The sequence below is a fragment of the Apodemus sylvaticus genome, chromosome 17 (genome assembly GCF_947179515.1).
Source record: "Apodemus sylvaticus chromosome 17, mApoSyl1.1, whole genome shotgun sequence".
Taxonomy (NCBI): Eukaryota; Metazoa; Chordata; class Mammalia; order Rodentia; family Muridae; genus Apodemus; species Apodemus sylvaticus.
The window spans coordinates 25894107-25966195 of record NC_067488.1 but is presented as its reverse complement, the minus strand read 5'-3'; the positions used below and the strand labels follow the sequence as shown (position 1 = coordinate 25966195).

General features: G+C 38.7%; 2 pseudogenes; both read right to left on the bottom strand.

Annotated features, from left to right (window-relative positions):
* Nucleotides 1–2097: 2097 nt before the first annotated feature.
* LOC127668122 (WD repeat-containing protein 20-like) lies at nt 2098–13533 on the bottom strand (annotated as a pseudogene).
* A 33175-nt stretch (nt 13534–46708) lies between these two features.
* On the bottom strand, nt 46709–47104 carry LOC127668121 (60S ribosomal protein L32-like; annotated as a pseudogene).
* Between the last annotated feature and the right edge of the window lie 24985 nt (nt 47105–72089).

Below are 72089 nucleotides of genomic sequence, written 5' to 3'. Positions count from 1 at the left end.
ATTTAAAACACCTGTTTTCTTGTTCCAAATTATTTAAAAAGTGGTGCTTTATTATGTACATATCAATGGGATATCATTCAATGGATGAATACATTAAATAATGTACGGACTAAGCTAAATATATGTAACTTCAGAAACCTATTTCTTTGTGGTAAAAAAATTCAAAATCTTTTCTTCTAACTGTATGACACATAGAGGTCATTACTTTCTTTGTGGTAAAAAAATTCAAAATATTTTCTGTATGACACATAGAGGTCATTACTTTCATCTGTAGTCCTCACTGGCACAAACAGCTTCTTGCACCTATATATCATTCAGACTTTTTCACTGATCTCGTCCAGGTCTGCTTACTACTTCCACCAGGTCTGTAAGTACCAGTCTACTCTCTAGTCTTATGTGTTCAAGTATTTTAGATTCCACAAATGAATGGGATCATGTGATACCCTTCTCTCTCTCTCTCTTTCTCTCTCTGTCTCTGTCTCTGTGTGCTTTTCTTATTTCACATTACAGAGGGTATCCTTTACCATATATTTTCATGGCTTTTACTTTAAAATAAACATCATTGATGTGTTATGCAAAAGGCAGACAAGGGTCTGTAAGACAAGGGTCTGTAAGAGATGGCTCAGTAGGTAAAGGGACTTACTGCATATCTTGGTGACCTGAGTTCAATCTAGGAATCTATGTAAAGGTGGAAGGATAGAGTCTACTTCACAAAGTTGTGCTGTCACCTGCACATACTTATGGTGACACTTGTGCTACCATATACCATGTGCTCACATATACAACACTAACAATCAATAAAAATCGATACCAACCAACCAAAGACAGACACGTTGGATGCCTTCCTTGAAAATATTTGAGAACATTTTACAGGGTGCTAGGGTGCCCTCTTTCACTTTATCCCATTACCACAATGATAATTTGATTTGATGGTTACAGGTGATTTATCACTGTTACATTTGACTCAAGAAGTAGTAAAATCTCCCAGCTCCCATCTTCATCTGGGAATATCATCCCAGGATAGCTGAATTTAAACCTATATGCTTCTTGATGAAGAGTAACCTAATTAAAAGCTTATTATAAGAAGCGTATGGGGAGGGACAGGAGAGATGGCCAGGTGGCCATGAGAATGAATAAAAGAAAATCTGCCACTGACTGGGGTGGGATGCATCTCCAGGACATGACAGAGACCTGGCAGAAGGGAGGCGCCCAAGAATCTATTTAAGTCACAGCACGGGGATATAGAACCTAAAGAGGTTACCTCTTATAACCAGGCAGGAACCCCAATATAGCAATAGGGGCACCAACCCACCCACAAAACTTTTGACCCCAAATTTACTCTGTCTACAAGAAATGCAGGGATGGGGAATATAAGAGTCTGAGAGCATGGCCAACTAATAACTGGCCCAATTTGAGATCCGTCCCATGGGTAAGCACCAATTCATAATACTATTCTTTTTTTCTTTTTTTGAAAAATGTTTATTAAACAATTTTTATTGTCATAAAATGATTAAAATGGGTTTTAAAAATTAAGGGTCTTCTCTTTCTGTGGGTTGCCAGACAATGTAAAAATAATATCAATCAACCCTGATGAATGCTTTGTTCCAAGGTTAAATTTCATAAATTTCTAAGTATTTTATAATTTAAGATAAAAAGTCATGCTATAAATTTATAATTAATACCCATCTGTACTGACATACACTGTCCAGGTATACAGCAATCTAGTTGAGTGGTTACACAAAAAATATCCCAGTTAAAGCATACATTTTGACTTTAGCATTTTAATGTCATTATTTCTCCACACTGTCATGATTTCCCTAAAACTGAAATAGCCTGATACAGGAACGCTAACTTTGGGAATCTATATACCCAGAGGGATAACTGACTTGGCTGGCAATTAGTCTGATTATATATTTGTAAATGCTCTAAGGTGAATTATCAAATGATTCAGAATTACATGGCATGCAGTATCCAAAATTATGGCTCAGATGCGTTCAGATTTACATTAAGAAGCACCGTTCATATTCATTATACATCCTGCCCCTCCCACAAGAAATAAAAATCACCACCTAGTCCAGTTCTCGATCTGGTGCAGCATTAAGGGTTAAAACTTACCACTTTACCAGGACTTGCCCATGTGCAAATAAATCCTGACAAGCAGTGACTATACAGTCTTCAAGAAAACCCAATACCGTCAGTCTTCCATGAGCTATCTTTTTATAGATCAGTGGCTCTAACGAGGGGACATCTTCCATCGGACACAGGGATGTCCCCAGAGCTTTAGCTGGGTCCATTTTGGCTTCAGTAACTAGGTTCAGTTTATCACTGCTCTTGCTGGAAATGTGTCCCACACTATGATTTCATTTATGGTCTTTCTTGTGGTGTCTCTGCTTCCGGTCATGTACCGACTGAGTTGCAAACTTGCTGACCCCAGAGGCGATGGCCCCGTCCATGATGCTACCTTTGCTACCAGCATTAGAGACTGCTGAATGTGGACTGTGGCAATGGAGGGGGCACAGAGTTCCCAGGTGAAGTGACACTGTTCTCATTGCTTCTGGCAGGTGGACTTGTGGCATTCAGGGTTAGGGTTAGGGTTAGGGTTATGTTTTCATTCATTCATTCATTCATTCATTCATTCATTCGTTTTTTTAATATAACCCTTCTCAACTCCTCTATTAATACACATGTACATATCTCAAGTTATCATTCCTTCTAGGTGGTCTTGCTGTTCTCTGTTGCACAAAGCCTTCTTGTGACAACAGGAAGGAAGGAAGACATCCACGACGGAAAGAAGACAGGATAATGGAAAGCAAAGCAAGAAGAAAAGGAGAGAAGGAAAACACAAACAGGAGGCTGAGAAGGGGAAGAAAATATCTAAATTCCATACTGCATCAACATAGCCTCAAGTCTTCCCAGGATAGTGCCCTCTCCTGCCTCAAGTCTTCCCTTACTCCCTCCTCCCTCCATCCCAGCACAGACAGCCTTGCCTCTCCTCCATCAAGCATGCTTCCTCCTAGTGCTTTTGTACTCTCTAGATTCCTTCCTGGAATGACCTTCTCTAATCAACAGAATCACGTGTCTCATTTTATGGTCAAGATCATCTCAGAGTGGCTTCCCTGACTGCTTCTGTTAAAGGAATGTGTCTTTGCTCTTGAGAGGGGCTGGTGAGGGAAAAGGATGTCTTCTATAAGGTCCCATAAACATAGCTGTGTATCCTGGCCCACTGAACCAAACCACTACGTAAAACTTACAGGACAGCTGTCTGTAGAGTTCTGTTTGGATAGCCTAGACTGTGTACTGTTCGCTCCATGCCTCCTTTCGTCTGAGGAAGGGCAAGTGAACCCACAAAAATTGATCTCTTCTCACCCCCCATCCCATGATTCTTGTAGAGACGGTGACACTTCTTTTATCCTTTAGCTGTTTAGGAATTTTGGTTGCCCACATTTATCACAAGGTGGGAAAGGGTTGGAGGCTCACAGCAGCTATGGGTATGTGCATGAGATTAGCCTGAAACAATCCCATTGGCAGGTGATTTTACCTGTTTTCCAAAGAAAACATGGCTTAGTTTAAACTTACGATATTTTGGAAATGTTGCTCAGCCCCTCAGAGATCAGTTGTTCTTTCTGAAATAATATTAGTTCCCTCAGATATTCTGTGAAGTGAGGGACTCCATGTGCTCAAAGCATTTTGTTCTACCAAGATTCTGCTGGGAAAAAAGTTGCATTTGGAGTTGCCTGTTAAACAGAGTAATGCTTTGCACACCTATGAAATTTAGTCCTTTGAATGGAATACTCACCTTGATATTTCCTTTTCGTGTTTGTTGAATTACTTATATGAGTGACTATTTCCTATGGTACCTACAATGCAGTAAGATATACTAAAATGAACTCACCAAAGAAATAGATGCTCTCCTTATACATTTGGGATCATTCAGGGATCTTTCAAAATGATGCTCATTGCATATGGGCAATTATGCCAGATCGTCTAGAGATGGGTTCTCAGTATTGCTTCAGTAACGCTCAGATGATTGATTGTGTGGCTGCTGTGAACTATCACCTTAGTCTAAATGGTTAGAATGGATGACATCATGCAGGCTTTATCTATTGATGATAACTTGGATTCTATTTTAGTACTCCACAAGCTAAATCAAGCTTGAAGATCTGTTCTGATAACATAGCACAATGTTAAATATTCTTACACTAGAATCCTTCTAGACAAGGTCTTCATTTCTCCATGAATCTGCTCCCAGCAACCCATGTCATCATACATGTCACTTCTTACACTTAGCACACCCAACTGAGAGCTGCAGGCACTGGGATTTAGTTTTAAACTTTAGTATAAAGAAAAACAAGTGAAAATGAAAATCACCATGCTCTAAAAATAACTGACACATAGATTCTACAGCTCAACAAACTTTTATATAGTTAGAGTAGTCACATGGAACAGAAGCTCTGGAGCGTCTCACTGGATGTGGAGCTTTTGCTGTTCAACACATGCACACATGCACACATGCACACACAAACAGAAGATAGAAGGAAGAATTTGAGCTGATTTCGGCTAAAAGTTCCAGAGGGATAACAGCCTATGATGTCAGGAGAGCATGGCAACAGACAGCCTGCGTAGCAACAGGCAGGAAGCTGACAGATCAACAGCAAGCACAAAGCAAAAAAGGAAACTGCTGCTGGAGAAAGGTTATTATCAAAGACCATCCCCATTATGATATTTAGTCCACTGAAGCTGCACCACCTCCCCAAAAAGCATGACCATCAGAGGAACAAGTGTACACATACTCGAGTTTATGGGAAATATTTCTCATTCAAACCATCACAATATACACATACTTAAACTTAGGGATATTCAACCTTACTTCCTAGATAATGCATGCTCCTTGACTTAACAATAGCATTATTTATAAAATGCCACATTTATATTAAAATAGGCACTATGGTATTGTATTTCATATTCTATATGCCATAGGATTACATAAATTTATATGTTTAAAATATTTCATATGCTGCCAAAAATGACTAAAATAACTTAACTCTGTCATGGGTTCTTTATTTCTTATTTATTTAATCTTTTGCTTTTGGTGGTAGGTGAGTGCACATACATATATGTCCAGTAGAATTTTTCTTTACAGTTTACTTTTATTAGTTTTAAGTATGTGTAGATGTGTGTGCATGTGCGAATATGTGTGCACACATGTGTGCATGTGAATGCAGGTGACATCAGTGCTAGAGGAGTTGAACACCCTGTCTGATGAAGTACCATGGTGCTATTTTTAACTCAAAACTATCAAAAGAATAGAAGGATGGACCAGGAAAGAATAAAGATATTTATTGTTTTCAGAAGCAAAGATTCTCACTTGTCTTTGTGTATGAAAGTAGCTTGTATTCTTTGAGTATTTGCCAAACTAACTCCCTAGATAGTTCCTACCAGGTATGGTCAGATGTAGCAGGACCACAGTGATGCTTAGACCTTCTTTGGGAAAGCAAGGTCTGACATTATCTCTTAAGAAAGGACACAGAGGACAGTGAGAAGACAAGACCAACACTTGAGAGTCAGAGAGCAATACTGCTACGGTAGAGGAAGGGTCAAGGAACAGGGGTAGATATGGGGCAGTCTAGGGACTTGTACAGCTTTCTCTCCCAGAAGAGTCCCACATGTGTAACAAGGTGTCAAAATAAAACCTGGTTTGTAGCTGGGTCTGCCACCTTTTGTCTTTCTGGAATTGTATGAGAATACATACTATACCACTGCCAGCACTTATGTGTCATTACAAGATTTAAGTATGGACAAAACCCTAGATGCCCTTGGATACAGGTGTCAAGTTGAGGGATTTTTAGTGTTATGTCTGTGATGAGAAAGAAATATTTGTTGATGCATGCAAGACAGGAACTTTCTGGTGGGGTTTTGAGTAAATCTGCATAGATTTATATCTAGTGACCAGTCTCCCTGCAGAGATGCATGGAAGGGGCCAGTAAGTCTACTTGCATGAGATTTATGAGACATTGCATGCCATGGGTAGAGAAAAAGAAACTAGAGACCTTTCATCCTATTAATTCAATGCACATCAGTACACAACTATAACAATATGCAGGCATTGTGATTCCTCAGGAAAGACACTACAAGCACACAAGTAAATAGACACTGAATCGGGGGGGGGGGGGGGTGAGAATGGGATTGGTATGGGAGGGGTGTCCTTTAACAGAAGCAGTCAGGGAAGCCACTCTGAGATGATCTTGACCATAAAATGAGACACGTGATTCTGTTGATTAGAGAAGGTCATTCCAGGAAGGAATCTAGAGAGTACAAAAGCACTAGGAAGAAGCATGCTTGATGGAGGAGAGGCAAGGCTGTCTGTGCTGGGATGGAGGGAGGAGGGAGTAAGGGAAGACTTGAGGCAGCAGAGGGCACTATCCTGGGAAGACTTGAGGCTACAATGATGCAGTATGGAATTTAGATATTTTCTTCCCCTTCTCAGCCTCCTGTTTGTGTTTTCCTTCCCTCCTTTTCTTCTTGCTTTGCTTTCCATTGTCCTGTCTTCTTTCCTTCGTGGATGTCTTCCTTCCTTTCTTTTGTCACAAGAAGGCTTTGTGCAACAGAGAACAGCAAGACCACCTAGAAGGAATGATAACTTGAGATATGTACATGTGTATTAATAGAGGAGTTGAGAAGGGTTATATTTAAAAAAATGAATGAATGAATGAATGAATGAATGAAAACATAACTACTAAGGAAAAGGTTAAAATTGAAATGCCATTTATGCCTGCTGGGAGAGGAGAAAATCAGTTTTTATTTCCAACAGTGTGAGACTGTTTAAACATTTCAGGACAGGCCTCATGTTCAGGAGTACTTTGTGATTTTTAATAGAGTAAAGAGAAAGCAAAGAACGTTTAAATTTGGCACAATCTCATTTGCCAATTTTTGCCTTTTTATGTGCATTTAAGTTGCTACAAAATGCCTTGATAAAGATGTACACAGTAAAATCATTACTACAGTTACACAAAGCTATATCTCTACCACTTTCCATTTCTCTTAGCAAATTTTAAATGATTTTAAATGTAGACTTCAGCACCATAGAATAAGACACTTATTTTCTCTTTTTCTTGATTGAGAATTTCATATATATACATATATGTATATATATATATAATATGTTTGATCAAATCCACCCCACTATAGTGTCTCCCATATTTCCCCATCCTCATATCACTAGATTCCATGTGCTCTCCTTTCATTAGTTTATTTCTTTATTCACTTTATATCCCATTTGCAGCTCCTCATTAATGTATTTATTTACTAAAACTTCCTGAATGCACTTAATGTGCCTGTATATGGGTGGGCATAGGCCCACCAACTGCAGCATAGGTAATTTTGGGGGCCACACACCCAAACATTGGACTATCCCTCCCTTACCAGTCGTGAGTTGTCAATAGCTTCCTATATTCAAGAAATAAAATGAAGTTTCCTTTTTTTCTATGAGAACTCCAGCTCAAGAATGTTCTCCACTCTGTATAACAAGTTCCAAGGCACTAACGTTCACATTTGATTGAAAAGACAAAGGCACAGACTTAGGGGGTTATTTTCTTAATGTTCAGCATGATGGAATGAAGGAGCGGGGTGGCTTTGGGGCAGGCTTAAGGTCTTAATATCCGCTATGGAAAGAAAACAGGACAATCACTCAGGTGTGTCCCTGAACAGTCCTTTCGCAGGTGTGGAAAACAATGGTTATTCATAGTCTAGAAATTTCTAATATTAATTTTCTATTTGCTCATTTGATCCTTATTCTTTTAATAATATACCATCTATGTAATTTCCTAAATAAAATCCTTAGTATTCAGGTTTGGTCTATTTGATGAAGTTGGTAAGAACCCCAGTAAATCCCACAGCGGGATTTATTCCTCTCCGTGTCCTTTTCCTCCTTTTTAAATATTGAAAACGTATAGTATATTTGTAGCTTTGATCAAGGTACAGAATATGATGTAAATAATACCTAAAGAAGTGATACAGTTTCAGCCAAATACATATCAGGAAGAACAACTGTGATAAACCTAATAGGCAAAAGATTTTCTTTTGTGTACTACTGCGCATAGTCTTCAATTCATAGGAACTTTTACTGTGGTGAATAATTCTAGTTAAACTTTCTAAGACCTTCACAGTTAGTCACTTAAGAGAAAAGAGAAGGTTTTCTTTGGTGATTAGATAAGAAAACTGTATTTTACTGAAACAAAAATATTTTCTTTCAAGTAGGAGATGGTGCAAATAGTTTTATATAAAGCAGCTCAGCATACAAGGATTTTATTTTATATTAGGAGTTAAGAACACTCTCAAGTGATCAATGACTTAGGATTCTTTATGAAATGAAAACATACTTTATAGTTCCTGGATACTGTAACTTATTTCTGAAATTTCTTTTTTTTTCTCTTACTTCAGAAAGTCATGAAAAGATTGACTCATTTCCCAAAGGAGCATTGATCAGCTTTACCCACAGCTGAGAAGTTTCTTGGCTTTAAGTGGAGGAACCCTCAGCAGTAACAATGTCTTCTGGCCCTTTAGCTACTTACTTATATCCCTAAGGCTCAAGTTTATCAAAGGTTTCCCATAAAATTTAAATGCAGTACAAATATTTATGCCTTACATCATTTTGCTTTAGGCTTCCCAAAGGACCCTTTCCAACAACTACATATCACACACACACACACACACACACACAGACACACACACACACAGACACACACACACACCATAAATAAAAGGCATCTCTAGGGATTTCTAATCTTGATTTTGAATCTATTAAAGGGCTTACATTATGAGAGCATATTATTATTTTAAGAACAAGGCAAATCCTGAGAACAGGAACAGCGCAGAACCTCCTACTTCTTCCTCTCTGTCCTTAGATATTTGATAACTATTTAGAGAGGGAAAATTTTAGTAGTAGAACTGTGTGTTAACTTTTTCTTTAAAAAGGAATTGTATTTTATTTATGTGTGAGTCTTTGTGCATGTGTGCACATGTATATGTGCAGATGCCTGTAGATATCGAAAGGGAAGAATCACATCCCTGGGAGTTGGGGTTACAGACATGAGTGGGAGGCTGGATATGGGTACTGGGATCTGAACTTTGATTCCCCAATGGAGGAGCAATGAGCATGCTCAACTGAGTCATAGCCCAGTGGTTCTTAAATACGGAACACGGTATTATTTTATAGGATATATCCCTGATACTATGGTGAGCCCTCATGCATAGCTAACTCATTTATAGCTGTTTTCTGCTGTGTCCCTTCACTAGTTTAACCATAAAGAAAGAAAATCAGAGATGGCAAGAGAATGTGATTAGGGTGATTAGGTAGTTAATATGATAGGTCATTTGCTTAATTCACTTATTATAATTATCTCAAAATTCATTATTTTTCTTTAGACTGAACTAATTTTTTATGACTGAAAAAATTGAGTGCATGTTTATATCACATTTCTTCATCCATTTTTCTGGACTCCTAGGTTGTTGCATAATTTAGCTACTGTGACCAGTCATGTGAAGGATCTCTGTGACATATTGATTTGTAATACCCAGAGTGTAAGATCTGGGTCATCCATGCCATAATTGCTTAACCTCAGAGGTTTGACACACACATGATGTAGTTTAACAAACTTATTGAATACAATCAACATGTAATCTGTGCTTAATGTATACTTTTTAGCAGGTTGTAGCTGGGTAAACACTATAATCACAGCAGCAAGTTTGTCTAATACTTCCTAAGTTGCTTTTTGACTTTCCTAAGATTTGTTGTATTAAAAAAATATAAGAAAAAGTATTCCCATTATTTATGCAAATTTTATAATGTATAACATTGCATTCTTAGCTATGGAAAGTATGATCACCCACTCTCTAGAATGCATTCATTTAGGGGTCTAACCCTCATGGAATGATAGCTACCCACTTTACTTCTTTTGTGGATATCTCATGGAATCCATTAATGCTTGTCTTTTTGTGGCTAGCTTATTTAGGCAGTGAAAGACTGGAGCAGACCCTACTCGTAGGAAGACAGACTCTCACTGATACCGACTTAGATGGATGCTGAAGGCCAGCTCTGGAGAAGAAGAGGAGTAGCCTTTGGCAAGTTGTAAAGAAGCTCTAAATGGCATCGAGTGGCTGTCTTAGGACTAGTATCAAAGCAGGGAGACTCAAAGTCCAACAATAAAGAGAAAACATTTTGCAACTTCAGTGCAGAGCAAGAAGGAGGGGGAAGGAAGCACCCGGAGGCTCTATGGGAGGTCAGATAAGAGTGATAAAACAACAGAATTTTCTGGGTTTGGTAAGTGAGAGCACAGTGTACTGTTGTATTTGGCGTTCTTTGAATGAGGTCTTGAGTTTGTTCAAGCATGTCATCCACAGGTCTCTGTCCTCATAGAGACATGGAAGGTGGGGGTATTTGCCCTTAGTGGTCTGTGACTACCTTTGTTGTTTCCACCAGAGAAATTTTTGCTGTGCCTGTTAGTTTTCTATCCAAACTTGTGGCTTCTTGTTGCTGTTCTGACCTCATGCTAAATGATGCTTATCTACAATGCTTATTATTGAATTACTTGAAATAGGTTTAACCAGACAGACAAGTAAGTACGAAAGTAACACACAAAGTTTTGGTAAATATTATGGATGATTCTAAGAAAGAGTTGAACCTGATGGTCGATGGTTTCACTGTTGGCTCATTGTGTGTCCTTTAATGAAAATTAGAACATGTCACATACCAGATAGCTGGAACTCAAAGTAGGGCTGGGGTAGACAGAGAATTTATCTCCTACCATAGGAATCTCAAGGACCTTTGTTTAGCCTTTGGGACTGGTTGTTTTTATTTATGTTGTCATTTTTATTTACATGCCATTGGTCAGCCAGCTAAAGTGATTAGTGAACTGTTCCAAGCAAGGAATAAAATTCGCTAAATATTTAACCCAAATGTTAATTTTTTCCACTACATAAATTGCTAAGCACATTTAAATTGTATGTTTTATAATAACTACTGAGGTTTATTTTTCTTTTATGGTTTTACTGTTTTCTTTCTTTTCCATTATTTTTCTAAGCTATCATTCATGAGTATATGAATGATTGTGTGTGTGTGTGTATGTGTGTGTGTGTGTGTGTATGTGTGAGTGTGTGTGTGTGTGTGTGTGTGTGTGTGTGTGTGTGTGTTTTGCAGGTTCTATAGGGAAAACCTGAAGATAGGGGAATGCAGGAGCTAGTCATACTGGAGCCAGAGTCAGGAAACAGAAGGATGAATTTTGGTGTTTCTCTATTTTATTCAGGACTTTATTTAATCCATGACCATAACCCATGGAAGAGTGCCTCCCTTCATCCTTATTGTAGGTATTTCCCCTCAGATAGTTCTTTGTGAAAATACTCTAATACACACATGAGTTTCTGTGGTGATTATAAATCTCATCAATCTGGTAATAAATATCCACTATCATGTGTATTTTTATGTAGTAAATTTATATGCATAAATGTATATACATATGTATGAATATGTAGTAGTTTTCACTTAGGTATTTAGGATGTTGTAAAGAGATGGCTTAATTATCTTTCTAAAACCATAAAAGATATGATCTTGCTTTTATAATGTAACCAGATTTACTTTCTGTGTCTTTATTTACATAATGAGAACAATAAACATTAGATTGTAAACTAACACATATGAAAATACTTGGAGGATTCCAGGCACATTGTAAACACATAGTAAGCATTTATTGAATTATCTCCTAGCTAAATAATTAAAAACATTGATTTGGCAAGATTTAGAGGCACATCTTTGTTGTGTGCTTGTCTGATAAATATGGATAAATAGCTATTTATTCCTGATAAGGCACCTGTCACAGACCAAAGGGAAGACTCCATCAACATCTAACTTGGTCAACCATCAAGTTTACTGGACTTACTTATAGGGTTATAGGTGAGGCTTAATTTTAGGTAAATCATATTAAAAGGAGCTCCACCACTGAAAAGCTCACCACAGCATGGATAATGACACACAGTAATATTGGAACTCCCTGGATGATTTGTAGGGAGCTAGAAAGATCAGATTGGAGACTCTCCTCTTCCCAGGATTTCTGATTGCTCATATAATCATAGAGATTGTGGGGAGGTGTCATGGATCATGGAAGTTTCATAAGCTTTTGGAAACCTGGGATTGTTTAATTTCTGAACCTTGCCAGTTTTATGTGCTTAATTGTACAGAGCCCCCCCCCCCTGCCATTACAGCCATTATAAAATGTCTTTATTTAGAAGAAATTGATACCCACTTTCATCCATTAGTAACTATCCATTCTAGTTCCTCTTCCGAGGGAGATCAATTCATTCGTTTGTGCTTCTACAAATTTTAGCTTGGTTAGCATGGACTTAGCAGCTAATATTCACATATAAGAAAATACACACCATATTTATCTTTCTGGATCTGAGATACCTTACGCAGACTGATTTTCTTCTATTTCCACCCATTTACCTGCCAATGTCATGATATCATTTTTTAAACATCTGAGTAATATTCCATTGTGTAAATGTACCACACTTTGTTTATTTGTTTCCAATGTCTGGCTGTTATGAATAGAGCAGCAATGTGCATGATTGAGCAAGTCTGTCTGTGGTAGGATGGAACATTCTTAGGCATATGTCTAAGAGTGGTATAAATGCATCTTGAGGATCAATACCCATCTTCCTGAGATGTCACAATAATTTCCACAGTGACTTTGCAAGTCTTCAGATCCCCCATCAATGGGTAGGTGTTCCCCATCCTCACCAGAATGAACTGTCATTTGCTTTATTGAGCATAGCTATTCTGATAGGTATCTGATGAAATCTCAAAGTAGTTTTGATTTCCACATTCCTGATGACCAAGGATGCTGAACATTTCTTTTTTTTTTTATTCGATATATTCTTTATTTACATTTCAAGTGATTTTTCCCTTTCCTGGATCCCCCCTCCCCGAAAGTCCCATAAGCCCTCTTCCCTCCCCCTGTTCCCCAATCCACCCCTTCCCTCCCTGTCCTGGTATTCCCCTACACTGCTGCACTGAGCTTTTTCAGGACAGGGGGCCACTCCTTTTTTCTTCTTGGGCACCATTTGATATGTGCATTGTGTTTTGGGTATTCCAAGCTTATAGGCTAATATCCATTTATCAGTGAGTGCATACCATGAGTAAGTGTTTCTCAGATTTTTATATTTCACCTTTTGATAATTCTCTGCATCTCATTTTTAACTGGGATATTTGTTTCCTTGGTATCTAGTTTTAAAAGTTCTTTATATATTTTGTATATTAGCCCTCTACAGGTTGTGTAGTTGTTAAAAGTATTTTCTTATTCTGTGTCTGAATGATGGTGTCCTTTGCCTTACAGTAGCTTTTTGGTTTCATGAGGTCCCATTTATTAATCGCTGATTTTAGTGCCATTATGTTAATGATGCTCTGTTCAGAAAGTCTTGTCCTCGCTCAATAAATCAAATGGCCGTTCATGCTGATGAGGATGTAGAGAGGGGAGACCACCTACCCATTGTTGCGGGGGGGGGGGGGGACTGAAAACTTGCACAGTCACTATGGAAACCAGTGTCACCTCTCAGGAAGCTGGGAATTGATGTTCAAGATCCATTCAAGGAAATCTATCAGGTTCAGTGTATCTGGTTTTATGTTTGAGGCATTGATCAATTAGGGCTGAATTTTGTGCCTGGGCATTGTTTAATTTCAATTTTGTGCAGCAGGGTGATTGATTAAGTATGGATATATCTGGATTCTTCCACATATAGCCATCAGTTTGACCAGCAACATTTGTTGAAGATGTTATGTTTTTTTTTCTGGTGTGTATTTCTGTATTCTTCATCAAAAAATCATGTCCTTAGGTGTAGGGATTTATGTCTGGGTCTTCATTTAGATCCCACTGATCAACATTTTTTTTTATCAATACCATTCTGTTTTTATTACTATGGTCCTGTAGTACAACTTGATGTCAGAAATGGTGATACTGCCATCAATTCTTTTATTATTCAGATTTTCAATGTCCTGGGCTGTTTGTGTTTCCACACGAAACTGAACATTGTCCTCTTAAGATCTGTAAATAATTGTGTTAGAATTTTGATGGGGATTGCATTGAACATGCAGATTGCTTTTGGTAGGATGACAATTTTTTTTACTATGTTAATCCTCCTGAACCATAAGCATGGGAGATGTTTCCATCTTCTGGTGTCTTCTTCAAGTTTTCTTTAATGTCTTAAAGTTTTCGTTATCCAAATCTTTAACTTGTTTTGTTAGTGTTACTCCAAGATGCTTACATGCATGTATGTATGTATGTATGTATGTATGTATGTATGTATGTATGTAATGCATGAATATATGTATTTATTTGTCTTTAAGGCTATTGTGAAAGGTGTTTATTTACTGATTTCTCAGTTTTTCATTTGTATATAGGAAGACTATTGATTTTTGTCTATAAATTTTGTTTCCTTCTACTTGAAAGTGTTTTTCTGGCATAGGAGTTTCTTAGTGAAATTCTCAGGGTCACTCATGAGAACTATCGTCATTTGCAAAATGTTACTGTGACTTCTTTTCTTCCTATTTGTATTCTCTAGATCTTCTTCAGTTTTATTATAACTCTAGTTTAGACTTCAAGTACTATATTGAATATGTATGGAGATTGAATTATTCCTCATTTTAGTGGAAATCCTTTCAGTTTCTCTCTATTTAGGTTGATATTGCCTGTAGGCTTGCTGCAAATCTCTACTATGTTTAGATATGTTCCTTGTATCCCTAGTCTTTTTGGGATATTTATTATGAAATGGTGTTGGATTTTATCAGAGGACTTTAATGCACTTAATGAGCTGGCCATGTTCTTCTGTTTCTATTTTGTGGGCTCATTTCAGGAGCATTGCCATTAATGAATGAAATTAATTCTTTATATTTGCTTTTATTTCATAGGGGGATATAGGCCTATTTTAATTACTTGTCTGACCTTGACTTAACTTTGTAAGTGGCATATATCAAGAAAATCATCCATTTTTTTTTCAGTTTCCAATTTGATAGAGCGCAGGTTTCTGCAGCATGTCCTTATGAGTCTCTTGATTTACTTGTTCTTGGTCATTATGTAGCCCCTTTCATTCTTACTTCTGTTTATTTGGACCTTCTTTTCCATTTTCCAGCTAATTTGGATAATAAATTGTTAATCTTACTGATTTTTGCAGGAGACAAACTCTTTATTTCCTTGATTTTTTTTTTTTTTTGGTATTTTTTGTTTCTGTTTTATTGATTTCAACTCTCAGTTTGATTATTTTTTTGCCATCTGCTCCTTGAGAGTATCTTTTCTTTTTGTTCCAGAGCTTTTAGCTGTATTGTTAAGTTGCTCATATAGGATCTCTTCATTTTTCCCCCTAAATGTATTTTATTACATTCCAGTCATGGCCCCCTCCCTCCTTTCCTTCCAGTCTCACCCTCACAAATCCCTCCCCTCCTTTCTTCTCAGAGAAGGGATGGCTACCTTGGGTATCCTCCTACCTTGGGATATCAAGTTAGGCAGGACTAAGAGCATCCTCTCCCACAGAGGTTCAACCAGTCAGTCCAGTTAGGGGAGGGGGATATAATGGCAGGCAACAGAGTCAGAGGCAGCTCCCATGTCAACTGTTAGGGGACCCACATGAAGACCCAGCTGCACATGTGTAAGGAGCCTATGTCCAGCCCCTGTACACTCTTTGATTGGTGGTTCAGTCTTTGTGATCCCACATGGGCCCAGCATATTTGACTCATAGGTTTTCTTGAGCTCTCTGGCTTGCTTAATCCTACCCCCTACTCTTCCCAAGACTCCTGGGGCTCTGCCCATATGTTTGCCTGTAGGTCTCTAACTCTGTTTCCATCTCCTGTTGTCTGAAGACTCTTGGGGCACAATTATATATGCAAGCATATCAGAGTATCCTTAATAGTATCAGAGGTTTCCTCATAAGATGAGTTTTAATTTGAGCTAGTTATTGGTTGGCTATTCCCTCAATATCTGCTGCATTTTTATCCCTCTGTATTTTGTAGGCTGGTCAAATTTTGGATTGATGTTTATGTTGGTGGGTTGATATCCCACCCCTCCACTGGAAGTCCCTCTTGACTACAGGAGGTAGCCAGTTCAGTGTCCATATCGTCAACTGCGAGAAGTCTCAGTTAGTGTCACCCTCATGACTCCCTGAAGCCTCTCCAGTTACAAGTTTCCAGCTAGTCCCAGAGATGCCCCCACTGATTTCTAGTCTCACTCTCTCTACCTTGACTGTCCCCTTCTCCCCACACCTGATCCCTGTCCCCATTCCTCTCCTTCCCCTTTCTCCCACTCAGCTTCCCCCTTGACCCATTTCTGATGACTATTCTGTTTTCCCTTCTGAGTGAGATTCACGTTTTCTCCCCTGGGACCCCATTAATACTTAGTTTCTTTGGCTCTGTGAATTGTAGCATGATTATCCTGTATTTTATGGCTAATGTCTACTTATAAGTGAGTATCCATCATGCATGTCTTTCTAGGTTACCTCCCTCAGGATATTTTCTAGTTCCATCCATTTGCCAGCAAATTTTATTTAGTGTCTTAGATTATTATATGTTATAGAGAATTTCTTTCCTGGTCTAGAGTATTTGGTGTATTTAAAATGGAAAACACAAAAGGAGTGAATATCACCTATCAGATTTTCAGGCTGGTGTGGCCAGAAGATAGACTAGGATAGAATGCTTCTGAGTGTTGGCGGCTGAAATTGAGGGATAAGTTGAGATGGGGAAGGCTGTCAGAGAAGATTTTTATAGTCCTCTGGGATTGGAGCAGAGAGGTAGGAGAAAACCCATCAGGTGATCTGTTGCAGGTCTGGGGATAAAACTGGAGACTTACAATTGAAGAGTATGACTCTTTAAATTCCTAGAAACTTAAAAAAAAAAAGAAAACAAACTCGAACCTGTAATCATGATGCTGCCTATTACAATATATCAAGAATGAACTTTACTGTAAATAGCTTTTGCAAATTGGTTTCTTTGACTCTGTAATATGTGTGCCTTTAAGGGTACCTCAGTTTTTTCATATCTGAATAATATTCTGTTGTCTAGGCACATGACAATTGCATATCTATTCTCCCATCTATTGAAGGACATCATGGTTGCTTCCAAGCTCTGGCAGCAACTAAAATATTGTGTGAACTGAAATCTCAACTCCTCTGGACTCATTCCAAGGAGCTCAGTGTTCTTTGTGGTTCTTTCTTATCTCCCTAGGAGAGTTCTAATGTCACACTTCTTTATCAACACCTATTTTGTAGATGATCTTATTCAGACTCAGAACTCTATGTACTTTTTACATGCTAATGAAACTTTCAAAGTTGTTCTCCACTTAAACTTCTTGTTTGAATTTCAGACTTGCTCATCCAGCTGTCTACTTAATTTCTTCATTCAAATAGCTAATATTTATACTACACTTTACCTGTCAGAAACATCACAGGTTGTTTTTTTCTTGTCAAATGACAGCGCTATAAATCCAGCTGATGCTAAAAGGTTTGAAAACTTCTCCCTTTATCATGCATGGCTCCCAAACAATTTTACATCCCCTGACTCATAACATCTGCATAATATGATCACTCTTCATCATGCCTGTGGATGTCCCTTATTCCAGCTACCATAACTGTTGATTGGGATGTAGTAATATAATTATATAACTTTCTTTCTTCTAGCTATTCCTACCTCTAGTATTTTAAACATTGCCCCTAGAACAATGTTTTATTTCTTTCTTAAGATGCTTTTGAGGGTGGTCCGGAGGAGCTGAAGGGGTTTACAGCTCCATGGGAAGAGCAATGATGTCAGTCACCCACATGCCCCAGGACTTCGTGGGACTAAACCATCAACCGAGGGGTACACATGGTTCCAGCCAAAAATGTGGCAGAGTAATGCCTTATAGGGCATCCGTGGGAGGAGTGGTACTTGGTCAGGTAAAGGTTCAATAGATGCCTCAACAAAGGGAAATTAATGGGGGGTGTGGGAGTGGGTAGATTGGAGGGGCATATACTTGGAGGCAGGGGGTGGGAAGAGGGGTTGGGGTTTTCAGGGAGGGGGGGAACTAGGGAAGGTTTTACCATTTGAAATGTAAATGAAGATTATATTCAATAAAAAAGATGCTTTTGGATTTGCATATCATTTTATATTTTTTTATTCGATATATTCTTTATTTACATTTCAAGTGAGTTTCCCTTTCCTGGATCCCCCCTCCCTGAAAGTCCCATAAACCCTCTTCCCTCCCTCTGTTCCCCAATCCACCCCTTCCCACTTCCCTGTCCTAGTATTCCCCTATACTGCTGCACTGAGCTTTTCCAGGACCAGGATAAAGGGTATGGGGAAGAATCTGGTGTGGACTTAGACATAAACATAGTACAAATGTCACCAGGCTATTATCCACAACTGCTCCCAGACTTCTGGGCAGAAAACAGGTTATGCATCACTCCCTTTGAAAGTTAAAGATATCCATGTGTTTAACGTTCCTGGTTCCCTGAAATATAGGGAACCCATATATCCCTCTATACACCCCACAGAATGGGACTGATGTACATATGAACTCAGAGAGAATGTGCTAGCATGCACAAAGCCTGTACAAGTCCAAGCTAGGAGAGACTTGGGGAAAGGGACATAGTCTTTCATCCCTTTTGGTTAAAAGCTATCTTAAATTGACAACTGCTTGCAAAAGAAAAATTTGTTTTCTCCAAAGGAGCCTCACTGGGCATATAAACTGCACTTCGGGGTAAGCTCTATGCCCAGAAATACACAACAACACAAGGGAAAAATTAATTTTCTCCGAAGGATTCTCACTGGGTATATAAACTGCACTTAAGCCCTATGCCCAGCAATAAATGGTGACACAAATGAACTCAGTTCTATTTTGTAGATTTTTTTCCTTATATTACTTTGTTTGGACATTTAAAAACATCATACCAGTCTTTGTATATTATGGTTTCTGATTTTGCATTCTCTCTCTCTCTCTCTCTCTCTGTGTAAAATTCTTGTGAATTTTCTTTTCATTTTTATTTGCCTGTCTAGAGAGAGAGAGAGAGAAAGAGAGGAAAGACACAGAGTTAGATGGATGGGGAGATGGGGAGATCTGGCAGGAGATAAGGCAGGAACTGAAATCAGAATATATTATATGAAAAATTACTTTTAGTACGAAGAAAATATGATCACTTCAGCACAACCTACTGGTATTCTTTTACAATGGTTGATAAGTAGTCCCATTGCCTTTACAGAGAGCTGAAATGTAACCAGTTAGTGACAGAACATTCTGAACTTTCTATTGCTGTATTTATTGCCCATTAAATTAGTTAACTAATTGTAAATTCACATGGTGCAATATTTTAAAATAAGGCATTCTTGGTGATGACTACAGTAATTTCAATGAACAAATGAGACATATTTAGTTTGATTTTTTTTCCTGTGGATTTAACTGAGGAAATAGAGACAGGTTACCACTTTCCTATTGGTTGAGTAGTTGCAAATGTGTGCCAGTTCTTATTAACAGTATAAGACTTATGCCTGGTAAAAACAAATTTTCACTGTAGAAAAAAACCAGAATGATCATAAATAGGGGTTTCTACATTGTCAGTAGCGGTATACCAGTAGCACCATCATTCATGACAATATTCTGCTTGGTGATATTATTAGTTGGTGCCTCTACCACTATGGTGAGAAAATGAGAATCAGTGGAGAAAGTATACTAACATATTTTCTCTATGTCAAGAAGGGAGAAAGGAATCTGATTGTTAGGCAGGACACAGAATCAGTCCAAGTACTGGAATAAGAATCATAAAATCTTTACCTCCTATCTGGCATGTGACCTCCATCTGCTTTTTGTCTGGAATCATCTTACCCTGTTCCTCTTTCTGTCTACAAACACAGCCTCCTTTCTCTTCCTGCTTGGCATCACGTGCTCTTCCCCACCTTTGTACCTGGAGTCAGGTGGTTTCCCCACCTTTGTATCTGGGATCACTTGGTCTCCCCTTTCTTCGTACCTGGTATCATCTGCACTCCCTCCTCCCTCTGTCCCCTCCCTTCTCCCACCTGGCTTCTCTCTTTCCCTGTCTATCATCACTGCCAGTTTCCTTATTGTTCCTGTCTTGGTTACCTGCATTTGGGAAATGTGTTCTCCTCATATATGTCCACAGTGTGCTGCACTTCTTTCAGGACGATTTCAATAGATTAATTTGCTTTTCTTAACTGTCTTAAATTTTGATCTGTCTCCAGATTTCACCTCTTGTTTTTTTCTTCCCCAATTTATATGTTCTGCTATGACATTTACTCATATGTCGGACCTGCAATTTCTTTCTGCTTTGCAATGAAAGGTGAACCACAGGAAGGGAGTTTGTACATAGCATTTTGTTAAAAAGGTCCTTCATGTGTACAACCTGATCAAAATGCAAATGCCAATGAGTGTGGTAGCACAGGGTGCAATACAAAAGCAATGGGGCCTGTGAGGAGTAGGAGAGAGGAAACGCTACTGCTCTAAAGCATTCAGATTTACAGCTCAAATTTCTTTAGAATTTATAAAAATTATTTTTTATGAGTAATTATTTTTATACTTAAACCAAAACAACTTGTTATGTTATTTGTATGTATATTTTTAGGGTTTACCATTTGGTATTGGTGTGTTCTTCTCTAGGGAAGACTGATTCTCCCACTCTCAGCATTCTTAGTTCCCTGTAGACCTTTGTCTAGGGTTGAGGCTTCATGATATTTCCCATGCCCACATTAGCATCTTGATTGGTATAGTCTTGGTTCAGGTAATGTTTACGCTGTTGTGTGGATGATACTTCATGAGTGTTCTGACATTTCTATGGGGCACATCTCACAGTAAACTCTCCGTTTCTCTGGCTCTTGCAGTCTTTCTACCCACATTTACACAATGATCCCTGAGTCTTAGGTGCAGGATTTATGTTCCATTAATAATAATGTGAGACTGCGCTTCACACCTCTGCAATTTTTACATTAAAACATTTTTTTAAAAAATGATGTAGTTATATTACAATCTCAAAAATAAAAACCCCCACATGTAATGAAATCAATAAAACTGAAATGAAACATCAGCTACATTCATTCATCAAGACACCTGCTTGTCGTCCTAAAACGAAGGCTAAAATCATTGCAATACTTTGTCACATATCATATATGGCTTTATCAGTTATCTAGAATGTGGATTCAAAATGTATTTATCCCATCTAGCGCTTAGCTTTGCATGACATTATGCAGCAAGGAAATAATTCTAACTGTATTTACATCCCCATTTCTCTTCTTTGTTGTCACAATAAACAACATTTTGAAAAGTCAGATGTCAAGTTTATTCTGGGTCTATGTTTTCAGGCTGCCATTGAATAGCTCATAAATGTTCCAGTGTGGTGGCTCCATTAGCCTCATCGTACCCCAAACACAGGAGGCCATTGTAGATAGCGAAATCAGGGACTTCTTACAACCTGGAGTTTGAAAACTGCATCTCATTCTACCCACTTAGTTAAAAGAAAAATACCACATGTAGCTAGTTGAAAGGCTGCTTTTGCAGGAAGGAGGTCTCTTCCCTAATCACTTCCAGGACTTGGTTGCATGTGACTCCTGCTCTGGGATTCTGGTGAGTGAGTAAGTTCCCTGAGCCCGGGGGCCAAGTAGAGTCAGGCTCTAGAGGAGGAAAGCTATTCATTCAGACCTGTCAGCACATCTTTCTCTATGAATTACTCTCCCTAACATATCAGGCTTTTTTCTTTTCCTTTGGTATAACAGAAGACTCTCTGTAAGAATGGGGTCCATTCAGAGCAGATCTCTACAAACATAGATCTCCTTGTTCGTGGCATTTCAGCCAAAGTACACTTCTCAGAAAACACGATTGGGAAGAGGTGGGATGGCTGAATCACACGGTTTTGTTATGTGGGATTTTGAATATACTACTATTAACTCAGCCAAACAAAATCCCCTTTCTATGCCAGCATTGAACACAGGTCACAGGCTTGTCATGGTGACCAGAATATGAGTTTAGCATAGATACTAAATAAGAATACATCTCAACTGAGTGTAGAGGTAAAACTCATCTTCCTGTGAAACTGTCCCTCTCTGGAATCAAGGAAGGGATCTCCAGAGCACAAGAAAGAGAAGAAATTATACACTAGATGCCAAGATCCAACCAGCTTTGTGTCTTGACCTTGGCTGCGGTGATGAGTGTGGATTTTTGGAAAGAGTCATACTGATTCCATGATTCATCTATGACTGGTCCTGAAGGCAGAGGTAACTAAGAGAAAACAATTGAGTTATTTAGGATGTAGCGACATTAGGGAAATCCCAATCTATTGTTGCTTTACTGGTTTCAAGGCATCTCATAAAAATTATCTACTAGCTTTTTGTCACAAATTAAGGATATATAAATATTTATTATATGTAAATTATGTATTTTAAAGAACTTAATGCTGATGCTGTTTGTAATTGAAATTTCATAGCAGTAAGGATCTCCTCTCTTACACAATGCATAGATAAACAACACTTATCAGTTGCTTATTCAGACAATCACAACACAAAGAGCCCTGTGGATGAGTACATTCCTGAGGAAGACTCACTTTTTATTTTCCTTAGGAAACATTGTATTATAGTAAATTAAAAGTGAATTTGTATTGTCATTATAAGAAAGAAATTTATTTGAAAATTCTCATTAAGTGCTCATGACTCTTCTTCTTTTCCCTTTCTACTTTCTTCCCTCAGCCTTTCTCTTGATAAGAGAAACTTCACTTCTAAGTCATCTGACTACATTAATGCTTTGTAATCCGATGAGATACATATTATTAGATTCTGAAGTTAATAAGGAAGTCTCCACAGCACTGAGATACAAACACATTTGGGGTTTCAGTAAAGGTGCAATAAAATATCATTTACTTAATTGTCATTTGTTGGCACATGGTCCAAGAATGGAGTCATCTGAGGAGAATTTTGAGTTCTTGGGGGAAAACTCGAAGAAAACAAGACAAGTGTCTTGTGATCTTAGTGTCTCCAAAACATGGCATTGTTACTGTGCTTCTGCTAGGTGTAGCAGATAGGAATGCTTTTCCCCAAGATTACTCATTATTGTTTGCTGTTGTTAAATTATGCATCAATGGAAAAACACGTTTTGCCATGTGCAGCTGGTCCTTGTGATTGTACACTTTACTCATGTGATTCTTCTTAACCTTCACAGTATAAATTGCCTGATGCTCTAAATAAAGTTGGTTATCACATTTTTCTACTCCATTCTTTCAGGTCCTAACACCTGAAACTATCATTTAAATAAACCAGAAAACAATCATTCATTTTTCTTTTTCTCTGTCAACTGATGTCAACATACTCTGATATCTCCTAAGTTTTGACCAATTAGCATAAATGAATATTATCGTTGTGGGAAGAATTCTCTTCATCTCTGATAATGGCAATTGACAAATCATTTATTATCTTTGAGAAACAAAGCTCTAAAAATTATATTCCATACTGCCAACCTATCTGTGAAGTCATAAGGTTGAGACATCTTGAGAATTACAAGTGAAGAGCTAACTCACTTCTAGGAAACTTTTGAGATCCCAGAATTGTAGTTCATTTGCTTTCCACCGTGTTGTGTTGTCTTGAGTGAAATTTTCTAATTTCTCTGTTTGTCCAGTTTCTCTATCTATTATTTAAGGACAGCACCACTCCTTATTATTGCAAATAGTGCTGGGGCAAATAGAATCCTGTAAACCAGCCTGTGGAATCTAAATTAGTACAGTCATTATGGAAATCAGTGTGATGGTCCCTAAAGAAACCAAAAACCTATCATATGATCCAGCGTGGTATATTCAGCTAGGCATATATCAAAAGAACTCAAGTCAGTGAACCACAGAGATATTTGCACTAATACATTTATTGTAGACATAATTATAACAGCTGATTTGTAGAATCTACAAATGAGTGAATAAAGAAAATGTGGTTTATATATATAATGGAATATGTATATATATGAATGAAATTGTATGATCTATTCAAAAATAGACACAACTAGAGATCATATTAATTAAAATAACCTAGTGATCAGATTTTAAAAAGCAATATATGTTTTCACATGTACAGATAATATATAATATAAATGATAATAGAAGGGAATTTGGAGGAATAATGGGGAGTAAAAAGAGGGAGAGAAGGAAGGATTTGTGGGTAGATGAATATGACCAACCTTCATGAGATACTTGTATTAATATATTTTTAAAATCTATTACGTATAATGAATATATGCCATCTCAAAGTACAAATGTAATAAGGACTTAATTAACACATCTAAAAAGCTTACCATAGTAGCTAGCCTGAAATGTTTTTAATAAATAATCATTATTTTATGCTCATGACATAAAAAAGACATAAATATTCAGATAGATTTATGATCATATTTGATTACATTTCACACTACGAAAGAAAACCTTTGCACTGCAAAGATTCTAGTGTGTGACAGTGAAAGGCAGCCTGTTTTCTGGTTGAGCTGGGTTTAAACCCCAGAGACCAGCAGATAACTCTGCAAGGAACGGAAGGTGGTTTCCATGCTCCTAGACACCAGGTTCCTGACACAAGGCCTCACCTCTTAATTCTTTGGCCATCAGCCACATAGGGCAACGCCCCAAGCCCCTCCACAGGTAGAGGATGTGACCACAAACCAAGGAACTTCAAGACAGATCTCCATTTTAATGAGGTACCTAAAGGCCTGAAGGGCTTAGCCAATTAAGTTCTCTTTCCTAGACACTCCTCCCTGCAAAAGGTATTTTAACCTCAGCCCCACCCCGAGAAAGTGGGGTATGGTTTCACTCATCATAACTCTCTACCGTGACAATAAATGCTTTAAAACCATGGACTGCCTCTTCTCCTTGAGATCTGCTGTGCTGGAGCAATGGCGCAGTCTTCCTCTAAAGAGACTCTTAATCTCACACTGGGAGCCTCTCTCTGCTTTCCCAGATGTGGTTTCCACCAAGCCCAGCCACCTGCTGAGCAAACCTAGGACTCTGTCTTCCCAGCTGGAGCCCTCCTCAGGCCCTTTTCCCTTCGACCCCAGGCTAGAGCCAGTCAGCAGACCCTCTACTCTGCTCTCAGCTCTTCCGAGGCATCCAGCGGCGTCTGTGTCTGCGGTGTCCAGGAGCCTGAGAGCCTTGCTGGCCAGGACCCCAGAGCCAACTTGGCAGTTATGCAGGGACCTCACCCTGGAGCAGGGTCCAGCGGCTTCTCACAGCCCAATGCCTGCGTGGTGATGGTGTGGGATGTGTTCAGTCAAACTTCCTGCATCCGCCTCCATGAGCGGCCCTAACCCTGTGTTGGGCAGGACACGGGCCATCATTTTAATCCACATTCTGGTAGCAGTGAGTTCTAAGTTAATTATAACAAAGTCAAACATTTGTTTGTCTTATTTGGCGATAAAGCAAAATTCGCTTAATTCACAGAGTTTGGCAAACAATTTACAACTGAGACAATAAAATCCAGCATACCTGAAAAGAATGGTTTAAAGCTGTGTGTGTACATCTTTAACATCCCTGCCAAACTAAACTTGAAAGGTGTCCCCTTTCATGTTTTTGTACTCTGTACACGGTCAGTTGAAGGTGATTCTATTCTTGCAAGACAGTAGATTTTGTTGTTTGTTTATTTGGGACAGGGTTTCATGTGACTCAGGCTGGCCTCAAACTCCCTATATAGTATGATGTAGTATGTATGACCTCAACTTTCTGATTCTTCTGTTTCTGTGTCCCAAATGTTTAGCTTATACAATGCATGCACCATCATGCCCAGCTATAAGACTGTGCTTTTTAAAGGACTCTAAAATCAGCGTCTGATCTAGACTATTTTACAGAGCTCTACATGTCATGTACCCGGCTATGCGTTTTCCATTTCTCCTTAGGTTGCTAGTAAGTATCAAACAGGCCCGGTGAATCTACAACTTGACCGTTCCTTTGAAACCTTTTACCCTTCGACTTTCCCTATTTCAATTAAGAACATGTGGATAATCATCTTAGCTCCCAGTCTTGGAAGTCATCCTGAATCTTGCTCTCCTTTGTAGGTAGATTGGGTTCATGATCAAGGCTCACGGGTTGAGATGTGTTACGTTCCCTGGCTCTGCCTAATGCCTTTCCCTTTCATCCTTGCCTCAGTTCACAGGAGCTTCTCTCTGATCCCTGACTGAGCTCTCCCAGGTCTTCTCTTGGCTCTGACATAGTGTCAGCTTTTCATACAGTCCCAGAGTATTCCCTTCCCCAGAGTCAACGGGAACATCCCCATTCCAAGTTTCTAATCATTTGACACCCAAATAAGAATACAGTCTCTAGTTCTTTCTTGGCTTCAGGATTTCTTGTGGGTTGGCTCTAGATGAGTAGATTCTAAACACTTGAATCTTTCCTCAGTTTTCCAATAAATGAAGGCCAAGTTCTTCCTTGACTTTTAACATTTCCACAGCTTTAACACTTTACTTTTATGTTGCCTGAACTCTTATTATTTTAAAACACAATTTCATAACATTTCAGTCTATCTGTCTGAAGATGCATGTTCCTGCTGCTCTCTATTTCAGACATTTCTGTACTGTGTGCTTGGGTAGGTTAAGCCGTGCTAGATCTCTGGTTTACTTGGGATTGTTGTGTTAATACCAGAGTTTAAGTTCTACAAAGCAGACGTTTTGCTGTTCAGAAATTATAGTTGGAATACTATAGTGTGTATGTAAACATTTATTAAATCTTTGAAAACTGAGAGTTTTAAATTAAGGAGTTTGGAAGATAAAGCTGGCAAGAAAAATGTACTGAAATATGCAAATCATTCTTATCTCAACAATAAGATACTTCTCCCTCCCCCCCCCCTGCCCCCAGTTGGCTCTTTCTAGCTTCCTGGATATCTTTGTGCAGTGTAAGGTGGTTAATTAAAGAACTAACAACTGGCCAAAGTGTAGAGAATACAAGTCTGCTGAGTTCTCAGCCACAAATGAGATATCTCTATATCATGTCCCCTCCCCACAAGGCTAAGGGAGCATCACAGAAGAGGGGTCAGAGGGACTGTATGAGTCAGGGGTCAGAGAGAACCAGAGGGAAACAATAATGCCTTCCGAATATGGCAGAATTCCTACGCTCATGAGCTCACAGCAACTGTGTTATCTGACAAGAAAGACCTATATGAAATCCATCCAGCCAACATTTTGGTTTGGAGATGTGAAGAGCTCATGAACCCTCAAGATCTAGCTGAGGAGTTATGGATAGTTAAGGGCTTCCAGGTAAGGATGTCAGTTTTCCTTAAGGGTGTGACTCCTGGTAAGATGATCACACTCTATTAATGGTCCGTGTGTGTGTGTGTGTGTGTGTGTGTGTGTGTGTATACTTGCCATGGTTTACTGGAGAAATAAAATGCATTTTACTAAGCAAAATGAGCTAAGCTTGAAATAATCTTATGATGTGTCATTCTAGAAGAAGCAAACCATTTCATCAAAGGGATGGTTGCCAAGGTTTGGAAAAGACACAACATAGAAGGATCTAGGGCAAGACAATATACCCTTTCTATATGATACTACAATAGAAGATAAAGGCCATTTTGTAGTATACCAATCTAGACTTGGAATGATAATGTATTAATACCTTTTTGATAGATGCAGCACAAACATCCTGGTTGGGGAGCTCATGACAGGAGTGGGGGATATTTCTATTTCTCTGTCTCTCTGTGTTTAGAAATTATGTGGGAAATATATTTGCTAATTTTGTTGTGAACTTTTAACTGCTTGGAAATCAAAAGGAAAAACAAGGCTGGAGTGCAGTTCATCAATAAAACATGCACTTAGCATGCTAATTACCTTGGACTCAGTCATTAGCAAAGACACTAATCACTGATGTGGTCTTAAAAGACTTGGAACAGCAGACAGGAATCCTATATTCTAAATTTTAGGCTACTCATTAATGATTATGACTTAGTTCTAGTCAAAATATTAGATTTCCCAGTTATTATTTTTCTACAAAATTAAGAACAAGAATATATAATTTACAAGATTACTTCAAGAATTTATGTTTTTTAAAATTTCTTTTAGGGAATGAGTGAAAAGCTGATCATGGAGAACCGATTTGAATTTTTGTTTTTTTTTGGGGGGGGGAACATTGCATTGTGGGATATTGGCTAAAACGTAGTAGATAGATTCATCTATTGTTTTCATGAATCTGAAACAGACAATTGAATGAACCAATGAGTCAATAGATTTTGTGATTGTTGTTGTATACGTTCATCTTTCCTCCCCATCTTTGAACAACAGCAACAGCAAAACAACAACAATGCTATTATACACATACTTCTGCTTCTGCCTTCTTTTTTTTTTTTTTTTTTTTTTTTATTATGTTCAATTTTTTTTATTCGATATAATTTATTTACATTTCAAATGATTTCCCCTCTTCTAGCCCCCCCCCTCCCCGAAAGTCCCGTACGCCCCCTTCTCTTCCCCTGTCCTCCCACCCACCCCTTCCCACTTCCCCGTTCTGGTTTTGCTGAATACTGTTTCACTGAGTCTTTCCAGAACCAGGGGCCACTCCTCCTTTCTTCTTGTACCTCATTTGATGTGTGGATTATGTTTTGGGTATTCCAGTTTTCTAGGTTAATATCCACTTATTAGTGAGTGCATACCATGATTCACCTTTTGAGTCTGGGTTACCTCACTTAGTATGATATTCTCTAGCTCCATCCATTTGCCTAAGAATTTCATGAATTCATTGTTTCTAATGGCTGAATAGTACTCCATTGTGTAGATATACCATATTTTTTGCATCCACTCTTCTGTTGAGGGATACCTGGGTTCTTTCCAGCATCTGGCAATTACAAATAGGGCTGCTATGAACATAGTAGAACATGTATCCTTATTACATGGTGGGGAGTCTTCTGGGTATATGCCCAGGAGTGGTATAGCAGGATCTTCTGGAAGTGAGGTGCCCAGTTTTCGGAGGAACCGCCAGACTGATTTCCAGAGTGGTTGTACCAATTTGCAACCCCACCAGCAGTGGAGGAGTGTTCCTCTTTCTCCACACCCTCTCCAACACCTGCTGTCTCCTGAATTTTTAATCTTAGCCATTCTGACTGGTGTAAGATGAAATCTTAGGGTTGTTTTGATTTGCATTTCCCTAATGACTAATGAAGTTGAGCATTTTTTAAGATGCTTCTCCGCCATCCGAAGTTCTTCAGGGGAGAATTCTTTGTTTAACTCTGTACCCCATTTTTTAATAGGGTTGTTTGGTTTTCTGGAGTCTAACTTCTTGAGTTCTTTATATATATTGGATATTAGCCCTCTGTCTGATGTAGGATTGGTGAAGATCTTTTCCCAATTTGTTGGTTGCCGATTTGTCCTCTTGATGGTGTCCTTTGCCTTACAGAAACTTTGTAATTTTATGAGGTCCCATTTGTCAATTCTTGCTCTTAGAGCATACGCTATTGGTGTTCTGTTCAGGAACTTTCTCCCTGTACCGATGTCCTCAAGGGTCTTCCCCAGTTTTTTTTCTATTAGTTTCAGAGTGTCTGGCTTTATGTGGAGGTCCTTGATCCATTTGGATTTGAGCTTAGTACAAGGAGACAAGGATGGATCAATTCGCATTCTTCTGCATGCTGACCTCCAGTTGAACCAGCACCATTTGTTGAAAAGGCTATCTTTTTTCCATTGGATGTTTTCAGCCTCTTTGTCGAGGATCAAGTGGCCATAGGTGTGTGGGTTCATTTCTGGATCTTCAATCCTGTTCCATTGATCCTCCTGCCTGTCACTGTACCAATACCATGCAGTTTTTAGCACTATTGCTCTGTAGTATTGCTTGAGGTCAGGGATACTGATTCCCCCAGATTTCCTTTTGTTGCTGAGAATAGTTTTAGCTATCCTGGGTTTTTTGTTGTTCCAGATGAATTTGATAATTGCTCTTTCTAACTCTGTGAAGAATTGAGTTGGGATTTTGATGGGTATTGCATTGAATCTGTATAGTACTTTAGGCAAAATGGCCATTTTAAGTATATTGATTCTACCGATCCATGAGCATGGGAGGTTTTCCCATTTTTTGAGGTCTTCTTCCATTTCCTTCTTCAGAGTCTTGAAGTTCTTGTCATACAGATCTTTCACATGTTTGGTAAGAGTCACCCCAAGATACTTTATACTGTTTGTGGCTATTGTGAAGGGGGTCATTTCCCTAATTTCTTTCTCAGCCTGCTTATCCTTTGAGTATAGGAAGGCCACTGATTTGCTTGAGTTGACTTTATAACCTGCCACTTTGCTGAAGTTGTTTATCAGCTGTAGGAGCTCTCTAGTGGAGTTCTTTGGGTCACTTAGGTAGACGATCATGTCGTCTGCAAATAATGATAGTTTGACTTCTTCCTTTCCAATTTGTATCCCTTTGATCTCCTTATGTTGTCGAATTGCCCGAGCTAGTACCTCAAGTACAATATTGAAAAGATAAGGAGAAAGGGGGCAGCCTTGTCTGGTCCCTGATTTCAGTGGGATTGCTTCAAGATTCTCTCCATTTAGTTTGATGCTGGCTACCGGTTTGCTGTATATTGCTTTTACTATGTTTAGGTATGGGCCTTGGATTCCTGTTCTCTCCAAGACTTTAAGCATGAAGGGATGCTGAATTTTGTCAAACGCTTTTTCAGCATCCAATGAAATGACCATGTGGTTTTGTTCTTTGAGTTTGTTTATGTAGTGGATTGTATTGATGGATTTCCGTATATTGAACCAACCCTGCATTCCCGGGATAAAGCCTACTTGATCATGGTGGATGATCGTTTTGATGTGTTCTTTGATTCGGTTGGCAAGAATTTTATTGAGTATTTTTGCATCGATGTTCATAAGGGAAATTGGTCTGAAGTTCTCTTTCTTTGTTGGATCTTTGTGTGGCTTTGGTATCAGCGTAATTGTGGCTTCGTAGAAGGAATTGGGTAGTGTTCCTTCTGTTTCTATTTTGTGGAATAGTTTGAAGAGTATTGGTGTTAACTCTTCTTTGAAGGTCTGGTAGAATTCTGCACTGAAGCCATCTGGTCCTGTGCTTTTTTTGGTTGGAAGACTTTCTATGACTCCTTCTATTTCTTTAGGCATTATGGGACTGTTTAGATGGTCTAGTTGGTCCTGATTTAATTTTGGTATTTGGTATCTGTCAAGGAAATTGTCCATTTCCTCCAGATTCTCCAGTTGTGTTGAGTATAGGCTCTTGTAGTAGGATCTGATGATTTTTTGGATTTCCTCAGTTTCCGTTGTTATATCTCCCTTTTCATTTCTAAGTTTGTTAATTTGGATACTTTCTCTGTGCCCTTTGGTCATTCTGGCTAAGGGTTTATCTATCTTGTTGATTTTCTCAAAGAACCAGCTCCTGGTATTGTTGATTTTTTGTATGGTTCTCTTTGTTTCTACTTGATTGATTTCGGCCCTGAGTTTGATGATTTCCTGCCTTCTACTCCTCCTGGGCGAAATAGCTTCTTTTTGTTCCAGGGCTTTCAGGTGTGTCATTAAGCTGGTAATGAATGCTCTCTCCATTTTCTTTTTGGAGGCACTCAGGGCTATGAGTTTTCCTCTTAGCACTGCTTTCATTGTGTCCCATAGATTTGGGTATGTTGTGTTTTCATTTTCATTGTGTTCTAAAAAGTCTTTAATTTCTTTCTTTATTTCTTCCTTGACCAAGGTATCATTGAGTAGAGTATTGTTCAGTTTCCACGTGTATGTGGGCTTTCTGTTGTTTCTGTTGCTATTGAAGACCACTTTTACTCCATAGTGATCAGATAGGAGGCATGGAATTAGTTCGATCTTCTTATATTTGTTGAGGTCTGTCTTGTGACCAATTATATGGTCGATTTTGGAGAAGGTACCATGAGGTGCTGAGAAAAAGGTATATTCTTTTGTTTTAGGATAGAATGTTCTATATATATCTGTTAAATCTAATTGGTCCAAAGCTTCAATTAGTTTCATTGTGTCCCTGTTTAGTTTCTGTTTTCCTGATCGGTCCATTGAGGAAAGTGCAGTGTTGAAGTCACCCACAATTATTGTGTTAGGTGCAATGTGTGCTTTTAGTTTTAATAAAGTTTCTTTTACGAAAGAGGGTGCCCTTGCATTTGGGGCATAGATGTTCAGGATTGACAGTTCTTCTTTTTGTATTTTTCCTTTGACCAGCAAGAAGTGTCCCTCAGGGTCTCTTTTGATGACTTTGGGTTGAAAGTCAATTTTATCTGATATTAAAATGGCTACTCCAGCTTGTTTCCTGAGACCATTTGCTTGTAAAATTGTCTTCCAGCCTTTTACTCTAAGGTAGTGTTTGTCTTTGACCCTGAGGTGTGTTTCCTGTAAGCAGCAAAATGTAGGGTCCTGTTTACGTATCCATTCAGTTAGTCTGTGTCTTTTTATTGGGGCATTAAGTCCATTGATGTTAAGAGATATTAAGGAATAGTGATTGTTACTTCCTATCATTTTTGACGTTATTTTTTAAATTTGAATTCTTAACTTCTTTTGGGTTTGATGAAAGGTTACTATCTTGCTTTTTCCAGGGTGAAGTTTCCCTCCTTGTATTGGTGTTGTCCTCCTATTATCCTTTTTAGGGCCGGGTTTGTGGATAGATATTGGGTAAACTTGGTTTTGTCATGAAATATCTTAGTTTCTCCATCTATGGTGATTGAGAGTTTTGCTGGATATAGTAGTTTTGGTTGGCATTTGTGTTCTCTTAGAGTCTGCATGAGATCTGCCCAGGACCTTCTAGCCTTCATAGTCTCAGGTGAAAAGTCTGCTGTGATTCTGATAGGTCTTCCTTTATATGTTACTTGGCCTTTTTCTCTTACTGCCTTTAGTATTCTTTCTTTGTTTAGAACATTTGGTGTTTTGATTATTATGTGACGGGAAGTATTTCTGTTCTGGTCTAGTCTGTTTGGAGTTCTGTAGGCTTCTTGTATATTCATGGGCATCTCTCTCTTTAGGTTAGGGAAGTTTTCTTCCATAATTTTATTGAAGATATTTGCTGGCCCTTTAAGTTGTAAATCTTCACTCTCATCTATGCCTATAATCCTTAGGTTTGGTCTTCTCATTGTGTCCTGGATTTCCTGGATATTTTGGGTTACAAGCTTTTTGCATTTTGCATTTTCTTTAACTGTTGAGTCCATGGTTTCTATGGAATCTTCAGCATCTGAGATTCTTTCTTCTATCTCTTGTATTCTGTTGTTGATATTTGTATCTCTGTCCCCTGATTTCTTCCCAAGGCTTTCTATCTCCAAAGTTGTCTCCCTTTGAGTTTTCTTAGTTGTTTCTACTTCTGATTTTAGATCCTGGATGGTTTTGCTTAGCTCCTTCACTTGCATGTTTGTGTTTTCCTGTAATTCTTTAAGAGATTTTTGTGTTTCCTCTTTCATGAGCTCAGCCTGTTGACCAAAGTTCTCCTGTATTTCTTTTTTTTTTTTTTTTTTTTTTCAAACAAAAAGACTTTTTTTTTTTAATTATTATTCGATATAATTTATTTACATTTCAAATGATTTCCCCTCTTCTAGCCCCCCCACTCCCCGAAAGTCCCGAAAGCCCCCTTCTCTTCCCCTGTCCTCCCACCCACCCCTTCCCACTTCCCCGTTCTGGTTTTGCTGAATACTGTTTCACTGAGTCTTTCCAGAACCAGGGGCCACTCCTCCTTTCTTCTTGTACCTCATTTGATGTGTGGATTATGTTTTGGGTATTCCAGTTTTCTAGGTTAATATCCACTTATTAGTGAGTGCATACCATGATTCACCTTTTGAGTCTGGGTTACCTCACTTAGTATGATACTCTCTAGCTCCATCCATTTGCCTAAGAATTTCATGAATTCATTGTTTCTAATGGCTGAATAGTACTCCATTGTGTAGATATACCACATTTTTTGCATCCACTCTTCTGTTGAGGGATACCTGGGTTCTTTCCAGCATCTGGCAATTACAAATAGGGCTGCTATGAACATAGTAGAACATGTATCCTTATTACATGGTGGGGAGTCTTCTGGGTATATGCCCAGGAGTGGTATAGCAGGATCTTCTGGAAGTAAGGTGCCCAGTTTTCGGAGGAACCGCCAGACTGATTTCCAGAGTGGTTGTACCAATTTGCAACCCCACCAGCAGTGGAGGAGTGTTCCTCTTTCTCCACACCCTCTCCAACACCTGCTGTCTCCTGAATTTTTAATCTTAGCCATTCTGACTGGTGTAAGATGAAATCTTAGGGTTGTTTTGATTTGCATTTCCCTAATGACTAATGAAGTTGAGCATTTTTTAAGATGCTTCTCCTGTATTTCTTTAAGAGATTTTTGTGTTTCATCTTTCATGACCTCAGCCTGTTGAGCAAAGTTCTCCTGTATTTCTTTAAGTGTTTTTTGCATTTCCTCCTTGTTGGCTTTTGTATTCTCCTGGATTTCTTTCAATGATTTTTGTGTTTCCCTTGCAAGGGCTTCTAACTTTTGATCCATTTTCTCCTGAATTTCTTTATGTATGACCTTCATGTGTTCCTGTACCAGCATCATGACCAGTGATTTTAAATCCAAATCTTGTTTTACTGGTGTGATGGGGTATCCAGGACATGTTGGTAGAGGAGAATTGGGTTCAGATGTTGCCATATTGCCTTGATTTCTGTTAGTGACGTTCCTGCGTTTGCCTTTTGCCATCTAGATCTCACTGGTGTTAGTTTATCTTGTCAGTGCTGGACTCACCAGTGCAAGCTGCCCCTTCCCAGTTGGCCTCTGGTGCACAGCTTACCTCCTGCACTGCTTGTAGACAGTGTGCTGCTGCCCAGGCTGTTCAGATCCCAAAGCAGGCACCCGAAGGCTCCCGCTGGGGCCCGCTGGATTCACTGGAGCACACTGACTTCTCCCAGCTGGCCGCCCGGAAGCCCAGCTAGCCACTTGCAGGACTTGGAGATGTAATGCTGCCGCCCAGACTGATCTGGATCCCGAAGCGGAGAGAGTAGAGCTAAGGGCTTCTGCCTGAGGCCTTGCCCCAGATTGTGTCTGTGGAGCAGATGGAGCCTGTGTGCACTCCCAGGGAGTGCGGAAGGTGTATGCTACTGTGACCTCCCCTGTGTTCCGCTCACTCCGCTGGGCAGCCGATCTGCCAACCGGGCTGTCGCACACAAGGTTAGCCTGGCCGCCCAGTCCCTGAGTCCAGGCAAAAGCCTGGGAGGCCAAGGTCCGAGCAAAGTTCCCCTAGAGCTATGACTGTTAATTGGGTTTGCCACGTGACTAGGATGGCGGGCGTGCGCGCCCGCGCTCCCTGAAAGCGCCGGGAGAGTCTGCTTTGCTAACAATCACCTGGGCGGGTTGACTCACAGATTGCCCACCAAGCCGCCCAGTTCTTGGGGTCAGTCCTGTGCCTTTTGGGGCCTGGACCCCCGCTTTGTTAGCCTTAGGCTATGCCTGTTACAGGTCTGCCCGCCTGAGCTCTCTGTCGTCCTGCAGGCAAAATGGCGGCGGCGCGCTCGCAGGCCTGGGCAAAAAACCTCCTGGCTGGGTTGGCACCCCGATGGCCCCCCGACCCGCCCAGGGCCTGTGTGCAGGCCAACGCCCGTCGGGCTCAGACCACCGCGGTGTTGGCCTCGGATTATGTTTGTGTACCTCAGTCTGTCCGATTCCTGGAGTACGGAACCAAGATGGATGCTCCTCTCCTGACTGGTGGGAGGCCGAGTTCTGAAGTGGCCTCCGTGCAGGAAAGGCGCCGCACAACTGCAGCTGCTTGCTGTCCGGCTGGTCAGCGAAGGTCAGTGGTCGTGGGCGCAGGGCCTAACTGGTCCCTGTGACGCCTTGGTTCCACTGCTGATGGCCCTCTGCTTCTGCCTTCTTAAATATAATTGGCAACATTAATGATTTCCAGGTGCTTGCCTATAGCTTTCATGCAGATGTCTGGACTGAGCCCCTGGTGTTGATTCTCTGTGCTGTGTCTATGTTATCCCTTTGAAGTCCCTTCCATAGGCACATCTCTTCAGTTCTCTGTTCATTAGTATACTCAGAAGCCTTTCCAATTTCCATTATCTTTCTGGTTTTCCCTGAAGTCTTAACTCACTAGAAAGGAGCTTTAGTTTTGGAATCTTCCATTCAGCTCTTCCAACTGAGACTACTTGATTGATTCTAATTAAAAACATACATTTCTGGCCCTTGGCTAATTTAAAAAAAAATCTATCAATCTATAGATGCTGTAGCTACTCTCTAGATAGTACTTAGCACAGCTAAAGTAATGCCTTTCACCTGAGACATGGGTATAGTGAGTGTGCCTTCAGCACAGAAATGCTCAGACCGTCTTTGACAGCAGTGCCCATGATTTGCCCAGTTTCCAAGATTAGAATTCCCCTGTCTCTTCTACATGGAAGAGAAAAGCCTTTACTGATTCCTAGACATAGCTTACAATTCTGGAGTTGACCAGCAACATATTAACTATTTCTTCCCAAAGTTTTGTAAATAAAGAACAATTATTATGCATTGTATTGTGCACAGTATCCTTTACATACATATAAAAATATCATCTAAGTGAGCCATGCCTATTTAAAAATCCTTTTTAGAATTAAAGGAAACATTCTGTTTTTGTTATGCCTTTTGCTGCTGTCAGAAATTTTAATAAGTTTGATATGTTTTAAATATTTCTAAAATGCAATTTTCTATTATAAAATGTGCATAATACATTTCATTTGTAAAATTAAATTTACAACATATGTTTAGTATGTATCCTTAAATCAGCAAGCATTTTCTGCTTGCTACAGACTACACCAGACATGGGTCTGTAAGGTCTAGTTGTAATTTAGGCTTTAGAGGGGCAGTGACAAATATAAAGAGCTGATTGTGCAATGGGTGATGATTTGTATGAAGATCAAGATTCCCTTTCAGGTTGTAGGACTCACAGTACTTATTCATTTTAAAATATCTCTCCATTCCTTTGTTGAGAGAGGATCTCACTATAGAGCTCTTGCCTGGCTTTGAACTAATGATCCTGTCTCAGCATCCCGTCTGCTGAAAATGTCAACAAATGTCATCATGCCCAAAAGTGTTAATGTTCAGTGAAGAGTTAATCAGAAAGGAATTAAAGAGCTTATCTTGATGTAGCAAAGAATGTTTGAAGGGATCCATAATTTGCTTGAATAGAACTGATGATGCACTAGGTTCATTTCCAAGCCATTTATGTGATACAGTAAAACATTTCATGTTTCATAGCATGAAGTTATTTATTAATCAGGATTTCAAAGGGAGAAAGCTAAAGAATAGAGGAACAAATAATTTTCCTAGGGTCACATAACTTGTGGAGTTGTGTTTTGGTCCATTGGACCAATGCAACTTAAGCCAAGAGCATAACAGTGGCACAAAACTGGCTTCTAGGTCACCATAGTCTAGGCTGGTCTACTCATGTATAGGATCTTCACACTTCTTCCTTACCATTCTTTTGTTCTGTTGCCTCCCCTTCCTTTCTACTGAAGAATGAGAGAAGCAAGAAAGGCAGTGAAGACAGAGCACATTGCCTAGACCATGAAGAGGCAAGATGGTGACTCAGGATCTTTCTTAATTAACTTTGACCAGCCAAGCAATGGGCATGTGTGGATTTATGTGGGATGGAGGGAATCTCTGTTGTATGTTGAGGCTGAATTGTGGTGCTAAAAACCATGACATCTATCCATCCATATTGAAAGCAGAGTGAGAGAGTCCTTCTATAAATGAGATTACTCAAGAAAAACACAAAAATAAAAAATATGGTCTTTAAAGTAACGGTTTCTCTCAAGGTCCCACTTTTGCTAATGGTGTCTTTTTTTTTTTGTTTATTTGTTCATTTCCTTAACATAAGCTAAGTGAGCCATAAATATGATTCATGTTTGGTCTTAATAAATTTCAAAGTAATTAATGCGATCCAGGCACTTTTATAAATGTTCTCCATTCATTTACTTAGTCTTTGTGACAGCTAAGAAAAATCACAAGCATCTGTTTTATAGAAGAGGAAACAAAGTCATGAATGACCAGGTCATTGTCACACTGCTGAAAGAAGTTCTGACCTGATGCCAGACTGTCTTGTCATAGTTCGTATGATCCTCACTGTTTAGGTGAGGTCACCTGGATCGTTCTGGCACAGAGCGGGCCCTGAAGAAACATGAGTTTAATTAGTGAATTTCATGGATGTTTGTTGATCCTGCCTTCCATTACAGATTCTGTTTTTAAAACTAGCATAAATATTAAACGCAAGCCAGAACTGAAAACGAAGCAGAAGCATTACAGAAACTTTCACAATAGTGTCAGTTCCTTCATAGCCCTAAATCCTCTCGAGCTATTTTCCAAGCAGGCCCTGCTCAAAATTCCAGAAAACATGCACTTGGAATGGTTTGCTCCTTTCTATTTGATTAGTACATCTTACTCATTGGCTTACAAGAATGTTTGCTCATTAGCTTCTCACCTGGAGTTTACATCCTTCCTTTCCATCCACTAATAACCTAGTTATCCCTCCTCCAGGTTCCAAATGTGATTGTCAAATGAGACTCATGTTGGATCAGTTAGTCATCAAAAAAACTCATTTAAGATTATTGCAAAAGTGAGAGAAATTAAATTCCACTAAGCTGAAACCAAAAGATATCAGAGTGAACTATTCGAAAATTACTTTCTCATGTCATGCAGGAGGTTACACAGTACAATCATGTCATCTGCCTTGGTTGGTTGTTGCTTATTAAAGTTAGCTTCCTGTCCTTCCACAGAAGCTTACAGCTTGGGTCACTGTCATTCTTGAAGCTTACATTTCAAAAGGGCAATTCCCAAGTCTGAGAAAACCATTCTTAAGTCATCAAAGTGAGAGATTGTTGGGAGACTTATGTCTTAGGTGATGGAGAGAGAGAGTTTAGGATGAAATGTTTCCTAGAATATATTTTTTAATGAAATGTGGGTCCTAAAGTTAGGAATACATCTCTCTGAAGTTAACCTATGAGAACTTCATGGCTCTCGTCATCATAGCAAACATATTTAATGATACTTTGCACTGTATCATAATAAAGTTTGCTACCATATTAATCTGTCAAAAATATACACATTATTGGCCCTTATGCATCGACTATATTGCCATGTCCAGCAATTGTTTATTAGATCAATAAATGAAAACATAAGTGATAAAAGTCCTAGGGTACTTTACTTTTATTATGTTTAGGTCATCAAATACTTTCTGCAATAGGCTTTCAACCAACACAAAACCGAAAGTTATCTGCTATAGTTATGGTTCGTATCTGAAACACTTCCCCAAATTACTTCTCTGGGATGCATGGTTTTCACAGTTGGCTATCTATAAGAGGCTGTTGCAGCAGTGGTTCAAAGGCATCCAGATATTACTCATGTTATCCAAAGATCTTGGTGCCGTGTGCATGTGTCAGTTATAGCAGGCATCATATTGCTTGAATTACAGTTTCATGGTGGGTTCCACCTAATTTTCAGAGGAAACTCTGAACATTTAGACGAAGTGTGGCAGGATTTGTGTCCCAGAAGGCAGTTCCTAAGAGGGCAATGCTCGAAGTCTTGTGGGTAATTCCAGTTCTGTAAGGAGGTACCTGTAATACAGATTAAATGATGTCACAGGTAGCATGAAGAGGGGGCCCAGAGGAGTGTCCATGTGGGCTATAACTAGCAATGTTGCACAGCATGTTTATACAGGTCTTTTGAAATGTAAACTGCCAGTTGCCCCAGATGCCAGTTGTGGAGTTACAGAACCTAGTATTTGTTGTGAGGGTTCTTGTGTTATTTTGGCCAGATTACTTCTTTTTAATGTTGATATCCATTTATTCTGGAATGGGGATAGTTACTCTGTGACACTGTATATTAGAAATATGCAATTCTCTTTTTTATTTTTATAGAACTCAGAGTGAATTATTTCCTATGGTTTCTGCAATGAGTTTTGACATAGACTTTTGAAAAATGCTCAAACAGCTGAGACTGTGTGCACTGATGTAAATGAACTAAATAAACTGTGTATTATAAATGTTGATGAGCCTTTGGGAGCTGGAGTATAATATTATAGTTCTGATAGTTAGCTATATGCTCAAATGAATATATGACAACAAAGATGTGACTCCATTGGTTGGTAGTGGAATCTTTAATAGGTTTGATGTAGTGGTTTGGAGTGAGGTCATTTGGCTTGTTTCCTAGGTAGATACCAAAGCTCCTTCTCATGGTATGTCTGTTTCCAGGCTACTACGAGATGAGAAAATTCTTCTGACACCTGCATTCACTAGACATTCATTCCAGCTCGAGGCAACAAGCAACAAATGACTGAAACCTCCCAATCCAAAGAGAGCTCCATCTTGCCAAGTTCTTTTATTTTGCCATAATACTATAAACATGAATAACATTTAGTGTATTTCCCTCTATTTTACAAATGAGGGAATGAAGTCCAGCTGTGTTAGGTGTGTTGCATGAGAGGCCACCTCTGATCAGGTGCCAAAGTTGAGATTCAAACCTAGTCACACTATTCATGTTGAGGCTTTGTAAATCATTCAGTGTTGACTTTATTAGGGCTCTGTCTTTGCCTGTCTCCAAGAGGGAAACAAATAGCTTCCTTTTTGAAATCATCTGCAAACATTTGTGATATTATGTATGGCTGAAATCCCTACCACTATGGTCATACCTTTTAATGCTAATAAACCAATGTAATTTGTTTGAGATTAAGGATTCATGGCTCCAGATACATTTTTAGCAGAGGACAGCCTTATCAGGCATCAATGAAAGGGGAGGCTCTTGGTCTTATGGAGTCTTGATGCCCCAGCATAGGAGGATGCTAGAGAGGTGAGGTGGGAGTAGGGGAGTGGGTGGAGGAGCACCCTCATAGAGGCAAAGGGGAGGGGGGAAGCAGAAGATGGGATGGGGGTTTGTGGAGGGGAAACTGGGAAGGGGAATATTCATTTGAAATGTAATGAATAAATTGCTTTAAAAAAGAATAAATTTCCATGACAGTTTTCTGAAATTACAAATCATTAATAATGAAGATTCACTGCTCATATTTCAGTTGTGACTTTTGGTCAGGTTTGTGTCTGTGGGCTGCTAATAATCTTCCTCTATTAAACACTTTATTATATCAGGTTTTTAATTTTCTCTCACGGAATCATCCTATGACCAACATATCCATACCTCTCTGTTATCAGACAATCATCTCATAAGAATACATACATCTACTATTGTAAATCTGGGGCTTTTTTTTTTGCCACCTGTGGGAACATATTGGAATATTTAAAAATCATTGTTACCAAATCCATTAACTAGAGGGAATTGTGAAAACTTGTGCTGGGTGTTAGCATCCCTTTATAGCAACCAAACTATGTTACTAAGGCTATATGGTGTCTTAGGCTGTTGTGGCTACACAACCAGGGAGGAAGATGGGCACGTGCCTTAAAGTTCCCAACTAGCTTTCCTCTGGTTCTTATAAAACACTATGATAAGGTAGAAACTTTTAAGTTAAGTTTTTCTATTGGTGTCCTTTCAACATCATTAATCATTGGGGAAATGCAAATCAAAACAACCCTGAGATTTCACCTCACACCAGTCAGAATGGCTAAGGTTAAAAACACAGGAGACAGCAGGTGTTGACAAGGATGTGGAGAAAGAGGACTCCTCCACTGCTGGTGGGATTGCAGGATGGTACAACTAGTTTAGAAATCAGTCTGGTGGTTCCTCAGAAAACTGGGCATGACACTTCCGGAGGAGCCTGCTATACTTCTCCTGGGCATATACTCAGAGGATTCCCCAGCATGCAATAAGGACACATGTTCCACTATATTCAGAGCAGCCTTATTTATAATAGCCAGAAGCTGGAAAGAACCCAGATGTCCCCAAATGGAGGAATGGATACAGAAAATGTGGCATATTTACACAATGTGGATATTTACACTACTCCGAAATTAAAAACAATGAATTCATGAAATTTTTAGGCAAATGGTTGGAACTGGAAAATATCATCCTAAGTGAGGCAACCCAATCACAAAAGAATACACAGGGAGTGCAATCACTGATAAATGGGTATTAATTAGCCCAGAAGCTGTGAATACCCAATACACAATTAACATATCAAATGATTCCCATGAAGAAGGAAGGAGAGGGCCCTGGTCCTGAAAAGGCTTGATCCAGCATTGTAGGGGAGTACCAGGACAGAGAAATGGGAGGGGGTGATTGGCAAATGGGCAGAGGGAAGAGGGCTTATGTGACAGATGGGGAAAGGGGAGTCGGGAAAGGGGAAAGCATTCGGAAGGTAAAAAAAGATGGAGAAGACCCTTGAGGACATCGGTACAGGGGGAAAGTTCCTGAACAGAACACCAATAGCGTATGCTCTAAGATCAAGAATTGACAAATGGGACCTCATAAAATTACAAAGTTTCTGTAAAGCAAATGACACCATCAAAAGGACAAATCAGCAACCAACAAATTGGGAAAAGATCTTCACCAACCCTACATCAGATAGAGGGCTAATATCCAATATATACAAAGAACTCAAGAAGTTAGACCCCAGAAAACCAAATAACCCTATTAAAAATGGGGTAGAGAGTTAAAGAATTCTCACCTGAAGAACTTCGGATGGTGGAGAAACATCTTAAAAAATGCTCAACTTCATTAGTCATCAGGGAAATGCAAATCAAAAAAACCCTGAGATTTCACCTTACACCAGTCAGAATGGCTAAGATTAAAAACTCAGGAGACAGCAGGTGTTGGCGAGGGTGTGGAGAAAGAGGAACACTCCTCCACTGCTGGTGGGGTGGCAAATTGGTACAACAACTCTGGAAATCAGTCTGGTGGTCCCTCAGAAAACTGGGCACGTCACTTCCGAAAGATCCTGCCATACCACTCCTGGGCATATACCCAGAGGATTCTCCAGCATGAAATAAGGATATATGCTCCACTATGTTCATAGCAGCCCTATTTATAATAGCCAGAAGCTGGAAAGAACCCAGGTATCCCTCAACAGATGAATGGATGCAAAAAATGTGGTATATAGACACAATGGAATACTATTCAGCCATTAGAAACAATGAATTCATGAAATTCTTAGGCAAATGGATGGAGCTGGAGAACATCATCCTAAGTGAGGTAACCCCATCTCAAAAGATCAATCATGGTATGCACTCACTAATAAGTGGATATTAGTCTGGAAAACTGGAATACCCACAACATAATCCACACATCAAATGAGGTACAAGAAGAACGGAGGAGTGGCCCCTGGTTCTGGAAAGACTCAGTGTAGCAGTATAAGGCAAAACCAGAACAGGGAAGTGGGAAGGGGTGGTTGGGAGAACAGGGGGAGGGAAGGGGGCTTATGTGATTTTCGGGGAGTAGTCACATAGAAAAGGGGAAATCATTTGAAATGTAAATAAAAAATATATCGAATAAAAAAAGAATATAGAAAATAAAAAAAATTGAAAAAGAAAGGAAAAAAAAGTTTTTCCTTAGTTGTTTTTTACATACCACAGAAGTGTCCAACAGATGTCAGGTCATCCTCACTTTGCAGGGTTGTTCTAGCAGCCTGAGTTACAAGCTGTTTCCTCCTACATGCCTAGTACTCATATAAAATAAGAGCTGTTCCTGAAGCCTAGAAAGGAGCCTGAAAATTCCAATTCCTAGGACTCACCTTCAGTTACAGAAACGCTGTTCACATGCCACTGATGCTGAAGCACTTATCACTTAAATAGCTTTCCCAGGTCAAAGTCAAACTAAATGATCCTGTGATCAATTATAACCAAACCCTTCTGCTATCAGATGGCCATCTTGTAAAAATACATAGACTGAGATATGAAGGATAAACATTTGCACGAGTGAGAGTATTCATTTCATTCAATAAAGTCTATTTAAAATGTATCATGTCCCACTGTTATAAAGTTAATTAGGTCAAGTTTGATGTGATTATTACACCTATTGAATAAGTTTCACAGAGGATTCCTTGCAGGTTTCCACATTGCTAGAAGTGCCAGAGTTTCCATGATGAAACATTCCTGACAATATTTCAAGACAACCTAAGATACATAGAGTAAATTCCATCCCTCTTTACTCTCTGACCTCATATCTCAGGGTAACCTTCAATATCAGTCAGATTCATCTTGCACATGAATTAAATGTGACAAAAATATGGTCATTCTAGCCTTTCCACAAAACTAACCGCTATTCTCATCCAACTATTAAATGTCTTTCTAAGGTTCTCACTTTCATAATCATGCGTAGTCACACACCTCAAATCTTAATTTGTGTAGCTTAGTTGCAAAACTTAAAATAGTATGTTGGTTACAGAGATCAATTTCATCTTTTACTTTTTAAGCCAGAAAAGTGTAGCACAGGATTAGGCTGCTGGGGAAAAGGGAACTTGCCATTCGCCAGGGCTAACTGCCAATGGCAGCCGTGAAATGGTCTCACTGACAAGTCTTTTCAAGGTACGTGTAATGTAATTGGAAATAATTTGCATTGATCCTAAGTTCCTCTGCTCTGGTGGACCCATGTTGCAAGAATGCTCATGTGAAGTGTTCTCCCTTAGTTCCAGTATTTATGACACATTTGTTAAGCTGCATTTGAATTTCTGTTTACAGGGGGAATAGGACAATTTTAGATTCAGAGAGTATCTGTTTCGGAATCTAATAATTTAGAAGTCGTGTTCTCTAGCATCATTGCTGATGTCATTGAGTTTCTGGAACTCACTTTGGTGATGTGTTTATGCGTAGACCTAGAAAATGTTGTCCTACATTTGTCTTCTCCTTCTTTCCTTTGTAACTTTTCTCTCATCAAATTCACATATATTCTTATTTTACCCCCTCTCTTTCTTTTATGTTATTTCTTTCCATTTTATGGTATCTGGATTAATTTATAGCCACTAATAGTATATAGTAGTTCATTCCCATTTGTGAAATAGCCAGCATTTGTTAGTAGTAGCTTTTGGAGAGATGGCAATTCTTTTTTTTTTCTTTTTATGATTTTTTTATTTGATATATTCTTTATTTACATTTCAAATGATTTCCCCTTCTCTGGCTCCCCACTCCCCGAAAGTCCCATAAGCCCTCTTCCCTCCCCCTGCTCTCCCATCTATCCCTTCCCACTTCCCTGATCTGGTATTCCCCTATACTGCTGCACCGAGTCTTTCCAGACCCAGGGGTCACTCCTCCATTCTTCTTGGACATCATTTGATGTGTGGATTTTGTTTTGGGTATTCCAGTTTTCCAGGCTAATATCCACTTATCAGTGAGTGCATACCATGATTGATCTTTTGAGACTGGGTTACCTCAATTAATATGATGTTCTCCAGCTCCATCCATTTGTCTAAGAATTTCATGAATTCATTGTTTCTAATGGCTGAATAGTACTCCATTGTGTAAATATACCACATTTTTTTTTGTATCCATTCCTCTGTTGAGGGACACCTGGGTTCTTTCCAGCTTCTGGCTATTACAAATAAGGCTGCTATGAACATAGTGGAACATGTGTCCTTATTGCATGCCGGGGAATCCTCTGGGTATATGCCCAGGAGTGGTATAGCAGGGTCCTCCGGAAGTGTCATGCCCAGATTTCTGAGGAACCACCAGACTGATTTCCAAAGTGGTTGTACCATCCTGCAATCCCACCAGAAGTGGAGGAGTGTACCTCTTTCTTCACATCCTCGAGATGGCAATTCTAACCATGGTGATTTTAGTTGTATTTCCCTGATGGTTAAGGATGATGAATAATTTTACATGTTTATTATTCTTTAGTGCTTAATCTTTTGAGAACTGATCTTTTCATTAATGCATTAATTGATTGCAATCTCTGATGTTCAGTATTTTTTACTTCTTTATATATTTGAGAAATAAATCCTATGTCATAAAGTTCATAGCTCACACATCATATCCTATAGCTCATATTTTTTTCTGATTTTGTGGGATGTCTCTTGGCTTAATTTTTTGTATATATAAGCTTATTAATTTCACCTAATTTTTGGATTTCTTTCTTAACCTATTAAGTTTCTCTTTAGAAAGTCTTTAGCTATGGTGTGGAAGTCTTTCTTACATGTTTTCCTATAACATTTTTAGAGTGTTGTGTCTTACATGAAAGCCTTTGATCCAGGTTTGAATTAAGTGTTGTTCAAAGTGAGAAAAAATTATAGTTTTCTTCTGCATGTGGATATTCAGTTCTTCCAGCACTGTTTATTGAAAAGGCTGTATTTCTTCCAATGCTTGTTTGTAGTATCATTTTCCAGTCAAGTAGCCATAGATGTACAGGTTGATTTGTGGCTCCTTAGCCACTGATCCAAGTGCCAGTTTTTGTGACAATTCCATACTGTTTCTGCCATTATGGATTTGTAGTATAAATGGAAGTCAGATTTGCTGATGTCTCCTATACTGTTCTTTTTACTCAGAATTGTTTCCACTTTTTAAAAGTGTTTTTTGTCTTTTGTGTTTGTTTCTGAATTTTAAGGTTGCTTTTTATATTTATTTAAAGAATGCTTGTAGAATTTTGATGATCATCACATTGCATCTATACATTGCTTTTGATTATATAATGCATATATAATGTATACTACATTATATATGCACATACATACATAATATAGCCAATATTTGATGGTTTATTGTGGGAGGTATTTCCATTTTTCCAGTGATTTCTGTAGTTTTTTTCAGTGTTTTAAAAATTTTAGTGTAGGGGTCTTTTCCCTTGGTTTAGTTTATTCCAAAATATTTTATTTCTTTTTAATTTTTGTAGTTTTTGTGGTTTTATTTAAACACAAAACATGCGCACAAGCTATCTATTCATTTTCTCCTCTGCCTAGCCTGGGATTGGTGACTCTGATGGTCAGCTGTGCTGCTCTTTCTACAAAGGCTTTAGGCTTCTTGGAGGCCACATTGTCAGCAGAGTAATATTTGCTGCACATCAGCAACCCTTACAGCTCCTCGACATCGTGAACCAGAAACTTCCAGAAGACGCTAGGCAGCGTGCGCTTGGTTTTCTTTTGTTCCTGTAGCCAATGTTGGGAATCGGGAGTTGGGCCCTTGAATCTTCCCTGCACCCTGTTGTCAGTGCCTTTGGGTTTCCACCAGTTTCGCTTAATTTTCACATATTTGTCTGACTGGTGCCTGGTGAACTTCTTGGTCCTCTTTCTGACAATCTTGGGCTTCACTTGAGGCCAGAGGGCAGCAGCCATGATGCCGCAAAACAGATGGCAGCCTCCTCACAGGCAGTACCGAGGAAGAAGGAAGGGGGAATAGTTTATTTCAAAGCTATTGTGATTATTGTGTTAAACTATTAACTTAGAAGAAAGATTACTAATTTTTTGTATGTTAATTTTGTATCCAGTTCCTTTGTTGAACATTTTTATCAGTTCCAGACATTTTCTGGAGGAGTCTATAAGGTTTCTGTAAGTATAAAATCATATTATCTATATATTGTGATGCTATAGCAGCCTTTTATGCTATGTATATCACTTTTTGTTTCTCTAATCTTAATCCTCTAGCTAATGCTTCATGTTTGATATAGCCTAGAACTGGAGAAAATGGACACAGTTGTTTAAATCATTGTTTCATTTGGAATACTTTCATATAAGCTTCATTATTTTGAGATATATTCTTTAACTTCCCACTTTTTTTCTAGAATTATCATAAAAGGATATTTGTTAGACTTTTCTGTATATGTTAAGAAAATCATATAATGTCTATTCCTTGGTGTACTTATATATTACACTCATTAACTTGTACATGTTGAACCATCTCGGAATCTTCTTGAGGAATAATGCTATTTTTGCTTTATTTAATTTGAATTTCCAATGTTTTATTTGAGACTTCCTATATCTAAATTTCAATGAGTAGATAATTTTCTTTTTGTTTTTATTTGGGTTTAGTTTGGATGGCCTGTCTTATTATTTAGAGTTTAATACTAAAGTCACTCATTTATTGAGCTAAGTCTGTAATTTTACATCCAACAATTTTTAAAAATGAAGTGGGGTATGTCAATATTCAGTGCATATACACTTAGAATTGTTACAGACTCTTGATGAATTATTCTCTTAATCAATAGGAAGCAACTTAATTTGTTTTTATTATTTAAGTAATCTTACATAATTTATTTTGATAACGGTTTTTTCTCCTTCCTGAACTTATTTCAGATCATTCCCCTTTTATACTCACCCAATTTCATGTTTCTTTTTCTCTCTAAATATCAAAAGTGAAAATTAATACAAACAATTAAGTCAATAAGGCAAAGCATACCAAACAAAACCAATACAAAACAACACAAACAACAACAACAACAACAACAACAAAATGGAATATGTTTTATATTGGACATATACTCCTGGGTGTGGGGCTTGTTCTGAAGTGTGGTTTATTTATACCCAATGACTCTTCATTGGAGAAAACTGATTTTCCCTTTCCCAGCAGGTATCCATAGCAAATAGGTTTTTGGCTAGGGGTGAGACTTCATATCCATGCTCCTTTATCCGTGCTCAGATTTTGTCTGGGTTGAACTTGTGTAGGTCTTTTGTATGCTGTCATGTACCTGAGAAGACAATTTATCATCAGTATCACCCAGCTACAAACCCTGTGAGCTATAAGCACAACCTTCAGTTAAGTGGCACTAGTACAACAGAGGCAAAAATGATATAGGTGTAACTAACCACCTTTCAATTGGATTTAAGGCCCACTCCATGATATAGAACCTATGCCTGACACTACCACTGTGGCTAAGTGTCTGGCACTCCATAGGTCATGGCCCTTATGGGAGAAATCTATTATTACTATTATTATTATTTATTATTATTATTATTGATAAAGAAACATAGCAATAAAGAGATTCCTAATGACATTCTTCTACAACTATAGGCCAGTGACTTGCTCAATCCTCATCTGAGTAGCATCTTCTTGCAGAAAATGGTAATTAGCACTGAGACTCACAAATAGACAATATAAAGTAGACAATATAAAGCATAAAGTAGAGACATTCAAACACTCAGTCCAAAAATGTGATTGATGGCTTTGATAAGCCACTTTTCTCAAGGCTCAGCAATTTATGAAGAAAAATGAGTAGAAAGACCATGAGAGGCAGAAGCAGTGGATGATTCCAATGGAGTTTTATTTTTAATCTCTTTTAATTTTGCTTTAAATTTTAGATTTTACATATTAGCATAACTACATAAGCTTTTATCTTTGATATTTACATTAGATTAGAATGTTTTTCTTGTCCTTTCTTTGAAGACTGTATTTGCCTTTTCCAAGGTGTATTTATTATCTGAGATAATAAATAGGTAGTTCCTGATTTTTAATCCAACTTTTTAGTTTACACGTTTTGGTTAGAAAATGTAGTATTTGAAATAATTCAACAAGTATATTGGAGTCCTGGAAAAATAAAATTATTAAAAAAATTAATCCTAACAAATAACACAGAAATCTCAGCAGAAGGACACAACAATAGAATAGCTTAAGCAGAAGGCAGGTTAACCAATCTTGATGACATGTAGATGAATTACAACATTTAGATAAGAATAGTGTAAAATAATAATTGTGCAAATCATTTGACGTCTATGAGACATTATTGTATGACCACCATTAAGACTCCTCGGCATAGCAAAAGTAGAAGTACAAGTGTAAGGCCTAGAAAAATGTACTTAATAAAATTTTAGGAAGAAAGCTGAGAAACATAGAGAAACATCTAGATTTCAGAGGCATTTAGAATACAAAGAAGTATGACTAGAAAATATCTTTCCTATGCCATATTATATTTAAAACACTAGCCATATACAACAAAGGGTACCACCAAAAGCTGAGAGAATGACCAAATCACATACATAAAGACAAACTTGTCAGAATAACAGCAGATTTCTCATCATCTTAAAACAAGGAGAACAGAGCCCTAGCAGGCCGAGCAGATAGAAGAGCCAGCAGCTGGGTGAGCTAATTGGGCCTGTAATACTGCCACATCACCAGGCCATGTCTGCGGGGGGCCGGGATGATCTCTGTGTTACATGTTACCAGCAAAGACCATGCAGACATCTGCACTCTCTGCTCTAGCCTGAAGCCAATTTAATGTCTGTAGGCCATGCTGATACTGGGGTCATATTGATGCAAGTGGCCTCCACTGCCACCTGGGGCCATGGACATTTCCTGGTCTTTGGTGCTGCATAGGACCATGTCTGGGTCTGAATCCCTACTGCAGCCTGGGTCTGTGTTGCCATCCATGGTCAGAGTTAGTGCCAAAGGCCAGGCATGGGTCCATAGTCTGTGCTATTACCTGAAGCCATGCCAGCATCCATGGACTGTGCTACTGATGGGGACCATGTTAATTTTAATGGCTTAGGCTGCCACCTGAAGCAATGATGATGTCCCTAGCTGCCATTGAGGGCCATGTCTGGGTCCAAAGCCCTAATATAGCCAGGGTCTCTGTTGATGCCCATGATCCATGGTACCACCAAAGGCAATGCAGATATTTGTGGTCTGTGCTGTAGCAGGAAGTCATATAGATGGCTGTGGGCTATGCTGCAGCTAAAGCCATATTGATATGGGTGGCCTGCACTGTTCCCAGAGGTTATGACGATGTCCATGCAACATCTCAAGGTCTTATCTCTGAGGCTACTGAGGCTCTGAGACTCTGTGGCTCTGAGGCTACAAGGTCTTATCCTACTGCAGTGGAGGCCCTGATCATAGTCTGTGATATCATGAGAAACTGTGTGGAGGCCAGTCATCCATTGTGATTGTGAATCCTTCATTGATTATGAAGATGAAGGAAGCTGCTTTTACTATCATATCATACTAACATTCTATTATATCATTACTAACATTCACAGTTGAGAGGGAAGAACAGGGAAGGCTTCTTCTACAACCTTACCTCTCCCAACCCCCCACCCCCTCCAAAAAATAAGTGCCCTAGACAGGAAGCCATCGAAGAGAACACTTGAAGGCTGTGATGGAAATGCTGAAGGGTAGCTCTCCAATTGATGGCATGGATGTGGGAGGGGGAGGACAAGCTACTGAGAACTTTGTGGATAATAACACTCCTGTGAGTGTTTGGCTGGCATGAAGTGGACTTATTTTGTTTGTTCATTTATTAATTTGTTTATTTTATTTCTTTTGGGGGTGGGTGGTCATAGTGGGGGAACTTGGAGGCACTGGGAGGGAATTGTGATCAGGGTGCCTAAAGAATTAGTGAAGGTGTTGGGTAGAGAAAAATAAAAGAGAAGAACATTGAACAATACATTTCAAGCTTTGAATGACACCACTTTCTAATCCAGTTCATTATATTCACAAAGTTCCTTTTGTAAGCTACAAAAGGAAAATATTCTGAGTTAAACAGAAGTCAAAAGAACTCTTCACCACCAAGATATTATTACAGAAGATGGCAAAGCTAATCTTCAAATTTGAAAAAAAAGATAAATGCACTGATGAAGTCACAAGAAATAATAAATGACATAATATCAATAGATGGACAAGAAAGAATTAGAAAAATAACAAGTGTTGAAAAATATTAACACGTATCTGTCAATAATAAAATTGAACATTAGTGCCTTCAGTTTATCTATTAGTATTCTCTGAATTGATTCTGAGATTCATTTTTATATTTTGATTTTGCAGAACATTTTTAATAGTAATTCTCTTGAATTCCCTGTCTAAAAGAGAATATATGATATATCACTAAGAATAAGAGAACAGAAGAGAAAATAGATGAGGGAAAGTAGATCTTGAGGGGGGAACTTTGTGATATTGTTAAGATACAGTTTGTACATCATTGAAGCTGCAGATAATATGTGGAATGTAGGAAAGTAACATATATATATAGAATCTGTGATGTGAAAAGAGGAAAAACAAAGTAGAAATGAGAGGAAATATATTTTACATAAAAATAGTAAAGAGAACACAATAGATTAGATGCAGAAACAATCATAAAATCTAATTTGAAAATATGTAAATTGAAATAAAATATGTAATTAATGTAACAGTCACCATAAATAAACAAAATGAAATAAAAATAAAATGAAATACTATCAGACAATATTTTTTCTTACTTACATCAGAAGTCAATATCCTTCCTCTCCATAAGTAGTTTTATTAATTAAACTTGCTGGTGTGAAAACCTGTGTTCCCAGTTCAAACCTTCTGACTAGCTAGATTATTATGCAATGTAGACTTTGGCTACATTGCCTGGGGTACCCAATTTTGGTCCAGGCATCAGCAAGTATCACTCATCAAATATTACTGCTTCCACCAGGCTTCTATCTTCTGCATGTGTTGAATATTCCAGTATCTTCTCATGGATTTCAAAGCCTTAGATTCATATTTGGCCATACACATACCTGTGTTTTCCTTCACAGCTGGGTGTTGTTGGCTTAGCAAGCTTTCTGCTGCCTTTCACCCAGAATCCACAGTATCAGCTTGAATACATGTCCTCTAACTGAGTTTCAGTGCACATGGCTTCTCTGGTTCATGTAATCTTAGTGAGTAGAAGAAAGGGTAGCTACATTTCAGTTGTGGAGCTCCAGTGGCATAATGGGGTTAGCACACCGTGCACATAAGAAGTTTAGTTGTAAGATTTCTCCCATCCAGTTTGGCATGGCCATTGGGGTCATCCTTGTTCAGCCCACGTTTGGGTAGTCACTTTAGTGAGACTTTATAGGTATAGTTTCTGATATTGATAGGAGACACAGGCCTTCAATCTTACACAAAGAACTACAGAAAGAACTGAGAGAAGGAGAGGTAGTTTTCCTCTGGGAAGTCCCCAACAAATGATTGCCCAGCACCAACTGTTTAGCTCTGAGATTATACACACAAGTAGCATTATATGGAGCAAACAGATTATATTTATGAATGCATGCATCCATAGCAATTAATGAGAAAAGGGGACATGAAATTGAAGCAGTGTATGTAGGAGAACTTAAAGGGACAAAGGGGAAGGGAGAAAAATTGTAATTAGATATCAATCTCAATGAAAACAAATAAGACAAAGTTTAATTGTATAGTTTTCTACTCTTTTGTAAAAGCAGCTCAATTTTAGTTTCAGATTCTGTGTAGTAGGCAGTGGTTATGTAAAGTAATATAAAAGTAACTTGTGTTGTTGTTTCAGTGAACTGCTGGATGTAAGAAATTTAAGGAATAATTTTGTATTTTGTCTTACACTTGAAAAGTGCACAGTCAGTTGTGGAGGGGAAAGTGTGTTGTCAGGAGCAGGACACAATAGTTTGCATTATCTGCCCTGCCATAAAGCAGAGAGTGATAAACTCTCTTGCAAACCCAGCTTCCTCCCTTTCTATGCAGTTGAGAACTCCAAACCAGTGAACTGATCCACCCACAGTTAGGACAGTTTTCCACTTCAATAAACCTAATATGAGATGACAATTAAGATAAACCATCACAAATCCATTTTTAAACTTCTTACCCAAACTGATCACTTTTAGCTATAACCTTCCATCCTGTGTCTCCATAGACTTATGACTGGATCATCATAAAAATACATTCATTCAAATTTCAAGAGTTTCCAACTGTCTTTAACAATTCAACACTCTTTTAAAATCTAAAGTTTCCATCTGAAAGTCAAGGCACTATCTTAACTGTGGAGTCCTATAAAATTAAAAAATACCTATAATATACAATGACATTGAATAAATATTCCTATTTCACAAGGTAAGAGGGAGACATACCAAAGCATAGTTAGACCAAATTAAGACCAAAAATCCAGTGGTCCAGTGGGGGGGAACACTAATTTTTTTTCAGCTTTATGTTTGGCATCTGGGACTCACTATGGAAACATCTGGGTTCCACAGGGCTTGGTTAGCCTTGCTTCTGAATTTTTGTTGCCCGAGAGACACACACAGCATTTCCCTAGAGATGGAGTTTCTGTGTGCATGAATATTTTCTTTACAGAAATCCTGTGGGTATAAAATTTCCAACATCCCCGAGTCGCCATTTTAATTTAGAGTTCACCTTTACAAATTCATAATGTGGCCACTTCAAGGAGTGAAGGCCACTACTTGCAGAAGCTGTAAACCTTCCAAATGTTATGTGGCTTCAGTGACTCTCTGGGATTGTAGAATATGACTCCATAATCCCTCATTCTTGCAATCTTTCATGCTTCCAAGTCCTGCAGCCAACCAGTAATGAAATCAACTGGTCCACAGTTTTAGTAGCCTCTGTGTGTTAACCCCATGAAGACTTGTCCCTAGGCAATTGCTTTAAAGAGGACAAAACCCTTTCAGTGGAATTTTTAGTTTAGGCTTTCATCTTTCAAACTCATTTGAATATTCATAAGTTTAAGTCTTGGGTGCTTGGAATCTTTTTCTTCAGACTTATTTGTTATTGTCCTAGTATTGAACAGAACATATAATTTTAACAAATTACAATTTCTATTAGACAGGAGACCTGGCTACAACTTTAAGATTTTTAAATCATTTTCCTTGAAAAACTCTATAGTATAATTCGGTATATATTAATAATATATTAATTTTGGTTTAATAATTGCTTTTTTCAATGCAGATATTAGAATGATGAGAAATAATAACACCACAATGCTGAGACTATCTAGACTTGAAATTTCCTCTATCAATCACAAGAAAAAAATGTGGGTTGGTGGCATTGGTAATTTTGCAACTAATAACTATGTTATCCAAGAATTGTTTTTTATCAGTTTCTGGAGGTGAATTAATGAATAGCAGCTTTGAGCATCTTCTAATATTTGTTCTCTTACTCAGAAAGTATACTTACAATTACATGGTAGAAATAAATTTTACCAAAAAGGCAGGACTGAGTCTTGATTAGAACATTACAAGATAAATGATGAACATAAATAAAGGAAAATTATTCATATGTGATGTCAGTTTCAGGAACTGCATTAAGTCATTTAGCCTTTCATAAAGATAACAAAATTGCACGGATTAAACAATAGACATTTATGCTTCAAAGTTCTCAAGGTTTTGAAGCCCAAGACTTGAGGTGTTGGATGGTTTAGTTTCTGCTGAGAGGCTTCTGTTTTGCAAAATTCCCCCTCTTGCTGTGTGTTAGTATGTGATAAAGAGAGATCATTCTTTTGCTTTTGTTTTATAAGGTGACATTCCTACTATGTTAGGGTTTCATGACTTTGTTTTTATTTAGTTTTACTCTAGTATATTGATCTTTGTATCAATATGAGTGAGAGTTAGGACTTCAACATAAGAATTTAGAGGGGCATGATTTAATCTATAGCATGGACCCACATTGGTTGAGGAATAGATGATCTACATAAAATTAGGACAGAAGATGGATATTTCATTTTGAGATATAAGATATGATTGCCACTGTGTGTACCACAAATGTAACAAGAAACTTTACTTAAATACATTTTACTTAATTCTCACAACAGCTATTACAGCATGCTCACCATAGCAGAAAATTGATTCTCCATATTGTATTCTAATATTTCTTTACTAGAATCAATTTTACTTGTAAAATAATTGATTCATACAAAGGGTATTTTTTCTTTTAAACTCTTTTTCTTATTTTAAGCATGCCTGCATACTCACTGAGTGAAACCGAGTTAATGGCTTAACTGTAGTACTTGAGATGTCAGCTCAATGTGTTCTGACAGTACTTACATCTAAACTGCACAAACATGCCCTTCTACAATAGCTATTTTAATAAACATGGTTTCTGTTTTTTCGTGTGTGATCAGATTCAATCTGTAATCACAATGATTCAGGATCTGAGTAGAATTCTTAAATGAAGATGTATCTAAATAGATGGTCATTTTAGTGATATTTGTATAAACACGAGGCTTAATGATGCAATTCAGGGTTCTATTTCTAGACAACGCTTAAAGTTTGTATGCTTATTTTTTAGAAATATGGACGGTTATGTCTCCCAGATAGTTCTTATCTATCATATATCTATCTGTCTGTCTGCCTATCTATCTATCTGTCTGTCTGTCCGTCCGTCCGTCCGTCCGTCCGTCCGTTTGCCCGCCCATCCATCCATCCATCCATCCATCCATCCATCCATCCATCCATCCATCTATCTATCTATCTATCTATCTATCTATCTATCTATCTATCTATCTATCTATCTATCCATCCATCCATCCATCTATCTATCTATCTATCTATCTATCCCTCTCTCTCTCTCTCTCATTTCTTTCTTTCTATCTATCTATCTATCTATCTATCTATCTATCTATCTATCTATCTATCTATCTATCTATCATTGAAAGTAGATTCTTCTCTTATACAATACACTCCAACCACAGTTTCCCTTTCCTCCTCTACTCAAGCCTCACCCCCACCTTCTCTATCTCCTAGATCACCCATGACTGTTTTTTTCAGAAAAGATCAGGATTCTAAAAGATGACAGCCAAATTGGATAAAACAGGATACAATAAGGCAAGGCAAAAGCTCTCATAGCTACAGTTGCTGATAGTTCTTAAGGACTAAGACACTATGTACACTTGCAGTTTTATAATTTGAATAGCTAGTTTTAACTCCACACTTGTTAGGCAAACACTTTCTTGAAATGCCTTACAAAAGTATTTCTTTCTTTGTCCTAGATTTTCACAAATACTCTTTAACACAAGATCCTTGACATGATTTAAAGAGTTGCAATGTGTTTCTAGTATAGGTAAATATGCTTCTTATGTAGCCTTTCTAGATTTCTCCATGTTCTCAAGAAAAATGTTTCCTTAAATTTTGCCATAGTACATCAAACTAGAGCACAGGATGTTCTGACGAAAATTCAAGCATTAATGTAAATTAGAAGACTTCAAAACAGACCTTTCTCTGACCAGATTTAGCCCTGTCTCAAAGGACCAGGCTTCATAAGCAGTGGAATGGCTACATTTCCACATCTGGGCACTGGCATTGCACAGTTCACTCTAATTTTCCTGCCATGCTGCTTTCTTTGACTTTTGTTCCCTTGTAGAAAGTAACACAAATGATTCTTAGCCTAATTACGTAACTGGGTTTAGTGAGTCAATGGATACCTTTGGGGCTGTTTCAATTCTTGCCAATGTTTATACAAACACATAAAAGTAGGGCAGGAGATGGATATTTCATTTTGAGGTGTGGTGTAAGCCTTGGTTAATCAGAGTCCACAGTCCTTAAGAATCTTTAATTTCTTTCAGGGCAGTGGGATGCTGAGCTTGTTTTGTTGGTATAGACTAAAGAGCTTTCCTGGGCAGAAAGTACATGCCATTCTAATCTTTTTCTACCCAGAAAGTAGTCTGATCACTAGGTCAGAGTACATTCTGGGTAAATGTTGCAACTCGGGTGAAAGAACTCTTCCTTCCACACAATGCATTCTTCAAATGGAATGCACTGCCACATTAATGAATTAATTAGGAAGCTATGCATTCTCCATTTATTCTCTTTATTTACTTCTGTATTTATTCTCATCTTTATTCCTTTCCTAAGCCTTTGTCCCAATATTTCTTGCAGTTTCTCCTAAAATTTCCAATGTTTTTATAGGTGAGTCAGCTTGGAATTGAATTTTCACAGAGATGCCAGAAACAGACTCTGGAGAAAAGGAGAGTTTTCAACAAATGGTCTTTGGAAAATTGAATGTTCACATGCATAAAGATGCACATTTGTTGTGTATCCACATTTGTGTATGTGTTCTATGTGTGTTGCATGTATATATATGTGAATTTATGTGTTAAAATATATGTATATATACATATATATATGTGTGTTGCATGGAGTACATGTTTTTCTCTGTGAGTATTTACATGTATCTATACAAGGACACACACACATACACACACACAAATATATATATATATATATATATATATATATATATATGTATCTGAGTATGTATGTCTAGATACATCTCTGTTAATGTATATGTGCATATGAACATGTGGAAATGTGTTTATATGTGTTTGAGTGCATACATGCATCTGTCTGAATGTGGACATATATCTTCACGTGTGTGTATGAGAGTACTGAGAGATGGCGACTTTTGCTTTACTTTTTTCTGTTTTCTATTTCTTAACACTAGAGATTCTGTCATAATCTGAATCTGACTATTGTTGACAAGGAGGGTTGGGTGATATTGCTTCAATGGTCTGGTCTCAGGGTCCATGGTACAGAGGGTGGAGATAACCCTGCTCATAACACAGAGCATCTACCAAGACAGACATCTCTTTCACTAACAAGGAAAGACAGCTGCCTCCATATGCAATGATCAGGAAAAAAACTTTCTGAGGAATTTGATATTAATGTTTATAATTTGAAAGCACATAATAACACACTTTTTGGCTCCCATAACTGTTCAGGGATCAGACTGAAGAAGGGCCACCACCCAGCTCCCTGCTTGGTGCATGGCATTAGTACTGGGCAGTTTAGCATGACAAGCAATTAGGTCTTGGCAGCTGCTAAGACAACAAAGCAAGTCGCTCAGGAAACTTGGACATTGGCCACAGAAATCACTGCCACTACAATGTTCAAAAGACAGATTTCATAGGGACAAGGGATTGGAAAAAAACAATCAAACACATGCTCATCTTGTCCCTTTTCACACCACATACTGTACACATACCTCATTGCCTCACTGCCAAGTGGTGCCAGCAATATGTTCAATATTTATGCCATAATCTCTCCCCCACCTCTCTCAATTCATTCAACAGATGTTTCCTAAGTACTTGTAATAAAAGCAGTTCACAGAGAACCAGGGAAATAGAAATATAAAAGGTAATTACTAGACGTTGGATTTATATTGGAATGCTGGTTGTGGGCAGGACTAAGACAGCAAGCTATGGAGGGCTTTGGATAGTTAATAGTTCATAAACTAAAGATACAATCTAGTTAAAGTGCTTGTTGACGATTTTAAAGATTAAATAAAATGCAAGTAGATTCTTAATGATGACAACAAGGCATATATCCATGACATGGGTACCAGATCATATAGATATTAAGTATATCTGGGACTATTGAGAACCAAATACTAGACTGTAGAGAGTTAACTGTAAATTAGTCATCTTCTGATTCATCAATTTTCAGTGTGGTATAGTTTCTCTTATGAACAACAAGGTTGTGTTTTATTTGTTTATTTTTATTAGATATGTGCTTTATCTACATTTCAAATGGTATCCCCTTTCCTCACTACCCTTCTGAAAACGGCCTATCCCACCCCCCCTCCCCCCTGCTTACCAATCCACCTCCCACTTTCATGACCTGGCATTCCCAGGGGCATCCAGCCTTCACAGGACCAATGGCCTTTCCTCTCATTGATGTCTGAAAAGGCCATCCTCTGCTATATATGTCGCTGGAACCATGGGTCTCTCCATGTGTGCTCTTTGGTTGGTGGTTTAATCCCTGGGAGCTCTGGGTGTACTGGTTGCTTCATATTGTTGCTCCTCCTATGGGGCTACAAACCTCTTTAGCTCCTTGGGTCCTTTCTCTATCCCCTCTATTGCAGACCCTATGCTCTGTCCATTGATTGGCTGGGAGCCATAGGTATTTTGATCCCCCTTCTAAGAAGGATCAAGGTATCCATACTTTGGTCTTCCTTCTTCTTGAGCTTCATGTGGTCTGTGAATTGTATCTTGGGTATTCCAAGCTTTTTGGCTAATATCCACTTAATAGCAAGTACATACCATGTTTGTTCTTTTGTGATTGGGTTGTCTCACTCAGGATGGTATTTTCTAGTTCCATCCATTTGTCTATGAATTTCATGAGTTCATTGTTTTAAATAGTTGAGTAGTACTCCATTGTGTAAATGCATATCTTTATTGCATGTTGGAGCACCTTCTGGGTAGATGGTCAGGAGTGATATAGGTGGGTCCTCAGGTAGTACTATGTCTAATTTTCCAAGAAACCACCAAACTGATTTCTAGAGTGGCTGTACCATTTTGCAATCCCACCAGCAATGGAGAGTGTTCCTCTTTCTCCATATCCTCTTCAGCATCTGCTGTCACCTGAGTTTTTCATCTTAACCATTCTTACTGGTGTGAGGTGGAATCTCCCGGTTTTGTTTTATTTTTAACTTTGTGTATATGTGTCTGCCTGTATGTGAGTGTGTGCCCATGTGGGTATAGGTGCCCTAGAGTTCAGAAGAGGACATCTTTACCTAATAAATACACAAGATCTATGAGGCATATGATTACCATTTGTAATCATGATGGAATAGTTTATGCAAAGTTCATTAATTAAATGATTAATTTGGTTAGATATTATTAAAAGCAAAGATGCATTTGCTTCTCTCTCTCTCTCTCTCTCTCTCTCTCTCTCTCTCTCTCTCTCTCTCTCTCTCTCTCTCTCTCGACCAGGAGTTAATATCCTCTGTCTCCTTTTATTGATATCTACATTATTATTTCAGATATCTCCCAGTGAACCCCATTGCTTTAGCTAGCTTGACTGGTCCAGGAACCCTCCTGTTGCTGCCCATCCAGGACTTTGGTTATAGGGTATTCCACCAAGCTTGGAATTTAGGTAGATGCTGGGTATCTGAACTGAGGTCCTCATGATTACATGGGGGGCGGGGGTTGTTGACTATGTAAGCTATCTCCTTTGGATGCTCCTAAAGTCCTTATTTTGTGTACAAATAGACATTAGCAATCCATGCCTATTTAGATTTTAGCTCTTCTATGCATGAAGTGGTGTCTAATTCTAGGCTTAACTTGTTTTCCCCTGATATCTAGTAATATTGAGTATATATTCATTCACTTTACTATTCCTAGACACAGTCTTCAATACCTTTGAGCTAATAGAAATGCTCATCACCGCACATCCCACTTACTCTTTCGGGTGTGTGTACATGAGAGTAAAAGAAAGGATTGTAGGGACTGACAACAAACTTCAGAAACCCTCGTTGATTTATTCTGCATATCCCTTGTCTGTTTTTTAAATGCATTCAGGATCCCTTGAGAATCTAAAGGAGAACTTGGAATGTAGTTTATCTGATAGAGTGCTTGCCTCACATGCAAGAAGCCTTTGAAGGGATTGCTAGTCCCTTATAAAAGTGGTTAAGAAATCTTTTGCACAAAGTTCAAACTTCATCCTCTATTACACAGTTTGAAGTCAGTATGGGATACAGGAGAGTCAACCTCAAAGCTGAACAAAGCAATAATAAACAGAATCCATGGAGGAGTAAATAACAACAATTACAACTTCATTTTTTTCATTAAAGAATTTGCAAATACAGACTTTACAAAACATTGTACCAACTATTTGATTCAGTGTTTCAACAGTAATCCAAACCATCTCAGCCATGATAGCATGATGGTCATTATCACCATTCTAGAAACCATTTATAGAAAGCATTCTATAAAGCGCAGAAGTTTATTTAATTCCAATTCACACTGGTATTTGCTACTAAGTAAAAGAGTAAAGGCTACCTGCCCACTGTTTCCTACCTTATCACAGTGGATTGCTTTATATAAATAAAATGTTTTAGGAGTGTTTGCTATCATCTTAATAGTGGGAAAGATGTGCATGTGCATGCATGTATGCATTTGTACATGTGTGCGTGCATGTGTATGTGCATGCATGTTTGTGTGTGCACACATACACATTTGTGCAGTTGCAATCCTTACCAATTTTTCTTTTTAACATGAAACAAACAGTCATTCACACAAAAACACAGAGAGGACAGAAACGTACACATAGACAAACAGTCGGTGCACCGGGACAAACACAGAAAGATACACAGAAAGAAAAGCGCACTTGTTGTTAAGCAATTGCATCCATTTTCCTCCTAAAGCAGCTCTTGGAGGCTGTGGACATATGCCTATATTTAAAACCCTTTTCTTTTTCACCTGAATCAGCTCTTACGAGCTCTGGACAAATGCCTACCCAAATTCCTTCCCCATATTCCACTGTCTGCCCCCTAAGAGAGTTCAGCACTGGGTCCATACTGCCTCACTTAGTCCGTATCCTCTAGCTCACCATGCAGGATACCATCTTTCTGTTTTCTGCAAAGCTTTGCCAAGACAGGGTCACCTCAGGAAGTCTTCTTTAATCCTGCCCCGCGTCTGGGTGCCACTCTGTTGTATTCCTTAGCTGCCTGCAGCTGTTATGAACTGGGTTGCTAGAACAGAAGCTGAGGAATGGATGAGGAAGGGGCGAAAAGAAGAAGGGCCAAGACAATATTTCACTGATCAAGGCTGGAAACTTTAATGGCGCCAGACATTTTAACAGTTTGGGCAAACCCTTCCCCCCAGACTCCGGGCTGAGTTCCGGTGGAAGTTGTCTAGCTTCTTTTGGAGGTCCTTGTCTTGACTGCTCTGGCAGCTGGGTGGGTCGCCTGCTTAATTTAGGAATTCCTAGACCTGGAGGAACAATGAACTTAACCTTCACTGAGCTTCTCTACCCTAGGATAAAAATTTCTGCTTTAACCTACTTCCCTATTATGTCCTAATGGCAGATTCCTGCCCGAAGCCAGGGATTGTCCTTGACCAACTCAAACCATGTGCATGACTGCCCCAATACGGCTCTGTACATACATGCACATAGTTGTGAATGTGTGTGTGTGTGTGTGTGTGTGTGTGTGTGTGTGTATCTGCATGGGTGTTTATGTGTGCCTGTTATCCTGAACTTTGTTCTTCCTTTAAACCCATCACCACATGTTATCATTAAGTAGAACCTACTCCAGGGACATGACAAAGGAAGGGAGATAAATACACAGCAATTTAATTTGACAGATGCGGAGAATATGGTGGTAGAGTGGATTAGACATGTCCAGGCCTTCTCTGTCTTTTCTTTTCTCCTCCCTCCCTTCACCATTTCTTCCCCCTTTATCCCTCTCTTTCTTCATTCTTCCTAATAGTTCCTTTATCCTTCTCTCTCATCCACCTCTTCAATTCTTATTGGATATCTGTACCATTTTAACTGTAATATTTGGGGACAGCAATTCTCATTTTTACCTATAAGTGGTGTTGTGAGCTCCTGCCCTTTTGGGTTCTTAAGGAAACCACTGTTATCAAGGACACCTGGTAACTCAGGGAATAACTGGTACTTGTGTTCTCTTCTTAACTTTCTTTTGAAGTACATGAATTCACAGCAATCCTTATCTATAGAACTTCCCTTTATCTTCAATATTTAAAACTTAATAAAGGCTGGATACATGCCTGATTTGACATTTGGGTTGGTAAGTCCAACAAGGAAATACTTTTAATCTGGGATACAGTAGAAAAAAATCATTTTTTCTTTCCCACATTTGGGTCCCAGTAGCAAGATAATAAAAATGGTGATACAAGAACAATCCCTGTGAGCCAGTAAGCAACGAACAGGAACAAAGAGGTGTGACATCTTTTTCTCCCTCTCTTCTTGTTTTCATTTCTGCTCAGCATTACTGTGGTGAATATAAAGGGGGTTTATGTCTTAAGTTTAAAACACAGTTATAGTTTTACATTAATTTTTGGAGAATTTTAGAAACAACTAACTAATAAGTATTTACATGATTTCTACCCCTTACTGTCCCACTTCCAATTTTTCTGGTGTTCTCCCTACAATCCTCTTTCAATTTTATGACATCTTTAAAATCATTATTGTTACTACACACACACACACACACATTCACACACACACATACACAAACATACACGTGTGCATACACAATTTTCTGAGTTCATCAAGTATTACTTGTATACTTAAGGCTGAATGTCTGGAATTGCATAACCCACCACAGGGCTTGTCCTTGGAAAAGACAGATTCTCCCTCTGTGAGCTGTCATCAGTTGCCTGTAGCTTTTGATGCAGAAGGGGCTTTCTGAGACTTTCTTCATTCACATTGGCATGTCTGCTGGTGTTGTCATCATGTTAGTCTTGTTTATAGAGTTATACTCTTGAGATTTCCTAGGTGCAACTTCCATATAATATACAGTAGACACTACACAGTGGTAGATGTCTTGATCCTTTGGCTCTTATAAACTGGTTCACTTTAGTCAGGTTCTTTGAGCTTTAGCTACAGGGCTTGTGTTGTATCTGTTGGGTGTTGGAATTGGGTACCCCCTGCTCAGTTGTTCTCTTCATTTTGGCCCTTATGGATTTTTGTTATTGTTTCCATCATCTATGAAAAGAAGAAGCTCTTTTTTTTTGAATGAGGATTGATAGCTCCACTTACCTATGGGAAGAAGAATACATATTAAAATACAGTTAAGAATGATAGTGGTTTTGAAATTCACTTTTGTGCTTTTCTATAGGTGGGACACATATTTTTAAATGGATGTTGAAAGATCAAGAGTAGCTAGGCAATAGCATACTACCAAAAGAATCCATTTATTTAAAAATTGTATCTCCAGGTGGGGGACAACCTGCAAATGGATCCTATTTTCATCCCAGCATGTGAATGTTCCTCTGGAAATACCATCTTTATAGGAATCAAGATATTCAGAGATACATGTGTTAACCTGATAACTCCCCAGGCACAGTTTGCTGCCAGAAGAGGCTGCCAAGATACTGTAAGCCATCAGGACTATCTGACTCATAAAATAGCATCTCTTGATATTCTAGAGTGGAAGGTTTTAATGGAGTTCTGATGAGAAAAGTCTGTGACCAGAATACCTCATCACATCTGAGAAGACTTCTTTAAAAGAAGGTTCAGGGAGCCTTTGTAAAAGAACCTGATGCATTTGACTGTGAAACTAGAAACAGAGACAGATACACGTCTAGGAATTATGATGCAGTTTTGATAACCAGTATAATTCTTGACTCAATTTTAATACTTATGCCTACAGATAAGTGGAACTCTCATTCCTCATCAGAAAAGCTTCGCTTTCCTGTACCAGTTCTGTGGCAGAGAAGAGAGTAATAAAAGTTGTTGGTTTCTTTTTATTTTTTAATTAGGTAGTACTATCTATAGGTCATCAGAGAACAAAAGGAAACAGAGACAACCAGGCTTCAGTATAATAGATAAGATGGCCTCTACTTTCTTTGTCAAAGATGTAAACATAATTTATGTCCTAAGTAACCTTCATTGTTTTCAATGGGATTAATCATTGATAAAATATTTTATTATAAAAAGAGCTTGTGTACTAGGCATCCAGTGAAACATCTTTCATAACAGATTCAAACTAAAGACAAGCTATTGCCTGTGATGGTTAGTTTCAGTTGTATACTTAATTGGAGTTAGGGCAACCCAAGTGACTCAGAATGTGCACATCTAGTCAGGTTGAGAAGGCATTTCTAGAGACACGGGATTTCTAGAGACTGTCTCCAGCATAAAGAGAGGTCTGATCCATTTATGAATGTGAACTTTGAACAGACTCTTATGAGCAATCATGGATGAGTAAATAGGTCTCCAGAGGCATATCCTGGGACTCTATATCTTGTCCTAGATCCTTATTGTTCTGTCTTTTCTCATGTTCCCAGCCACCCTGAAGCAAACTCCCACACCTTTGTTAGATTCTCCTACCACTTTCATGTTTTCTCCAAGTGCATGAGGTCAAGCAAACATGGATAGAAGCCTCTGAACATGGAAGCCAAAATAATCCTTCAGCCTTTACTTTTTTAAAAATTTTGTCTCTAGCATTTTCTCATGCCCAAGCAATGCTGGCAAGTAATAACCAGGTGTGGTTTTATCCAGCTACTAATTCTTGATTTCTTAATTGGTTCAATCAAATGGATGCTAGGATACCATGATCCTCCTGCCCCCGTTGCTTTTCACTAGCAGATGGGGAGGCAAATTCCTTTTTTTCCACTTAGCAAAAATGCTCCAGGTTCCTTATGCGGTGAGTGCAAAGAAAAATGTTTATTTCTGTACTCAGAAGTACTCAGAGGTTTTTCTATTTTAAAAGGAATTATTCTTTCAAATGTGTGTGTGTGTGTGTGTGTGTGTGTGTGTGTGTGTTTTGCTCCAATGTGCATAGGTAGAAGCTTATGTGTTGAGGTCATAGAAAAACTTTGAGCAGTCAGTTTTCTCCTCTTATTGTAGGTTCTGCGGATCAAACATCATTACCATGCATGGCAAATGCTTTGGCTTACTCAGCAATCTGTCTAGCCCAGAACTTAAATTTAAAAATCCAGCCTGCTCATTAAAATACCTCTGAGACCAGCTTCTGCTCCTTGGAAGTAGGTGTGGTCATGATAGTGTTTAGTGATGTAATGTCTATAGAGTTTATATAAGTTATTTTGAGCAGTTAGGAACTCAAAATGTTACTTCTTGGGTTACAGTGGTTATTGTTTTTGTTGTCATTGTTACTTTGTGAGTAATGCCTATAGAGTTTATATAAGTTATTTTGAGTAATTAGGAGCTTAAAATGTTACTTCTTGGGTTACAGTGGTTATTGTTTTTGTTGTCATTGTTACTTTGAGAAGAGTATGTTGACCCATCTCCTAAATAACTGCTTTTAATCATTTTTTCATATAACATACGTTGTTTAAGCATTTTGATAAACAACAGGGAAGTACATACTAAAGGAGGCAGTGATAAGAGACCAAGAGAGAGTAAGAAGCCAGCCATGCTGTTTGGATGAGTCATGGAGCTCAAGTAGGGTAGGAAAGTTAACTGAGAGCAATTACTCTGGTTAGCGCTTATGAAGGAAGCCCAGGGCATTTGTGTTTATAGGAGGACTGTGCAGCCCTTTGCACAGTGTCCAGTGCTGTGAAGCAGTCTTTGATTTTATAGAAACAGGCTGGTGACAGTTAGTTTCAGAGCCAGATGCTAGTGTCCAAGCTTAGTGCTCTTCTTCCACTTCCTACTCCATCTTTACTTGATTTTCTCCTACAGTGTTCAGAGTGTTCAGAACGTATTGGTGAAAAATGTAAAATGAGTGCATTACGGAATCACCTGTATGAACAATTACAGTTTTCTATCACTTCAGATGTTCTAATTAAGTAAGAATTGTTTAGCTTTGCCCTTGTTTTAATAAAGAGTAAATTTGTGTCCAATCATTTTGGGCACATTATTATTGTTCAGTATTGTTGCTAAGATATGCACCATCTCTCTGTGACTAGTATATTGGAGAGCTGGCCCTTGATGCAATAGTGTTGAAAGGTGGGGCATTCCGAGCTGGGATCACTAATCTCATTGCATCAATGGGTTAATCCACTGGCAAATCCACGGATGAAAAGTCTATCAAGGTGTAGGACAAAGTTGGAAACATAGGTCTTGCCTTAGAAGTAGCAATATACCTTTGAAGGGTGTGTCTTCTCTCCAGTTCCTTGCTTTATAAATGTTAGCTTCCTGGATGTAAAGAGATGAGTAGTTTTCTCTTTAGTGTCATTTGCCAAGAAGAAATCATGTGAGCGTTATCATGGATAATCAGTTCTGATATAATGTCATGTACACAGAATTCTAGACCTTCTATATCTAAAGAATTTCTATGTTGCTTCTATATCTATTAAGCAATCCTTAAATTGTGTGTGAATCCATGATGCACACATATATACCCACACACTCACACACATATACACCCACACTCACACATGCGTGCTCATGCACAGAAGCATGCATGTGGAGTTCATAGGACAACTTTCATGCTCTACCACAGGCCTAAAAGCAATCAGACCCTCCAGCTATCTCCTGAGACTAGTCAACCAAAAATAAAGCATTCATTCTTTAAGATGATTTTTCTTGTGCATTTTGTTATAGGAGCAGCAAACTGGCTAGCATAGAAAGGATACAAATAGGATATTAGAGGAGGAACTGCTAGGCTGCTTGAGAATGTTAGCTCAGTTTCTTAGATTAATTACTCATTAGAAGCTGGTTTCCTTCCTTCTTCCAGATAATCACTGACCCAGGTTAGAGGGAGCATATTCTTTCAAGTGCTATTTGTGGCCTGAACTGGTTAATATTTACCCTGCAACTTACAGTGTATTTATTATTTCATTCTCCAATTTGCACGATGTGATGAAGCTTGACTGAAATACTTCCCATGCAGTGTGGAACTGCATCAGAGCCTGGGAATGAGTCTGCTTGGATGCTACTAAGTGATGTCCCAGAGGATTGTGACACATTTGATAGTGGGCAAAGCCTGAGATTGATCCTTTCAGACGGAGGAGTGAAGAGTGGAATTCACATCTGCTTCCACTCTTAGGCAATGCCAATTTGGATCATTACTTTATTTTGAATAGTTATTTGCCCAAATTTAAAATCTCAGGAGTGTGCACGCTTGCACGTGCCTGTGCATGTATGTGTGTGAGAGAGAGAGAGAGAGAGAGAGAGAGAGAGAGAGAGGGAAGGAGAGAGAGAGAGAGAGAGAGAGGGAGAGAGAGAGAGAGAGAGAGAGAGAGAGAGAGAGAGAGAGAGAGAGAGAGAGAGAGAAGAGAGACAGTTACCAGAGAAATGTGTCTCTCCAGGCTCCACAGAAATACATCAACTTTAATCATCAACTTTAATGAGATTTGCTTATTTGTTGAAGTGTAAAAGACTTCTCAATGGACAGAAAGCCTCTTCCTTTTGAGAATTGCTCTGCAAATGGCTGCCAAAAGCTGATCTGAAATGTCTAGAATTCTGTGTACCTGACATTTTATCAAAACTGATTATCCATGATGCATACACATGCACATACATACACACATATGCAGACACATGCTAACTCATAGGCACACACATATGCAGACACACATGCATACATTTCCATACACACACACACACACAGACACACATGCACACACACATGCACACACACATGCTCACTCACAGGCACACACATATACAGACACACATGCATACATTTCCATACACACAGACACACACACACACACACATGCAGACACACATGCAAACACATATGCACACACACACACACACATCCATGCACACACACATGCACACACACACACATGCACACACACACACACACACACACTGGCCTTTGGTAATTTTAACCTCCATCATCCTTTCCCCTTCTCTTCTTTTTCCCAATTTGCCCAACCCCCCTCTTCTTTCCAAACCCCTTCGTACAGTGGTGTCTTTCTCTTTGTGACCAACTGAATGTAATTACGAGCATGATTGGAGGATTATTTACTTGAGCTCAGACAGTCATCAGTGGCTACATCACTGAAGAAACCTCCAACCTTCCATAGCATTCAGTAAACTTTCAGAGTGGAATGGAACTTTGAAGCTTCTTCACAGATGATGGAATATGCCTGCTTCCAGCACCACACAGATCTCCTGGAGGCAACCACAGTTCTAGTGAATTTGTGAGTTCAAAACCATGCCATGTCTGGAAACCAGTGCTCTGTAGAATTCTACCATCTTATAGCTGTTACTTTCTTTCTGTCCTCCCTTCCACTATTCCTGAGCCTTGGAGGGAGTGATATAAGTGACCTGTTTAGGAACCAGCACACCATAGTACTTATTCTCTGTACTGTGGCCATTTGTAAGTTGTTAATTGATGCCCACTGGGGAGAGGAGATCTTCTATGATAAAGAATGACAGCAGAACTAATATATAGGCATAAGCATTTGTATTTAGGGAACATTTTCACAACACGTCCATTCTGAACAAAATTGTTAAGACAACATTTCTAGAACTGAGTTCTACTGACTGATGTTTTAGGGTGATAGAGACCCCTCTATGAGGACTTGTGCATACTCTACAGGAGAGAGACAGCCAGCAGTGCTACAGTGCTATGATGCTTTGAACCACATCAACAAACATAAGGATGCAGTAGTGGCATCCATTCCATAGTAGTAGCCAACCGCTCTTTAATTGAAGTTAAGGCACAGAATATAAGAGAGAGACCATGCCTGACACAGACCTACCTGACTACTAAGTGTTACTGGAGTCATTTTTACTGATGCACATTATACAGCCACTAATTTACTAGACAAACACAATCCTTAACAACAATATAGTCATTTGTCCTTACACCTACCCTGTCAATCTTTAGTGGCATCTCTTTATCTTCATCAACACACATGGTTTAATGCATGCAGGGAATTTGGATTTCTAACAGGAAAATCATAATTACATTTTTTTCTGTAGGATCCAAGCAGCATTGAAGAAGAATACATCTCATTGAAAAAATGAATCAAATCTATGTCCTGGAGATTTCATTTTGTGTAAGTGCACTTTTCATTATGTGCTATATTTATGTATTCACTGATTGACTCTCAATAATACCATATAAGTTTCATGGGAATACAAACTGTATTGGCTGGTTTTGTGTGTCAACTTGACACAGGCTGGAGTTATCACAGAGAAAGGAGCTTCAGTTGGGGAAGTGCCTCCATGAGATCCAGCTGTGGGGCATTTTCTCAATTAGCGATCAAGGGGTGGAGGGCCCCTTGTGGGTGGTACCACCTCTGGGCTGGTGCTCTTGGGCTCTATAAGAGAGCAGGCTGAGCAAGCCAGGGGAAGCAAGCCAGTAAGAAACATCCCTCCATGGCCTCTGCATCAGCTCCTGTTTTCTGACCTGCTTGAGTTCCAGTCCTGACTTCCTTTAGTGATGAACTGCAACATGGAAGTGTAAGCTCAATAAACCCTTTCCTCCCCAACTTGCTTCTTGGTCATGATGTTTGTACAGGAATAGAAACCCAGACTAAGACACAAACCTTACTCTCTGTTGCTAATGACTAACATACAAGACATTACTTGACTTATAGTAATGCATCTAGACCCGATCTTAGAGTTTTGATGCTCATATCGTTGTCTGAAGAGCAGTGTGCTGTGCCATGAAGGACTTGTTTGCCTCAGACTCCAGTCTGGAATGCAAAGTCCCAGACTGACTTTTGTGCCCCACACTAAAATTTAGACAGTCTACTCCAGAGAAACTATCTAAAGTTGCAACAACAGTCATAGGGTCCAACGGCCACAGCCAGAACCTGCATGATGACATTCAAAGAAGGAGGGATGGAAATTATGGCGATATGCTACACATGCATTAAATTCTCAAATGATAATGATAAAGTTTTGTGCAAGCTCTGGAAGATGATTCACATAGTCTCTACTGCCTTTGCTTTTATTAAGAATGCCATAAAAGTCAATATACAAACATAGAAAAATGTTCAGTTCCGTAGCTTTAATATTTATAACTTACTGAACAGCATCGCTCTAGAACATTCTCACACCATGACACCCAATTTCTATACTTACTGAAAAAAAATTCTTCTTCTGTCTTTTAGTTCTAGTAACCAATGGCTACTGGCATGCTTTATTTTTGTAACCATTTGACTACTTTAGATGTCTCATGTAAGGGAATTCATGCAGCATGTATCATAAATATGCTGATATTTATTTCACTTAGGATTACATCTAGAAGATTCATCCATGTTATAGCATGCAGCAAGCAAAATGAAGTCTCTAGGAATACAGATTTATTTTTTGAAAGAATAAATAATATTCTATTATGTAAGTCATATTTTCTTTATACTTATATTCATAGATAGATAGCTTCTATTGTTATACATTTCATACATGCAAATGTTTTGGTAAAATACCTTACATTCTATCTTCTCCAATTTTTCCCCCACCTTCCTTACCCACTTTTCCATCCCAATTTCCCGTGCTCTTCTTTTAAACTCTCTGAGTCTACTTAGTGCAGTCTGTATGTTCATAAGTGTGGGGCCATCTTCTAGCGTATGGGTAGCCTCCCAGGGTCTACATTTCTGAAGAAATCTGACCCTGCTTCTCCTGGCAGCCAGAAATTGGTAACAGCTCCTTGAAGTGGGGGTGGGGGAGGGTAGGGGGTGGGGGTGGGTGGGGGGGCTGAGGGGGAGTTAGGACCTAATGAGTCCCTTCCAATCCATGCTTAAAATTTGTCCTGCTTGATCTTATGTAGTTTTCTGTATGTCGTCTCAACTGCTGTGAGTTCACATGTGTGCAACAGCCCTGTCAGGTCAAGCAATGCAAGGATTTTTATTTCTTGATTTTACCATGTTTCCACTTCTCTGATTATCCATAAGCCTCAGGAGACGATGCCCTGAAGAAAATTGTCCATTTTTGTATGATATAAATGTTCCATTTAGAGATGAGTTTTTCCACATTCTTCTATTCTGTGTGTTGACTAGTTGTGGGCATCTGCATTAATCACCATCTACTGCATAAAGAAGCTTCCCTTATGGGGTTGACAGGTGCACGAATCTATGAATATGAATATAAGAACTTAGCAGTTGGGGAAATCATTTGAAATGTAAATAAAAAATATATCAAATTAAAAAAAGAACTTAGCAGTTTATTTACTGTGCATATTTACTAATACCGTTTTCTTCTAGAACCTATGGTATGGATTCTGTCTAAGCTCCACCCAACAGCTAAAAAGCCAGGTATGCCCCTCCCTACCGTTACCTGGCAACAGCCAGGTAGG